The sequence below is a fragment of the Lithobates pipiens genome, unplaced genomic scaffold (assembly GCF_037356315.1).
Source record: "Lithobates pipiens isolate NorthernLeopardFrog02 unplaced genomic scaffold, aLitPip1_a1.2 Scaffold_18, whole genome shotgun sequence".
In the NCBI taxonomy this organism is placed as follows: domain Eukaryota; kingdom Metazoa; phylum Chordata; class Amphibia; order Anura; family Ranidae; genus Lithobates; species Lithobates pipiens.
In genome coordinates this window covers 480,214,343-480,286,431 of record NW_027507758.1, presented here as the reverse complement: position 1 = coordinate 480,286,431, position 72,089 = coordinate 480,214,343, and the positions used below count along the sequence as shown (strand labels likewise).

The following is a 72,089-nucleotide window of genomic DNA, read 5'->3' as shown; positions in this document are numbered from 1 at the left end:
TGACAATCTGCAACATGTGGCAGGTGACGTGGCAAGTGACAGTCCGCAACATGTGGCAGGTGACGTGGAAATCTGTATCTGGTGGCAGATGGTGTGGCAAGTGACAATCTGCAACGTGTGGCAGGTGACGTGCCAAGTGACAATCTGCAACGTGTGACAGGTAACGTGGCAAGTGACAGTCCGCAATGTGTGGCAGGTGACATGGAAATCCGTATCTGGTGGCAAGTGACAATCTGCAACGTGTGGCAGGTGACGTGGCAAGTGACAATCCGCATCTGGTGGCAGGTGGCGTGGCAAGTGACAGTCCGCAACGTGTGGCATGGCAAGTGACGATCTGCAACTGGTGGCAGGTGACACACTCTGGGCTCTCACTGATTCTGCATTATGGTGAGTTGAACCATTTCATTTTATATAACATTCTATATAACAATGTAATAATAAAAATAATGCGCTTCCAACATCCTGACACCATATTAACCATGGTGCCGTCATGATTGAAACGCTAGCACCAGCCATGTCCCCGATAAATTGCCCGCAAAAAAAAAACGTATTTTCTGGCAGTGCCCCTCCCGAGACTAGACTCTGGATCCGCCCCTGCCTTGAGCACTATCAAGTGCCAGATCTTGGCCTTATTGGTATTCTTTCAAAAACCGACTGTCCTCATTCCCTGGTATGGGCCTTTGTTCAGGGGTCACAATGCTTGAATCCTCCGGTTAAGCCTCCTGTGTACCCATGGGATTTGAATTAGGTTTTGTCTGTTTTACAGGTACAACCTTTTGAACCATTGCACCATGCTTCTTTAGTTCTTTTGACAAAGAAGTTGTTTTTTCTGGTAGCCATATCCTTGGCTAGAAGGGTGTCGAAGTTAGCAGCTATTTCTTGTAAAGAGCCATATTTCATTATTCACAAAGACAGGGTGGTGTTGCGTCCTCACCTGACTTTTTCTTCCTAAAGTGGTCACAGGATTCCACTGAAACAAGATGCGGCCCTACTGTCCTTTTTTCCAGATTCGCTGTTGTAAGAGCAGTCAGAATCTATGTGCAGACAATGTCTCAGATACAAAAGACGGATTGTCTATTTATTCTGCCAGAAGGCCCCAAAAAAACTAGAGCAGTTAGTGATTCATGTGCAGTGCATCATCAGGCCTCCATGGCTCAGATCTGCAAGGCTGCAACATGTCAGTCCATACATTCACTAGATTCTATCAGGTGGATTTAAGAGGGCATGAGGATGCCACTTTTGGGAACAGTGTGCTGCAGGCAGCAGTTTAGATCTTCTTGTCCGTTGGCGGTCTTATTATACATTGGCATACTTATTGCTTTGATACAAAACTGAGGTACTCTCCATATGGGAAGGGTTATATTAGATGTTGCCAGTGTCCAATCACCTGATGGTGACTATCTAACCCACTAAGTAATTATCAAAGTCTCTGTGTCCTGTGATGTATTCCCAAGAAAGGGATTTTACAGGTAAGCTGTATTTAAAAAATCCTATTTTTTTCCTGCACCGCGGGAAAAAAAGTGCACCAAACCCGCAGGTAGTGACAGAACTTTATGGCTCAGTGCAGGTAACTCCACTGCGCTGCACCAGTGGATTTGTTTGAAAGCAGCCCAGAGTAACCAATGCAGAACTAGAATAGATATGCTCATTGCTATGTGATTATAATTAAAGAAAACGGAACTTCAAACAAAACCCTTATCTTCAGGAATCTCCCTGCAGGTATCGCCGGCTGTTGCTGTCACAGGCGGAGTGCATTTGGTATCACTGTGCCTGTGAAAGGAGCCAGCGCTATACAGGTAGCATTGGTTCTACTCTCTACTGGAGCTGCGTGCTTCCTCTACCACCAACTCCATTCTCAAAACTGATGCTCTGGGATGATGAGTCGGGAACCTGTGATCTTGGCTTCCCTACCAGCCATCCTAAACCAGTAGGTTGTGGGTCACATTAGAGGGCTCTGCTGGCCACATGAGTTACATCAAAACAGTCAATGAAAAATAAAAAGGTCATAAAGCATACAGTATATGATGGCTAATAAACTCACCTACAGATGAGTGGACAGGGAAGACTAAAAAGCCTATAGTCTAAGGCCCCTTTCACACGGCAAGCCCGCTTGGATCCGCCTGTCTGTTTTTCAGGTGTATCTGAGTGGGCCATCCATTGACTATGGGGAGATGCATGTCAGCAGAGATGTGTCCGCTGACACCCGTCTGCCATCCGATCCGCTGAAAACAGATGTATGGTGATACACTAGACATCCGTCTTGGCGGATCAGATGAGATCTGATGAAAACAGACATGCTGTCAGTTCTCGTCTGATCTCTCCATAGGAATCAGCGGGACTCTGACAGGCCCCTCCCCGTTCAGTGAGCGGAGATGGACCTGTCATCTGCCAGCTCAGCGGAGATCAACAGAGAGATCTCCTGCTGAGCTGGCGGACTCCGCTGAAATGGATCCGCCTCATGTGAATAAGGCCTTAGTCCACTGTTTGATGGAAAAGTTAGGACTGCAGAGGTCCCTCACATGAGAGAGACTTCTGAGTAGGAATGAAATTCCGAAACCTTTGCATTGCTGTCCTGCCTTGAAGCTCATAGTCTTACCTACCACTTGAACCTCAGATGTCAGAGAGTCATCTCCAACTTTCAGTGTCAGGCCAGTATAGCTTAGTGAGAGAGGTACCAAGAAAGCTAGAGCAGCCTTTTTATTTGTTTAATTAATTTTTATTAAGGAAAAATGTACATAATGTATGTTGCAACATATAACATACGGTTTATATTACAGAGTAGATCTGGACAGGAAAAAGAAAAATTACTCCTGCGCTGATGAAGGCTTTGTTATTGTGAAGTTGTAGTACTATTTAAAGCAATAAGACTGGAGAAAATTATTATGTGTCCAGCTGCCTAGACTGACCAGGGGTGGTCTGGAGAAGACTGTGTGGGAGAAATGGATGGACCGCTTGCATCAAAATCATACCGTTTATTCATGTATAGTGGAATACATACATAAGATATGTCTATATATATAAACATTATTTAGAAGCTACGTGACGTAAAAGATAGGTTACAACATCAGCCCTTAAAAGTTAAAAATAGGACATGTCCCCTGCAAAGGCAAGTATTTAAAATAATCCTGACGCGTTTCGAGGAAAACCTCTTCATCAGAGCCTTGAGAATAGGAACAAAGTCCGTGTAAACAGGTAGATCAACATGAGACAACATGGAAAGGAGTAGCTAGTTGGAAGGTATATCATGTGATGAATAATTAATTCTATGGGAACACTGCAGCCTGTGTTCATAATTGGAATTAAGAAAGCTGTGGTATCTATGGGGGTGGGAGGTAAACGTTATCTCCCACCAGAGTCCTATCATGTACCAACAAGCGTCTATGGCTGTCTCAATCCACATGAAACATCACCGCTGATGTCACGTGGATTGAGACAGCCATGTGGACTGGTACAGAGCTAAGGAGAATTAATCATTCATCACATGATATACCTTCCAACTAGCTACTCCTTTCCATGTTGTCTCATGTTGATCTACCGGTTTACACAGACTTTGTTCCTATTCTCAAGGCTCTGATGAAGAGGTTTTCCTCAAAACGCATCAGCCATATTTTAAATTATTGCCCTTGCATGGGCATGTCCTATTTTTAACTTTTAAGTGCTTATGTTGTAAGCTATCTTTAATGTTACGTAGTTTCTAAATAATGTTTATATATATAGACATATTTGTATGTATGTATTCCACTATACATGAATAAACTGTATGATTTTGATGCAAGCGGTTGATTACGTGCCTTCCATCCATTTCTCCCACACAGAATAGATCTGAACAGAAAAATAATATAATCTTGTAATAATAGGGCCTTCCGTAGAAACACATTACAATGTCTGCTATAACACTTATCAAGGTTCAGAGTGCGCCACTTGGAATGGTTTAATAAGAATAACTTTACATTCACCGTACCAAAAGTGCAAACGCCAATATCTTCTCTGTAAATGACCTTTATTGAGGTGTACATTTTTGAACGATAGCATGTAGAAAAAGGAAAAGAAAGGGTGGAGAGTGAGAGAAGAGTGAGGATAAGGATGAGGGAGGTGGGGGGGCGGGGGTGGATCTGCCTCGGTCCAAACTCACCTATGCAATGCTCTTATCTAATAACGTGTTACGCAGGTTGAGACATGATTTCCGCATATGCAGCAGTGTATTTAAAAGCAAGCCAGCAGGACCATATCTTCTTTGCTAGGTCAGATTTGTTTCTAAGGGAAAGAGTCATATCTTCCATGTAGTAAATATTGTCTACTTTCATAAGCCATTGATGTGATGTTGGGATAGTCGTTTTTTTCCAATATTGAGGGATGAGTGCCTTTACAGCATTAAGGAGGTGTGATGTTATAGATTTGTTATAGGTTCCCGCTGGTTTACCTGTACAGTGAAATAATACAAACCACGGGCCATTGGGGATCTCCCAACCCTGGATTTCCCAGATCCAGTGTAGAACAGTTAGCCAAAATGGGCGTATCAGTGGACAGAACCACCAAATGTGAGCATGTGTTGCTTTTTCACCACAATAGAGTAGCCTTTTTCAACCAAGGTGCCCAGGTATCCTCGGGTGCCTTGAGGATTAGGCAGGGGTATTTTGGCTAAATGCCCAAAAATTATACACAAGCGAGTGGGTGGATCAAGCCTGCCTTTCAGTTACACAAAGCCACAGGTTTAATTGTGCATCATTACAAACTTCTTCAACCTTCTATCCGCCAGTGTCCTAATAACCAATGATGTCAATTGATAAGGTGGATGCTGAGCGCCTGCACCACATCCTTGTTTGCCCCTCTTCATCAGCACTGGGGTCACATTTGCTAGGTGAGGGAGAGAAACTGGGAGAAGAGAAACACTGGATACTAGTCAGTACAAGTGTGCAAAGGTGTGTTTGCTTTGGAAGAATACAATACCTCTAATGTTGAGTGTCCTAGAATGTCCTACATTTTTTAATAGGGGTGCCTTCGAGATTGTGCATAATTTTAAAGGGTGTCTTGACTGAAAAAATGTTGAGAAAGACTGAGGTAGGGACTGTGTTTTGAGAGGACAATTGCAGGTTTCCAGTGCTCTCTTCACCAATTCTTCCATTCTTTTCATGCACATGTGCAATAAAACCTTCAAAACCCAAAGCAAAGTGACAGACACCCATTATTCCAACTAACCTTCACCCTGAGAGGAATGTATCTGGGCCATTTATCACCAAGTAAGTTGGTCTGGATCATTTGTAATGTAACAGTTTGGCAGATACAGAGTCTAAAATGTGTCTGTGTGCTTTGCAATAGCTCTACACTCAGGCCCCAGAGAGAAATTAGTGTTTTGTAGCTTGAATGTTCAAAACTCTCAACATCCAAAATCTCATGGTTTCCAGTTGTGCCTGTCTATACCTTCGCTTGAAGCTTGCAGCTCGAAAAACGGCATAAGCTTCTTTTGAGCAACAAGCTTCAAGCATTTTGCCTTTAGTAGACTTTGATGGGAGCATGTAAAAACATGCCAACATGCACAAAACCTTACATATTGCACATCTTTTTCCTCTAGTAACTAGCTTTCCATTTGCTAAGGATACTTTTTTTTATATATGCTCAAGCTTCAGACGTCTGCAAAAACACCTCTACAAATGCAAAAAAAACATGTAATTCAACCATAGACACTGAGCTCAAGTGTGAATGCAGCCTCACATTGCTGAAATGACTGAAGGTAACCATTTCATAATCTTTAATCTATCTACCTTCTTTGATCGTTGAAGCTACTTGATAATATTTTATTGGACCTGAACAAAAAACTTCAAACCCTATCAGCATGAGCTGAGTCTTTAGATAGTTGGTATAAAATGGAAGCGTATCTAATCTTTTAACTTTGCACTTTGCAGCAAAGCACATCCAATAACCTCGGCCATTGTTGACACACACAGGAACTTATTAAAAGGGACTGTTGGAATAAAAATCTATCTTCTTGCTGACACCTATTTAACATTAATGTATTGTTCAGATATGAAATAACCATTAAATATTTTTGGTTCTTTTGAAATATGTTCACCATTAAGGCTACTTTCACACTGACAGTGCCCACTGTTAGCGCTAATCAGCTGCGCTTTTCGTTCGCTAGCGGGGCAGTTTTTAACCCCAGAAAGGGTTAAAAACTGCAATTTTTTTTGTGCTTTCAAATCGCTTTAAGGCTACCTTCACACTGACAGCGCCTGCCATTAGCGCTAAAGCACTATTCATTTTAGCAGCACTTTTAGCCTTTAGCGGGGCAGTTTTGACCCCAAAAATAGGGTTAAAAGCTCCTGTTTTGCGGTGCTTTCAAATTGCTTTTAAGGCGCTATGGAAGCACTGCCCATTCATTGCAATGGGCAGGGGGTTTTGAGAATGCTAAATACAGAGGTCCCAACCTGCCCCAAAGAAGCTGCTCGCAGGACTTTTCGTAACGTCCCACAAGAGCACCGCCCCAGTGTGAAAAGCCACAAAGCAATAGACATGTCCGCTTCGTTTCGTACGAATCTCAAATTCATACGAATTTCTCAAAATTCGTACGTTCGCGAGGATCCAAAATACGAATTGCCGTGCGTCCGAATTCTGTACGGAATACAAACTTTTGTTTACGAATTCCGGATCTCAGTCATTATGCTTATTATGACTTGCAGAAGACTTCTGTGATAGAAGTCAATGTAAATTGCCTGAAGACATCAGTGAAGGACTTTCATCCTCTCTGGGCAGGCTGCCAAGAAAAGAACAAAATGATACAATGTTTCTTCTTCAATGGGCTGAACTCCTTGTGTAGAAGTTTTCAGTTTAACCATTTAAAGACTAAATCTTTTCTGACACTTGTTGCTTACAAGTAAAAATCCAGTATTTTCTGCTAGAAAATCACTCAGAAGCCACAAAAATTATATATATTTTTTTAGCAGAGACCCTAGGGAATAAAATAGCGGTTGTTGCAATATTTTATGTGACGCGGTATTTGCGCAGAGGTCTTTCAAACGCAAGTTAGCCCTTTATCACGGTGCTGGTGTCATTGCTGTATGTCACGCTGCTGATGTCAGTGCTCTCTATCACGGTGCTGGTGTCAGATCACTCTATCACAGTGCAGGTGTCATTGCTGTATGTCACGCTGCTAATGTCACTGCTCCCTAGAGGTCGACCGAAAAAAAAAAAGGGCTAACTTGCGTTTGAAAGACCTACTGGATTTTTACTTGTAAGCAACAAGTGTCAGAAAAGATTTAGTCTTTAAATGGTTAAACTGAGAACTTCTACACAGGAGTTCAGCCCATTGAAGAAGAAACATTGTATCATTTTGTTCTTTTCTTGGCAGCCTGCCTAGAGAGGATGAAAGTCCTTCACTGATGTCTTCAGGCAACTTACATTGACTTCTATCACAGAAGTCTTCCGCAAGTCATAATAAGCATAATGAGCAATGTTTTTGCCTTTAAATTCATCGTAAAGAACGTTCGTACACGTTAACGACAATTCATATTTCGTACGAAACAGAACAGAATTTCGGACACGAAATACGAATTAATTTTATTACGAATCAAAACGGAACAGAACAAAACAAATTTATTGACGGCGCCCATGTCTATACAGCAATGAAAGGGAGGCAGTTTTCAGGCACTTAGAGGCTATTTCTAGCGCTAAAGCGTCTGAAAACTGCACCAGTACTTGTAGCATTGACCCCGAAGGAGCGGCTGGTTTTATTGGGCTTACCGTTACCTCGTATTCGTTTAGGGGTTTCCCGTGGTAGATGCCCAAAAACTATAGAGATTGACGACAGATCCGCTTAAAGGGATTTTTATTTTCAAAGAACGTAGTTAACGAACAGTCTCTCAGTATAGGATCAGAGGGTTTAGGTGAAAAATCCAGGTACCCTTAGCGTCAAAGTCAGTAATAAAGAACTTTTTTACTTTGAATAAAATCCAGAGAATAGCCATTCGCAGCTGGATCCTCACCCCAGTTGGATAGTCCTTCTCTCACCAGGCCTAGCAGCCAACAGGGTGTTTAAATCAGGAACAAGTCTCTGCCACAGACTTTGTTATAGACCATGTAGGAATAAGTCTCTGCCACAGACTTTGTTATAGTACTTGAACAAGGAAACTTGAATACTTGTAGAACACTCGTGTGGTACCAGTGTCTTGCAGCCGGTCTGGCGATACCACACCAGACTGGATTCACTTGGGTCCTTCAGCTTTTCTAGGCTCTTGTTGAGAAGCCAACCCTTGCGTCGCCTTCTCCCGAAGAGTCCTCCACTGGATAACTTCACAGTTGCTAGGCCTCTACACAACCTGAGACGGCACCGGACCACCTTTGTAAAATCAGGTGGATCCGCACCCCAGGCGTCCTGGGGGCTGGTCAGGAGGACCAGGACCATGTAGTCAGAACATAGTTCTTGACCGGAACCCACGAAACACATCACATCCGCATCTTAAGTACCCTCTCCCAGAAAGCACAGCAAGAGTGACACTCCCACTGGGCTGGTTCAGAGAGAAAGTAACCTTAAAGCACCCAACTAGACTGTTTTTCCATACCTGCCAGAAGTGACATCGTCCCCCGTGGCCAGGCAGAACATCCTGTAGTCTAGTCAGACTGATGCTGAGGTCAAAATTTGGAGTAATTAAACCCAAACCAAACTGCAGTTTAGGTGTAACATTAAATTTCAAAAACACATAGCGCGTGCTCTTCAGGAGTCGGCGCTACATACTGGACAATAAATATTGGCCACATACACATATCCAGAAATGAAAAAGCATGGCTTTTAAAGTTTAACCCCATTCAATGCTGGTGACCTTTTAATTAGAGCTTTTTGATGGGGGCAGGACGGACTTCCTGATCATGTGATCACTGTGATTGGCTGCCAGTGTTCACATGATCAGGAGTCCATCCTGACAGCTTCCAATCATAACCAGAGACTAGGAGTGGCCTGTAACAGCTCAGCCACTGTAAACAGCACAGAAACTTCAGCTGCTATGGACATATATATGCTGTGTGGGGCATTAAAGCCCACCCTCCTTGCCGCCTTGCCACAGCACATGAACGATTGGATAAGGTTGGATGGTAACATCACACTCTCAACCCCATCCTATAAGTGAATGCTTTGCATTCATTGACAAAATGCAAAGTATTCTATAAATGGCACTTGTAGCAGGGCAGCCACTCATCATAGGACCCAAAAGCATGTGGAGATCACTGGAGTAGCAGTGTCTACTACAGTGATTTCTGGCTTCTATAACCACTTCTTCTGGACCGCCCACAGTCGTTATACGTCAGTGCTTTAAAGGAGGATGTCGTTGTCATGGCAGCAGCTAGCTGCCATAACCCCGGTATCCTCTTCTTCAGTGAGTGGTCCAGTTTAAGATAAAAGTGGTCTCTGCGAGATCATTTTTATCGGTGGCGAGAGAGGGCCCCCCCCCTCCCACCGTGATCTGGTGCCCTCAACCACTTAGTGGAGCCGTCGGCAACGGTGGAGGCGATTGGATCCTTCCTGTGGCCTGACATGGAGACGAGTGAGGGGAAAATGGCCCCCAACCGTCTCCATATCACTGCAAGGTGGGAGCGACGTCAAATGTTACTTCCGCCCATAGCTCTTAAAGGGCCATTTTTGTTTTCATTTTTTTAAATGACAAAATTTAAACAAAATTTTTTTTTATTGCATTTTAGTGTAAATGTGAGATCTGAGGTCATGCTTTTTTCTATTACAAGGGATGTTTACATTCCTTGTAATAGGAATAAAAGTGACACAATTAAAAAAAAAAAAAAAAAGGTTTAAAAATAAAAAATAAAAGGTAAAATAAATAAGAATAATACAATTTTATTTTTTAAATGCACCCTGTCCCGACAAGCTTGTGTGCAGAAGCGAACGCATACGTGAGTAGTGCCCGCATATGAAAACAGTATTCAAACCACAGATGTGAGGTATCGCCGTGATCGGTAGAGTGAGAGCAATAATTCTAACCCTAGACCTCTGTAACTTAAAACCTGCAACCTGTAGAATTTTTTAAACGTCACCTATGGAGATTTTTAAGGGTAAAAGTTTGTTGCCATTTCACGAGTAGGCACAGTTTTGAAGCATGACATGTTGAGTATCAATTTACTCGTCATAACATTATCTTTCACAATATAAAAAAATTTTTACTTTTAGGCTAACTTTACTGTTGTCTTATTTTTTAATTTAAAAAAGTGTATTTTTTCCCAAAAAAAAGTGCGATTGTAATGCCCCGTACACACGAGAGGGATTAAGTCTGACAGACCTCCAAAGGAGTTCCGCCGGAGTTCCGCCGGAGTTCTGGCGGACTTTTCGACCGAACGGACTTGACCACACACCATCACACCAAACTCCGACGGAGTCGAACGTGATGACGTACGACTGGATTCGACGTAGGAAGTTCCTAGACAGTAGCCAATAGCTGCCCTAGCGTCGGTTTTAGTCCGTCGGAGTAGCACACACACGAGCGGATTTTTCAAAGGGGACCGGGTCCGGCGGAGTTCCGTCGGGAAAATTTAAAGCATGCTTCATTTCTAAAGTCCGTCAGACTTTAGCTTCGCTAAAGTCCGTTGCAGCCCACACACGATCGGATAGTCCGCCGGACTCAGTCCGTCGGAGTTTGGATGTCGAAAAGTCCGCTCGTGTGTACGGGGCATAAGACAACTGCGCAAATACAGTGTGACAGAAAGTTTTGCAACAACCGCCATTTTATTCTCTAGGGTGTTAGAAAAAAAATGTAAAATGTTTGGGGGTTCTAAGTAATTTTCTAGCAAAAAAAAATGTTTTTAACTTGTAAACAACAAATCTCAGAAAGAGGCTCGGTCCTTAAGTGGATAAGGATCTCACAGGTATGGTATATGCATAGTTACAATGATCCAAGCCCAAATGTAAAAATATCTATACCTGGAATTCTTTTTTTTTTTTCTCAAACAAAAAGGTTTTATTGAACATACAAGAAGCAACAGACAGTTCCAGAGTATATTCGATACATGTAAATTACGGATTATAGTACACAGAAAAGACAATTCAAGCAATGCATTTCAGTCTCTCACTCATAACTAGGTACAACAGAGGGTTTTTTTTTTTTTTTTTTTTTTTTTTTTAAATACAAGCGAGTACCATCTATCGGTACCAATATCCATTTATTACATCCAAATAACCTAACCTACATATGCTTTAAGCTTGAATACCTGGAATTCTTTAAGTGCAAGTTTTTGTGCCTAGAGTTCAGCTTTAATGCTAGCTATGGTCCCACTGGAATCATTTCCCCATGGCCCATCTGTCTGACATGTCAAACCAGGTAATAAAAGGAAATATAACCAATGGGGTCAGACTGCAATAAATGCCTAAAAGAAGTTTTAACCATTCTGCATTCTATCTAAAAATGCTGGAGTTGGGATTTATTAATCATATGTCACGTTCACCTGGATTCATACCAGAAAGAACAGGTTGAGAAGAGTTCTGAAGCAGACATGACCCCTGGCGAAACCGATTAGGTTTTTTTTTTTGCTACCTCCACCCACAGCTCACGACTTCACCCAGTAAGGATGACCTCATGCATACTTGATAAGTATTGTTTGCCCTGTTAAGGACTTATCCATATGAGTGTTTGTTCACAAAGAAAGAGCTTGATATTTTGATAAGCATTGAGGAAACCATTCACATATTTTTCAATTTGTATATGTGATACCATACATGTGAATGTGCTACATTGATGGCACTGATTAAGGACAGATATGATCTCTATATTATGGAGAGTGAGTATGACCCAAAGCTATCTTTGAGATTACTGAGCGAATACCCCTGCGAGGGAGGGAGAGCATTCTAGTGTGAGAGACATCTATCCATTCATATACAGTAACCTCCTCTGGACCAGGAATACCACATATGCAAAATTGTGACTACATATACCTGTGTGAGGGAGGCAATGTGAAACAGATTAATATGGGGTTATTCCCCACATCTATAAGTTGGATACCCCCAACTTGCCTTCTCTTGACCCCAATTGATGGGACCACCGGCCTTTATCACCAAGCTAAGCCTCTAGGCACAATATACTGTATATGGAGGACACCTTATGTGCAGTCCTTTTAGGATACCTTGCGCATGTTCCAATACAGTTAATCCAAGGGGAAGTAGCACATGTGATAGTGATAATACATACATAATTGAAGTGGATTTAGTAAAATTCCTTTCTCTAATACAGTGTTATCATCAATGTTGAAACCATTTAATTGATTGACTTTCTCATGGCAATATATTTTATTTGGGTGGCCACCCACAGTAATCAATATAATACAATATATAACCAATTATTCATATATTCCTTTGATATAGTTTTGAAATATGGAAAATATAGTGAGCCATATGAATGGAGCAGGTCTAGCAGGATATGTTTTTAACATAGTATGATGTCTTTAGTTATATATGTAGTCGATTCATATATTTAAATAATTTGATAATAAAGGTAAAGTATTTTATGCAGATGGGAGGTGTCTTACGTTTACATCTATAGCCAATCCTTGTTCCTTCTTTTTTTGTAACACTATAGCTTTTCAGGTATAAAAGGATATTTTAGAGACAAGATTACTTGATCAGGATTGATTCACACCTATGCAGGTTGCAGTTTGCATATTGCAGGAGAATTTTGTATTTGTCAATACACACTTTTGATCCATTGTAGCCTATGGAACCAAAAATTTGAAAAGAGTCCCAGGCCCTTTCCATAAAATGCACAGATGTGAACATAATCCATAGGAAACCATGTTAAATGGCCTGTAGTGTGTTTCTGCAAAACTGAAAATGCACTAAAAATGCATACAGTATCTCACAAAAGTGAGTACACCCCCCACATTTTTGTAAATATTTTATTCCATCTTTTCATGTGACAACACTGAAGAAATGACACTTTGCTACAATGTAAAGTAGTTAGTGTACAGCTTGTATAATGGTGTAAATTTGCTGTCCCCTCAAAATAACTCAACACACAGTCATTAATATCTAAACCGCAGTCAAAAAATTGGAGACCCGATTAGCTATATTCCCTCCCCGGTGTCATGTGGCTCGTTAGTGTTACAAGATTTTAGGTATGAATGGGGAGCAGGTGTGTTAAATTTGGTGTTATCACTCTCACTCTTTCATACTGGTCACTAGAAGTTCAACATGGCACCTCATGGCAAATAACTCTCTGAGGATCTGAAAAAAAGAATCGTTGCTCTACATAAAGATGGCCTAGGCTATAAGAAGACTGTCAAGACCCTGAAACTGAGCTGCACCACGGTGGCCAAGACCATACAGCGGTTCCACTCAGGACAGGTTCCATTCAGAACAGGCCTCGCCATGGTCTACCAAAGAAGTTGACTGCACGTGCTCAGCATCATATACAGAGGTTGTTTTGGGGAAAATAACAGTTTAATAACAGCTTACCTGCAAAATCCTTTTCTTTGAAGTACATCGCGGGACACAGAGCCATAGTAATTACTATGTGGGTTATAGGCCACCTTCAGGTGATGGACACTGGCACACCCTAAACAGGAATTTGCCTCCTATATAACCCCTCCCACTACTGGGAGTACCTCAGTTTTTGTAGCAAAGTAATACATGTGTACTGTATACCAGAAAGAAGGGAGGGACCTCTGTGTCCTGTGATGTACAGTACTTCAAAGAAAAGGATTTTACAGGTAAGCTGTTATAAAAATCCTATTTTCTTAATCGTACATCACGGGACACAGAGCCATAGTAATTACTATGTGGGATGTCCCAGAGCAATGCCAACTGAGGGGAGGGAGACACAACCAAAGTAGGGCAACATGAGATCAGAGGACCTATACTGCTGCCTGCAGCACACTGCGCCCAAAGGCGACATTCTCATGTCTTTTTACATCCACCTGATAGAATCTGGTAAATGTATGGACTGAAGACCAAGTTGTGGCCTTGCAGATTTGAGCCATGGAGGCTTGGGGATGCGCTGCCCACAAAGCATAACAGCACTGGAGGGCTGCGCTTTGATTTGAGAGGGTGGAATCTACCTCTTTAAACTATAAGCGAGAATGCTTATTTGTCAAATCCATTTAGAAATAGTAGATTCCAATGCTGCCTGTCCTCTTTTAGGACCTTCAGGCATCAAAACACAACATCCGTTTTTCGATCTGAGCAGTCGCCTTTAAGTAGACCTTTACTGCTCTCACCACATCAAGAGAATGTAGTGATTTTTCTTCAATAGAACAGGGTTCTGGAAAATGAAGGTAGAACAATATCCTGGTTTAGATAAAAAAAACTGACACTACCTTCGGTAGAAAGTTAGGATGAGGACGCCATACTACCTTATCCTTGTGAATAATAATATGGCTCTTTACAAGAAAGAGCAGCCAACTCTGATACCTTTCTTGCAGAAAATATGGTTACCAGGAAAACTAGTTTCCTTGTCAAAAGGACCAAGAGAATATGTAGTATTGGCTCAAAAAGGCAGTTTTTTGTAATGCAAACAGAACTGAATTCAAGTCCCAAAAAGGTTGGCATATGTTGTTACCACTTCCCAGGTAACTGTAGGAAGGATTTTCCACATTGCAGATTTTTGGTTATTAACCATAAACTGAGGCTCTGGCACACCCTTGGAGTCAGACACATTGGGAAATCTAAACTTGGGCCTTCTTGTTCCAAGCCGATAGGATACTGTTTTACAGCAGCCTCGAATGAAACTGAGCATAAGAAACGGCCTTGAATGAAGCCACTGTCTTTCCCAACAACCTCATGCAAAGATGAATAGAAGGATTCTTCTTTGCTTAGACCACCTGAATCAGTTGCTTTATGGCACTGATCTTTGCCTCGGGCAAGAATTCACTTTTATGGGTGTATCTATGATCAGACCCAAGTATTCTTCATGGAAGATTTCTCAAGGTTAAAAATCCAACCTAGGTATTCCAGGTAGTTGAATGTGGTTACCATACTTTGGTCTAAGCGGGCTACTGACTGGTCTATCAAGAGCAGATCCTAGGTAAACTATAATTGTTATACTTTGGGCCCTTAATCTGGCAAGAGGAGGGGCCAGAAGCTTTGTAAACACTCAGGGTGCAGTAGCTAGACCGAAAAGCAGAGCTAAAAACTGAAAATGAAGATTTTCTACCTTGAAAAGTAGATATTACTGGTGAGTGTGGAAATAGGCACATGGAGGTATGCATCCTTGATGTTGATTGACGCCAGAAGTTCTCCTCCTTGTAGGATGGAGACAACTGATTGGATTGACTCCATGCGAAAAAAAAGAGCAGATATTAAGGAACCGGTTTAGATCTTTGAGATCCAGAATGGGTTTGACATCTCCATTCAGTTTTGGCACCGTGAAAAAAAAAAGGTTTGAACAAAACCCCAACACCTGCTCTTTCATTGGGACCACCATGATTTTGCCAAGATGGTCCAATGCTTGAAAGAAAGACTTCCTTTTCTCTGGATCCTTAGGAACGTTTGATCTGAGAAAACGAAGAGACGGGAACTCTTGGAACTTCAGTTTGTACCTTGGAGCTATTGAGGAAGTCCCTCATCTGTCTCGACACTCTTCCTGCCAGACCCTTGAGAACTGCATAAGTATTCCCCCTACTCGAGCGAGGGGGAGCGCCTCCTCATAAGGAGGCTTTAGTATTACCCAAAACATCCCCAAAGAGTTGTTTCACTGCAAAATGGAAGACTAGCCCAGTGTTTCTTGTATGGCGCTTAGAAAAAGGTGCAAGGCCTGAAGGATAGAATCTTTTATAGTGACTATTGCAAACATAAAGCTGCTAGTAGCTTGCCAGATCCTGGGTCTGCTGAACAGGATGACCTTGAGCACCTGTTTAACTGGTCTCTCAAGGATTAACCAATTACTGTCAGCTCAGGCTGAAACACTCAACCTGGCAGAGAAAAAAGTGTTTTTAATAGGAATTCCAACTTTTTATCCATTGGATCCCTAAAAAATTTGAGCATTGTCTGCCGAAAAAGTCAAACTTTTATTCACAAAGGATATAGCAGCGTCAATTGCTGGTATCCCCACCTTTAGTGAATTTTTTCCCCCATAGGATAAAGTGTGAAAAACTTTTTAGGAGGGAAAAATGCTTATCTGGGTAATCCTACTCAGATACAAAAAGCTTTTTTCAGCAATGAATGGATAGGAAAGGCATGCACAGCTTGAGGAGGCTTTAGTGAACCCACACACTCAGTTAAGGGTATCATAAATGTGGAGCGGACCATTCAGTAAGAAATTGCACCATCAATCTTACAGATTGTGAAGCTGATCCCCCGCATTTGACCCCTCAGAAGAGTAGTCATCCGCCTCCCCATGGTCCCCTGAGGGAATTCATTTTCTCCTGCCCCCAGTTCCTCAGTTTGAGGGTCCTGGATAATGGAAGGGAACCTGTTGCATTTTGTCCCACACTGGGATGTGATTAAAGCTGCTAACCTTTTTTTTCCAATCCCATCATGGCTGAGGAAAAAGACATCTGTAGTAATATAGACAGGGGCTGCAGTGTTGACATTTCAGTTGCAAACATTTCATGGCCCTGATGCTCACTCTGACCAGCCACCCCCTCTCAGGGTAGGATGCCATTGTAGAGATGAGTAGGCTTTCCAGGGCTTGGGGGAGACCCTTTTAGTCCATTTTTGGGGGTGTTTCAACCCCCCTTCCGACCATAGCCCGATACACAAATGCAGAGGTATTACCAGAAGACCTGTGACAAGCCTCCATGCAGGGGAGGTAAAAAAAATGGAGCGGCATCGCCGATTGTTTTGGCTATCCCCTATCCAGGGAGAGCTTTGTCCAGATGGGGGTTTTTAGTGGAAAACATCCCCCCCAATCTTACTGGAGGTCTGAGGGAAGCCTGCTGTTTCTGCTGACACAGTGTGATCTTTGAGGAAAGCATGACAAGGTACTTTTTTTTAAAGGAGACATTTCATAAGAAAATTTAAAAATTCCTTAGAAACCTCCACTTACCTTTTCAGCCACAGGGATTTCTGTGGTAAACAACAGACCCAATCTTCACCCCTCATGGTGGGCTCCGTTACAAAACCTTCAGGAACTGGGGACCCTTGGGGAACCCACACTCCTGGACCCATAAAGCACCCCACCAGTAAAAACTTTATGCCTGAAAACACCAAAGCACTGGGTCCAGCTCTCTAAAAAGAGAAGCGTTATGGGCTAAACCTCGTTTCTTCTGCCACGAGGCCCGGGTACCATTCAATTCAGCCTGAAAAGACACTTTGAATGGATCCGGGTGCATAGCTAGCCCCAGCAAGAATTGCTCCAGTGGAGCTCAGCACAGCACATCTTTACTCGTGACCAATACCTTAGGCACTGGCAAAAAACTTGGCAAAAAACTGAGGTACTCCCAGTAGGGAGATGGGTTATATAGGGAGGCAACTTCCTGTTTAGGGTGTGCCAGTGTCCATCACCTGAAGGTGACCTATAACCCACATAGTAATTACTATGGCTCTGTGTCCGGTGATGTGCGATTAAGAAACAGATGTATGAATGCTGCCAGCATTCTGGCAGAGGTTGAAGGGGTGGGGAGGTCAGTCTGTCAGTGCTCAGAGCACACGCCCCACACTGCATCAAACTGGTCTGCATAGCTGTCATCCCAGAAGGAACCCTCTTCTAAAGATGATGCACAAGAAAGCCCGCAAACAGATTGCTCAAGACAAGCAGACTAAGGACAAGGATTACTGGAACCATGTCCTGTGGTCTGATGAGACCAAGATAAACTTATTGGGTTCAGATGGTGTCAAGTGTGTGCGGTGGCAACCAGGTGAGAAGTACAAAGATAAGTGTGTCTTGCCTACAGTCAAGCATGGTGGTGGGAGTGTCATGGTCTGGGGCTGCATGAGTGCTGCCGACACTGGGGAGCTACAGTTCATTGAGGGAACCATGGCCAAGCATGTCTCCAGACCTAAACCCTATTGAGCATATGTGGGGCATCCTCAAACAGAAGGTGGAGGAATGTAAGTCTCTAAAATCCACCAACTCTTGTCGTCATGGAGGAGTGGAAGAGGACTCCAGTGGCAACCTGTGAAGCTCTGGTGAACTCTATGCCCAAGAGGGCTAATGCTGTGCTGCAAAATAAAAATATTTTGTGACCACACAAAATATTGACACTTTGGGCCCAATTTGGAATTTGGATATTTTCACTTAGGGGTGTACTCACTTTTGTTGCCAACAGTTTAGATATTAATGGCTGTGTGCTGACAGAAAATGTACACTGTTATACAAGCTGTACACTCACTACTTTACATTGTAGCAAAGTTTAATTTCTTCAGTATTGTCACATGAAAAGATAGACTAAAATATTTACAAAAATGTGAGGGGTGTACTTATTTTTTTGAGATACTGTCCGTGTGATCCAGGCCTTAGATGAGGAGGGGTTGAGCCCACATCCATTGTTTTTGTTTTTTGCAGTATGAGAGTTTAAGGAGGGCTCCCTCACCAGAGTTCTCACAAAGGTTTCAAGAAACATAGTTACGGTATTTAAATGGCAGTTGTCCGCTATTATTTTTCTTATTGCAAGATATTTAAAAGTTAAGAACCCAAAGTTTCTTTTACCTGTTTACTAGCAAACATGATATAACCAAAGGAATTTTGAAAATAGGTTTGGTAGTAGTATGTAAGGTTTATGAATATGTTACCCCAACCTTTAAGACCCGCCCGCCCCTTCACAGTCATTAACTGGGAAGAGCTTTGGGCTGCTTTTTTATCCTTCCCCAGCACTCTGAGCTCCTTATGCAAGAAACTAAGAACAGAGGGTATGTGATCATTTCTAAAAAATAGTATTTATAATGTTTTTTTTATATGTATACACAAAAGTTTTGCCTTTTATTTCAATTTTAAACTGAATTGGTTGTTTTATGAGGTGTGAGATCACATATACCGTATTTTTCGCTCCATAAAATACCCTTTTTTCCCTCCAAAATATGGGGAGAAATGTCTGTGTGTCTTATGAAGCGAATATTAACCAGGCCTCCCCCATCGCCATGTTAGAATACTGGGCCGATCGCTTGGCACCTCTGTGGCAGAAGAGAGGAGGAGTCAGCGGGGCAGCAGTAGGCCAGCCTTTCAGTGAACAAGCCAAGCTGTAGGCGCACGTCACACTGTGGGAGGAGTGAGTGATAGTGCCCGTGCTGCTTACGTGAGCTGCCTGGGCTGGACTGACGTCACTGCATCACACGAGGAATCCAAACCCCTGCAGAGCAAACTCATCACTGTAATCTGGGGGGGTACTTTGGAGGTGTGGCCGGGTGCTTTGGAGGCCTAATGTACTGACCACTGGCTAACGTATTTACCACTGGCTAATGTACATTTTATTTGCTAGTATCGCATATGAAGAAAGTGAAGAAAGTGATGTCAATGATTGTGAGCAACTGAGCTTCATAAATTTTGACACTAGCGATGATGAGTTTTTGGGGTTCCCAGAAAACTAGAAGAGTACTTGAACCTTAAAGTCTCTCCTCATTTGTTAATGACAGTGATAATGGTTCTTAAAGGGGTTGTAAACCCTTTACAACCACTTTAAACTACAGGTAAGCCTATAATTAGGCTTGCCTGTAGCTGAACTGGATATCTCCGAAACCTGCACGGTTTAGGAGATATCCCTGTATTTGCATGTGCCGACGTCATGCGGCACAGGCGCACTTAAGCCAACTGAAGCAATGACAGTACATGCCGCTGCTTCAGCTGTATTGTGCCGTTTGCGGCAGCTCCCGCACGCAGCGCGGGAGTGACGTCATTGCGGCTCTGGCCAATCACAGCGCCGGAGCCTTGATACCCAGAAGCAAGTCCCGGGCGACATGTCAGCGGCCTGAGGGGGAGACGAGGATGGCTGCGGGGGCTTTGTGCTCGGGTAAGTAATTCATAATGAGCAAGTATGCTATGCATACTTGCTCATTATACCTTTATCTTCCAGGGTGTGTTTTTCGTTTTTTTGCAGGAGAGTTTACTTCCTCTTTAATGCCATTGTTGACTGCTGTTCACTTTACATGGTTGAAATATTATTCTGTTATATTTTATTACACCATTTGGTTCACAATATTTTTTTCTCGTTTTTCTCCTCTAAAACCGAGGTGTTTCTTATGGTCAGGTGTGTCTTATGGAGTGAAAATGATGGTACTTTATAGACAGATATTGGATTTATATCAAGCCTTTTGTAGAGAAGACAACAGAGGGTGAAACTATGTACACTATGCAGCAGAGTGGTATACAGAACACAGGTGAGGTATAGAATATATAGCACAGTGCAGAAGGTGGAGTATAGAATATATAGCACAGTGCAGAAGGTGGAGACATTTGGGAGCAGAAATTGTACAATATGCTATACATAATACAGCCTTGTGAAACGCAAAATGTATAGTGCATTATATAGAGTGATGCAGTAAAGAAGAGCATGAAAAACTGAGTGGCACTCTTTGGAAGTACAGTGAATTGAAAAATTATTCATACCCCTTGACATTTTCCACATTTTGTCATGTTACCGCCTCCTAGACCGCCTCTTGTGATAGACGGCACACTGATCCAATGCTAAGAATCATTGTGCTGCGTGTCATAGGAGGTGGGAAATTATTACAGCGGCTGCTCGATGATTCAGATCCAGCTCTGACACACAGGGTGACATTGCATTGCCAGGCACTGGCAGGCTGTACCTCATTTGGTTGTACATGATGGGCACTGGCAGACTGTATTTCATGGGCACTGGTAGCATTTCCCACCCTAGGCTTATACTCAAGTCAATACATTTTCCCAGTTTTTTTGTGGTACAATTAGGTGCCTCGGCTTATATTCGGGTTGGCCTATACTTAAGTATATATAGTAAATGTATTTTATGAGATAAACTAACACAAAGGGGCACATAATTGTGAAGTGGAAGGTAAATGATAAAAGGTTTTCAAATTTTTTTTTACAAATAAATATCTGCAAAGTCTGGCGTGCATTTGTATTCAGCCCCCCCACCCCCACCCCCCGATACCAATACTTTGTAGAACCACCTTTCACTGCAATTACAGCTGCAAGTCTTTTGGGGTATCTCTCTACCAGCTTTCTACATCTAGAGCGTGACATTTTTGACTTTGACTGAGCCATTCTAACACATGCATATACTTTGATGTAAACCATTCCATTGTAGCTCTAGCTGTATGCTTATGGTCATTGTCCTGCTGGAAGGTGAACCTCTGCCCCAGTCTCAAGTCTTTTGCAGAGTAACAGGTTTTCTTCTAAGATCACCCTGTATTTGGCTTCATCCATCTTCCCATCAACTCTGACCAGCTTCTCTGTCCCTGCTGAAGAAAAGCATCCCCACAACATAATGCTGCCACCATGTTTCACGGTGGGTATGGTGTGTTCAGGGTGATGTGCAGTGTTAGTTTTCTGCCACACATAGTGTTTTGCTTTTAGGCCAAAAAGTTCAATTTTGGTCTCATCTGACCAGAGCACCTTCTTCTACATTCTTGATGTGGATCTCTGCAGCTCCTCCAGAGATACCATGGGCCTCTTGGCTGCTTCTCTGGTTAATGCTCGGTGGACGGCCATGTCTTGGTAGGTTTGCAGTTGTGCCATACTATTTCCATTTTGCGATGATGGATTGAACAATGCTCCATGAGATGTTCAAAAGTTTGGGATCGTTTTTTATAACCTAACCTTGCTTTAAACTTCTCCATAACTTTATCCCTGACCTGGTGTGTTCCTTGGCCTTCGTGATGCTGTTTGTTCACTAAGGTTCTCTAACAAACCTCTGAGGGTTTCACAGAATAGCTGTATTTATACTGAGATTAAATTACACGCAGGTGGACTCTATTTACTAATTAGGTGACTTCTGAAGGCAATTGGTTCCACTAGATTTTAGTTAGGGGTATCAGAGTAAATGGAGCGGAATACAAATGCACCCCACACTTTTAAGATATTTGTAAAAAAATGTGAAAACCATTTATCGTTTTCCTTCCACTTCACAATTGTCACTTTGTGTTGGTCTAACATAAAATCCCATGAAAATACATTTACGTTTTTGGTTGTAACATGACAAAATGTGGAAAATTTCAAGGGTATGAATACTTTTACAAGGCACTGTATATATTGTATAGCAAGTATTGTATGTTGAACATCAAAGTGTACAGGAGAAACGCAGTATTGCATACATGTCATATAGCACAGTGTAAACAGTGGAGTGGTGTACAATACAGAACATGCAACATTGTGTTCAGGGTAGCAGTGCGGAGTGTATGTCATATAGCTCAGTGTACAGAGTAGAGCAATGTGGTGTATACACTGTACAGCGTGGTGTGCAGAGTACAGAGGTGTGGGTAGCCAAGTACTAATTAAAAACTTATTAACCACTATATTAAAAGGGGGTAATAACTTTGTTTTTTGACTTGAAGGCCCTTAACTATTTAATCATAGAAATGTTTAAGCCCCATACACACTATCAGATTTTCTGCTGAATTTTTCCTTCAGATTTACCCCAATTATATAATATGAGGTCAAACCTTAGGAGTTTCAATTTGTATGCAATCAGGCAGGCCCTTCTACTACATGGTTTTGGTAAATCTGAAGACAAAAATCAGCAGAAAATCTGATAGTGTGTATGGGGCTTTATAGTGTGGACATTCTTCATAGAATCAACAGCAAGTAAGACAAGCACCAGAGTTAGGTTAGTGTTTTTAATAAAGTACCTAAAGTGGCATTATAAAACAAAATCACACAAATGGCACCCTACTATAATAATACAATAATAATAAAATGCATCGTCTTGACTGAGCAGAGGTTAATCTATGTCATTCTGGGATGGGGTCGTTCTTTTTCACAGTCACAGACGGCGTCACTGGAATCTTCTTAAAAACCTGTTTGCAGGCTACACCTGCAGCCCGCATTTCCTTTGGAAAGAAGGTAGAAAGGTAGGTCAGAAGTGCACCCAGTCACCAAATAATCAAGAATCAGATACATTATTTTGTGCTAAACTATTGGCAGTATTTTCTATAATATATCCTTTTATTAGACATGTAACTTTGAAGCTTGGGCTGCACAGGAGTGACTCATCCTACTGTATCTACAGCTGAATACACAATCAAAAGTTTCAAACTGTTTCTACTGGAATCCATGCAGTTTTGTTAGAGAATTCAAAAGGAAAATGAAAAATATCTCTTGGAATAGAAGTGGCATGTACAGTCCAGGGAGGGGTGTAAAGAATGGAGCCTTTTTGCTGAAAGAAAGCTGGCGGAACATTGCCACAGCCAATCAAAAGCTTTCATCAGAAGGGTTTAGCCCCTCTATTGGGAGAGAGAACAGGTTTTCGGTATGCAGCAGATCAGTATGAATATGCTAAGAAAAATTATCATTGTATTTTACCATCCGCATTGGGATGTTTGCAGGCTTTATTTTCTATCTACTTACTAATTTATTTGGTCAGAAGCCATACAGAAAACATCTCACTGGTTGCTACAGGTTTCTTGCATTATTAAATAAAGCGGGGCGATTACAAAGTGGCAACTTTGCATCTTGCAGAGTGGCTGCGGCCAATTTTGCTAATCGTTTTCTATGATATTTATGAAGCATGCATAAAATGTGCACACATATATAGTACAAGGGCTCTTCAAAAAGTTTCTACACTTTTTTATACTTAATAGAGTTTAAAAAAAAAGTGCAAGTGATTCTGCCTGCCATTGTCTTCCTGAAATAGAATTTTGGGTAGACTCTTGGCAGAAGCAACACAGTGATGGGCCCATCTCTGTCACTCTGCTTTTATTCCCATCAGCGTGCTTCTTGTCAGCACATGAATGGATTGGCTTCTTGTTCTGCTTCTTCCTCTCACACTCCAGCTCTGCTGTACAGGAATTGAAAGAGACTGATACGGGTCACATTCAGGTTCCTACACCACTTGCATCTAAAACGTCAATTCAATGATGACTTATTAAAGAGCCATATTAATCTTTGTCTTTTATATTAGCCTAGAGTTCAACTTTAAAGCAGAGTTCCATCCAAAAGTGGAAACGCCACTTATCTGCCTCCACATTTGGCACCTTTTGGGGGGGGGGGGGTACCGATTTTTTTTAAGATTACTCGGAAGTTTGGCCCCTCCTCCTTGCCCTGCTGCTGGGCCATTCAGAAAGTGCAGCGCACTTCGTGCATGCACAATAGGGAACCCGGTTGTGAAGCCTAAAGGTTACACTCCCGGTTTCCCTTACCATGAATGGTGGCAGGAGCACTCGAGAGCCGATAGAAACATCGTCTGAGGTGCCAAAATCGCTCGATTCTAGGACAGGTAAGTGTCCGAATATTAAAAGCCAGCAGCTGCATTATGTGTAGCTGCTGACTTTAAATTTTTTGTTTGGGGGGCAACAACTTCGATTTAAGTTAGCTATTTTTTTATGTTGTTAGTTTTGTGGTTCGTTTATTGCTTTGATATACATCAGTGTTTTAGTAAGGGTCATTTCACATGTCTGTTCCAATCAGATCCACCTATCAGTTTTTGAGTCAGATCTGAATGGCTACTCAATGTTGAGGTGGTCATACTTTGTATAATTGCTGTATACAATTTTCTTTAGATTTACCAAAACCATATAATATGAGGTCAAACCTAAACACTTTCAATTTGTATGCAATCAGGCAGGCCCTTCCACTACATGGTTGAAGGTAAATCTAAAGGAAATTGAGTAAGATCATTGCATAAGTTTACAAGGACTGAATTTCATCACTTTGCTAAAGACCTTTGATCTATATATGCAATGGACTCATATTGCAATGTTTTTAAAAGGTAACTTCTAATAGATGCTTTTTCACATGTGAACTGCAAGATACTTATAAGTAAATGTCTAATAGTCACACGCTCCATTGTATATATGATACTTGATCACTGAAATCTCTTTCTGTTTTTCTTCCACATCCAAGTGGACTTTTCCTGTAGTTTCTGCGCTGTTTAAAGTGGGACTGTACTGGGGAAAAAAATATTAAAAGCCAGCAGCTATAAATACTACAGCTGCTGACTTTTAATAAATGGACACTCACCTGTCCCGGGGGCCAGCGATGCCGGCAGCCGAGGCCGATCGATCGCTCGGCTCTCGGCTGCTGCCGCCACCATTCTAGGTGAGGGAATCAGGAAGTGAAGCGAATCGGCTTCACTTTCCGGTTCCCTACTGCGCATGCGCGAGTCGCGCAGCGCAATAGGAATTGTCCGCGCTGTCTCTGGGACCCGTGTGTGTCCCAGCAGACAGTGCGGCAGGACAGGAAGAGGCATAGACTCCCACGGGAGTCTATGCCCAGAAGTGGGTGTAAATACCTGTCTTTGACAGGTATCTCCACCCCCCTCCCCCCTGAAAGGTGCCAATTGTGACACCGGAGGGGGGGAGGGTTCCGATCAGCGGAAGTTCCACTTTAGGGTGGAACCCCGCTTTAAGTTGTGCCTCGGCTGTACCAACTAAACTTCCGAGCTGAGTTTGGCATGCACCCAGAGCCTGTGCATCCAACTCCATGAACCCTTTCCTGCCTACTAGAGATGGGCTTGGGAATGTTCAGAATCCCACCAAGAAGCCGGCACTGCACACGGCTAATCACAGGCAGTGAGACATTTCCCGATCTGTACAGCTGCGGACCGGGAAATGTCTCACTGCCTGTGATTGGTCATGTGCAGTGTCGGCTTCCTGTTGGGATCGGGCAGGTGGGTTTCCGAACAAGTCCATTCCTACTGCCTACCTGTCAAACTCAGCTGTGCGGGGGAATCTGTACAACGGATGCATATCAATTCACTTAAATAGGCTGCATGCATGAAGCTCAGAACTAGTACAATAAGGTAAACAAATGATTCTTCATGTTGTATGAGGGGTCTACCCCCGAGTTAACTAGCCTTTATTCTTAGGAGAAAAAAAACACAACACAGAAGGAGCAAGGGACTAGAGCTGGCCACAGATGGTTTGAAATTGGATCAGTTCAGCAGGGACCATAAAAATGTAATTCCATCTATGGCTGTTACTGCCTAATGGTACTGTTGCAAATTTTTTTTTGATCAGTGTATTCTGACAACAGAGGAGTCCCCGCTGTCAGAGCACAGTAGCACAGCGTTGAGCATTCCTCTATCCACCTCACTTATGCGGGTGGGGAATCAAACCTTTATTTTTACATCAGCAGCTGGCTGATGGTAAAAATAGGATTTTTGTAATCACCGTAAAATCCTTTTCTCTGAAGTGCATTGACGGATACAGCAGCTCTTCTTGACCTTAGGATTATATTGCCCCTTTAGGAGAGGACTAGGCAGAAAGTGTTAAAAACAGCAACACTTGCACAGTACCGCTCAGGGGGCGGGCATACTGGCTATAACCCCTCACACTGCATCCAGCAGCTCAGTTCGTCAAAAGCAGTAAAAACAGAAATAGGACGGGTGGGTGCTGTGTCCATCAATGAACTTCAAAGAAAAGGATTTTCTCCTATTTTCCTATTTTCTCTATCGTTCATTGACGGATACAGCAGCTCTTCTTGACCTTAGGGACGTCCTCAAGCAGTGTCAAAGAAAGGAGGGGTGGGAACAGCAAACAAAAACTCCACCCATAACAACCAGAGCCCCTCAGCGGGTCAACCTTAAACAGCTGCCTGCAAAACCTTGAGGCCGAAGCAAGCATCCGAAGATACACTCACATCAACCTTGTAAAATTTAGTGAAAGTGTGAACGGACGACCAGGTCACTGCCTTACACACCTGAGAAACAGATGCTTGATGTCGGAAAGCCCAAGAGGCACCAATTGCTCTGGAGAATGCGCCGTGACAGGAAAGGGAGGCGCTCGTCCCCCTATGGCATAAGCCTGAACTACAATCTGTCTGATCCACCGAGAGATGGTGGCCGATGAGACTACCAGTCCCTTTTTCGTACCAGCCACCAATACAAACAGCGAGTCCGACCTCCGAAAAAGGAGCCGTAGCAGACAGATACACCTGCAGAGCCCGGACCACGTCCAAGGAACGCAAAGCCAACTCTTTGGGGTGTAACAGCCGAGGACATAAGGACGGAAGCACAATGTCCTCATTTAACCGAAAGGCCGAAACAACCTTTGGAAGAAACTAAGGCTGCAGACGCAGCACCGCCTTATCCTTGTGGAGGATCAAGTAGGGAGACTTGCAAGACAAGGCCACCAACTCAGAAACCCTCCTGCCAGATGTAATGGCCACTAGAAAGACTACTTTCTGAGAGAGTGTCAATAAGGGAATCTCCCAAATGTTTTCAAACAGCGGTTTCTGAAGCACTGAGAGCACTGGATTCAAATCCCATAGACATAGTGGTGGTCGAACCGGAGGGGCCACATGTCAAACGCCTGAACAAACGTACTCAACAATGAATGAGTCACCAAGGGATGCTGAAAAAAGACAGCCAAAGCTGATAACTCCCCCTTAATGGTGCTTAAAGCAAGTTTCTGATCCACTCCTCGCTGCAAAAACAGTAGGATCCTGGAAACTGAATATGCACGTGGACGCCACCCCATCTCCTCACACATGGAGATGTAGGCCTTCGACGTATGATGATAAATCTTCTGAGAAGATGACTTCCGTGCCCTCAACATAGTGGATATTATCTAAAGCAGGATGAAGTATTGGACCTTGCGACAGAAGGTACTCTCGCATCGGCAGTCGCCAAGGAACATCCGCCACCATTCGTACTATATCCAGGCCAATCTGGAGCAATCAGAAATACCAGAATCCCCTCGGCCTCCACTCTGCAAAGTAGATGTGGTAGAACTTTGAGTGGGGGAAGGCATAAATCAACCGATCATGCCCCATGGAGCCACCAACGCATCTGCCGCCCAGGGATCCTTTGACCTGGCCACAAACTTCTGTACCTTCCAATTGAGTAGAGATGCCAGGAGATCCATCTGGCGTGCCCCACTTTAGGCAAAGGAGCCAAAATACATCCGGATGTATCGACCATTTCCCTTGGTCCAGCATCTGACGATTTAGGTAGTCTGCTTGCCAGTTTTCTACGCCTAGAATGTACACGGCTGCTAGAGCCGGCACGCACCTCCAAATAGCCTCTCTCCCTGGAAGGGCAAGTCCGCCAGTGCTTTCTTAGATGCCTGGTCTGCAACCAGCATTTCAGCCAAATCAGGCGACGTAGCACTACTGCTGATGCTCTAGAGAGCAAGGGGGCCATATCTAAGGCCGCATTATAGACATTTTTAAGGCCCTGCACCAACTGGTCCGCCAGCACCACGCAGACCGGGGAAGCCTGTTGCTTCTCCAATTCACAGTGCAACAATTTAGCCCATTCAGTAAGTGTCTGCGATACCAGGGCCATGGCTAACGCTGGCCGCAATGCTGACCCCACCACGGTAAACATGGATCGGGCAACCGCCTCTACCCTTCTGTCGGCAGGGTCCTTGAAAGCAGGAGTCCCTTCCACCGGAATCGTGATTACCTTATTTAAACTGGATACCGGGGGGTCAACAATCAGAGGAGATGTCCATTTCTTCAGGAGACTCTCCTCAAAGGGGTAACGGTCCTGGTCCGCATGCTCTGATACATCAGAACAGGGGCTGCCTGTCATAGCAGGGCCTGAGTCTGAATCAGAGCTTTCCCCAGAAGACGGTGGGGAAAGCTCTGATGCATGCCAATTTCATCTTGGCAACAAAGGCCTCCAGGATAGCCGACAGAGCATCCATAGGCACCGCAGGTGCAGGGGAACCAGTTGTAATAACAGGCATGTCTGGGGAAAAAGCACCAGCTTCTGACGCCATGCTGACCCAAACTCGCCTGTCACCACTTAGGGACCTAAGGCAAGTCGCACAAAAAGTCCAACCTCCTAGCTGCACAGACTGAGGGGCCAGCCGCAGGACTTACCGCCCTGACCCAGGTACTGCGCTGTGCTGCTGCTGTTCGCTCTCCCCTGTGTCATCCACGAGGTGCACCCAGCACTAGAAGTAAAACTGCCTGAGGCTACTAGAAAATGGCCACCAGCCGCCTCAGCAAAAATGTCTAAGGGGGCCAAGAAAATGACCACTGAACTACTAGAAAATAGCTGAAAGGTAAAAATCTGGCTGTGGCTTCAAAAAAATGGCCACGGTTCCAGAGAAATGGCTTTGGAGCGCGCGGCAGCCTCCTCACATATCTCACACAGCACAGACACCCCACTGTGGCCCAGAAACAGGGAAGAGGACAAGCAGACCCCCAACACCCAGCCCAGCCCCCTGCCAGGACCTAGAGCCCCCCCGAACAGGTACGTGCACCGCACCCCCATGTGTCCAGTCAAACATAGCATGGGGAGGAGGGAAGGGACAGGGAGAGAAATAAAGGAGAGTGAGAGACCCACTAGTTGACCTCCCAGGGAATGCCCAGCTGCTCCATCCTGCCGAGACAGGTGGACCATACTTACCCCTCCTGCAGGGACTGCTGGACACATTCCACAGACAGACCCATCACCCGAGCAGTACGGGGTGGCTGCCGGCCACGGCACACTGTGACACAGAAAGCAGTAGCCTGGTCATATGTGTGCCCCGGAGCATATAGCTCACTGGCCGCCCCTGGATTAGATGGGGTATGTCGTAGCCGACCCAGCGCGTAGCTAGGGACTGCTCATGCTCGATGGCCAGGCTGGGGAAACTACAAGGTTCTATATTATCCAGCCTGTCACCCAGCCCGGCTGTTGATTGTAGATCACAGGAATCAAAAATACAGAAAAAAGAAAAAAATCCCAGGACCAATGGTCCTATTGGGAGCCAGGTCCTTCTTCTACATTAGGCAGAAAAAAACCTGAGCTGCTGGATGCAGTGTGAGGGGTTATAGCCAGTAGGTCCGCCGTCTGGGGGGTACTGTGCAAGTGTTGCTGTTTTTAACACTTTATGCCTAGTCCTCCCCTAAAGGGGTGATATAACCCTGCGTTCAAGAAGAGCGCTTGTGTCCGTCAATGAACGATAGAGAAAAAAGAATAATAACCTATGGGATTCTAACCTATAGGATAGAGGATTTAGGATATAAAAAGAAACCAAAAGCATGTGTGATTAATTACTGTAATAAGGTTACTAAAATCCAAAAGAAAAGGTTTCATACCAAGTGTAATTCGTCTCCTTCCACCCACTGTGTCCATCCTCGGCCTTCCTTCTCTCCTTTCTGTACACACACCAGCTTGTCACCCTCCCAGTTGACTGAGGTCTATAGAGATATGTGAATTTTGAAACATCGGGTCACATATTCATACAAATTGCAAGAAATACAGTGCATATGAATCCACAATCTTAACATTTGTTAAAGGTTATTTCATAAGTCTGCTCACAGTGATTGTTCTTAAACTGCAATGCATGATCTCAATGGGAGGTGGCCAACAAACATTAAGAACACCGATGCAGCACATCCCATCATTTAGTGAAAGACATTTTGAAACTGCAACTTTGTTAAAAATTCTACAAAAAAAAGAAAATAATTGTTGTGCTCCATGAAGCTCTATGGGGGTGTCACATGCTAGCCACACACACTTGCCTCTGTGCCATCTTTTTGTAAGATAGATCTTTGAAAACCTGCCTGTCAACTCTTATGTCCTAGAATAATTCTAGTATGTAACCGTTAAGGGACATTTAGCAATAAATTTGCATTTCCTGAGTCTGTAAAGTAGAATTCAAGGATAAAGAAAACTAATCTTAAAATTGCTCCCCCCGTCCTAACACCCATGCTAATCTGTGCTAGTGGTATATCCTTACCTATTTTCAGCCCACTCACATGATCCTCTACGTCAGCCAGTGCCGGCTGCAGGGGAAAGGAGGGAGAGCACTCTAACAATGGCTGCCAATGTCTGGCAGCCGTGACATCACTCATAGGTTTCTTATGGCCCATCTGTTGTCAGTATAAAGAGAGTGTATCATGTCCTCTAAATCAACACAACCCTCCAGGACTGATGTGTGTTCTTGCACATTTTGCAGATGATATTAGTAACAATAAGTCTTCACGAACCCCTGCACTTGGCCTGTTAAGCTGGCCATAGATGGTTTGAATCAGAACCATATATGGACATGCTGAATGTACCCAAGTTGATAGATTGATGGTTGTGCAAGTTGATCGATCGATAGTTGCACTATGCTAAAAAGGTTGAGAAAGTAGGATTCTTGAATGCAGCTTGTGGATTTTGAGTTGGGCTGTATGTGTAGATTGGCATTTATTGTTGCTTTTGCCATGCATGACTTTATTATTCTATACAAGACAATGGGCACTATTCTCAAATGCAAGTAATTTTTTCCTAAAAGCATGATACATTAAACTTATTTCTGAGTCTACAGCTAGCCATACACTACTTTCAAAGGTTGTTCAAAAGTTCCTCAAATTTTTTCCTCAAATTTTTGTTTGAATTTTGGGATAAATGTAATTTCATAAAACGAAAACCACATTCATAGAAATTTGGAAAAAAAAACTTTCCTTGTGGCACCTTTTGAATGTTCTCATCACTGCAGTGGAAAATGAATCTCAATTTTACCCTACTATTGATTTAAAAATCAAATGAAAGGTCCTGAAACTAGGTTTTCCAACAAAATTTGTCTAGTGCATGGCCAGCTTTACAATCATACATCAACCATAACCCTTGTTCTAAGCAAATACCTCATAATCTAGCCACACCGCCTCCTAAGCATGTTGTGCCTGAGAAAATGTAAATCAGGAAAAATAGAAGTTGCTCCTTCTCTGTATAGGCTTGTGAGATGGGGTCATTTAATCGTAGAAGGACTCTTAACCTCTGTTTAAATTTTCAGCCTGGTGGGCAATAATCTCAATCCTCTCTGCCTGGTCAGTATTCGCTCCATAAGGCGCATAATTTTCTCCCATTTTTTGGGGGCAAAAAAGTGTGTCTTATGGTGCGAAAAATACAGTACTCTTGTTGGGAAATATTCCCCAATGAGGGGTATTACGTCTAGTTATTTCACCTTTCCAACCATCACTTCTCAGACTGCCTCTGCAGAAATTAATCTTCCCACACGGCAATCTGTGTCCTTTCACTAGACCAGGGGTCTCCAAACTTTCTAAAGAAAATCCTTCAGACGTTGCGGCTTTGAAGTGGTTTACCGGGGTTATGGCCAAAGCTATCAGCCATAACGCCGGTATTTTTTTTAAAGCCGGCGGGTTTCTTTTTCATGAAAGCGCTCAGAGTGGCCCATGAGCCCCTGGAACACTTTCAGGAGATGCCCCCTCCTGCCACTCGCTGAAAGTTTCTCGGACTTACCGTTTCTGCCGGCTTGCCTAAGAAACGATCCGATGGTGCGGCTGGCTGGTCCAGAGGCAATCAAAGAGTAGATCATCTTTGATCGCCTCTATGGCCTTGGAGGAATGGAGTGACATGATGAGGTCACTTCCGGTCCAGGTTGGATGTAAACAATTTTTTTTGATCTTTTGCTTTTAAAAAAGTTTTTTTTTTTACCCCAGATCTCCCCATAAAGAGAACCTGTCATACTTAAAATTATATTACAATGGATGTTTACATTCCTTGTAATGGGAATAACAGTGATTAAAAAAAATAAAGGGATAGTAAAAATAAAAAAGTAAAATAAATAAGAAAAAATATTAAAGCACCCCCTCCCTTCGTGCTTGTGCACAGAAGTGAACGCATACCTAAGTCGCGCACCCATATGTCAATGGTATTCGCTACACACGTGAAGTATCGCACATTGGAGCAATTGCAATAAATCTAGCATTAGTCTTCTTCTTTAACTCTAAACGGGTGACCTGTAAACATTTTTAAATCATCGCCTATGGAGATTTTTAAGTACTGTAGTTTGTCGCCATTCCACGAGCGTGCGTAATTTCAAAGCGTGACACATTAGGTATCTCTTTACTCAGCGTAACCTCATCTTTCACATTTTACAAAAAACATTGGGGCATACAGTATATATTGTGTTTTGTTCTTTTCTAATTCATTAAAGTGTATTTTTTCCCAAAAAACTGCCTTTGCAAAACCACTGCACAAATACCATGTGACATAAAAAATTGTAACAATCACCATTTTATTCCCTAGGGTCTCGACTAAAAAAAATGTATCATGTTTAGGGGTTACAAGTAATTGTCTAGCATAGAATACTGATTAAACTTGTAAACAAAAAGTGCCAGAAAAAGCTTGGTCTTCACGTTTTTTAAAAGGGTTACTAGCTATATATTTTTTTATATTCAATGTTCTGACATATTTTTGAATTTGCATATAAGTCTCAAACTTATCCAAATTTTTGACTGGTGCGTATTTCAAGCCTTTATCTAGTACCCCAATTTCTTCCTGTGTCAGCGGTTTGCCACTCAGATTGAAGATACCTTCACCTTTCAGTTTCTTCTTGGCCTAAATTTATGTCGACCAGTACCGGTAATTCATATGAAATAAAAAATGTCATAAGTTGTAATACGGAAGGAGCGGTATATGTTCTCCAATGCAGCTGTGGCCTACAGTATGTAGGACGAACAAAAAGACCACTAAAAGTAAGGATTAAGGAACACGTAAAAAACATCATGAGCGGCTTTGACAAACATAGTGTGTCCAGACATTTTAGCACTCACCATAATAGGGATCCTACCCACCTCACGTTTTGGGGGATCGAACCCTATAAAAAACATTGGAGAGGTAGCCATAAAGTCAGGACACTTAGCCAGCTTGAATCCAAATGGATCTTTATTTTAGATACTTTTTCACCTCAAGGCCTGAATATAGAGTTTAATGTTAATTGTTTTATTAGTGATTTTTAATGATATAACGTTGAGGATAACTAAGGGATTTAGAAGATGAGTACATATAGTATTGATTTGTGGTAATTTTTAATGATTAACCTCTGGGTATCTTAGACGTTATTCTCGGTATCCACGCCTTTTTGCTCTCTTTTACTGTTTTAGGATTTGCACAATCTGGAGTAATTGTGGCAACCTACTAGATTTTTTGTTCTTCTTTATAGCACTGTTTTAATAGTATGCATTGGTTGCAGTGCATACTAATTACTCAGGAAAATGGATGCCATTATAAATTTTATCTAATATTTTATATATTTTAATAGACTTTTTACATATAATTTTTATCATATTTTTTAGCAGTTTTAGCCATTAGGGGCAACATATAGTTATTATTCTATTAAATATTTCAAGTAAAGCCTTCTTAAATAGGGACTGTATAAAGAACTTTTTATTACCTATTAGATTTTATTATATATACAGTAGCTCTACTCAATATTAGATAGGAGAGAGTTAATTTATAGCCCATATGGGTCGACTATTTTGTTGTGGTATAGGTCTTATATATGTTTTTTAGAAATGCCATAGGTAAACACACTTCACAGTGTATTCCTATGAGAGGTCTAAGGGAAAATGGCTGCCGACCTGATATGAGAGGAACGGCAGGGGGCGGCTACCCGGGCCTCGTAGAAATTGCCAGCATTAAGAATTAGATGGCGAATATAGGTGTATTTTGTTACCCAGTATTTCCCGTTGGGAGGCCATCGGAAACTAAAAGGAACCGATGGCGGAACATGGGAGAGGCGGCCATGCGTCGAGCCCGGACTTCGGCAAAATGGCCGATTCGATGGGAAAGACTATAGGAAAATGGCCGCCGGACCTAACAATATAAATACTTCGGGAAAATGGCCGACCTAATGTTATTGAATAGGGGACTTCGGGAAAATGGCCGCCGTAGATAATAATATAAAAGACACTTCCTTATACCCATAATGCATTCCCTGATGAAGTCACATGACGATACGCGTCGGAAGGAAGCGTTTGTGGATACCGGAAGTCACGTCTGAGAAACGAAAAGGAATACTTAACTGCATATCTGGCGTTTTTAAACTGATTGTTTGTGAGTACCTTTCCATTGTTTGAGTTTTTCAATAAAAAGTGTATACATACTTCACTATTTGGAGCCCTCCTGTTTCCCTTTCTGTGAGATCTTGCCAGTTTGATACCCTGATGTGGGGATAAGACCTCCTAGTTGGAATTAAGGGTACACCGCTGTTACCATCTGAGACCCTGGTCTCTATATGCTGTTCACCTTACAGCAGTAAGGTAAGGGGCCACCCTAACTGTTAGGTGCGGGACACTGAAGAGACACCAGAGTGTGCACAGTTTGCGTTGTATTGCACCTGCTACTACGAGAAGCACCTTATGGATTTTTTGCCACCCTTTACTTATTCTGCAGTCTGAGAGACTTATTCATTTTTTTGCACTGAATGATTCACTACCATTAAGTTTGGTTCTATTCTTTTTATACACACTCTGTGAGATATTTTACTTACTCGCATTTATCACTATCACTGTATGGTTGTATGCGATTTTTCTTTTGCTGATGCGATTCTATATGTTTGTATTTACACTTAGTGAGATAATTTATTTATTTGCATTCATCACTATCACTGTGTGATTCTATGCGATTTTGCTTTGGTTTATGCGATTTTATATATTTTTTTTGCACATATATATATATATATATATTCTTTTGGAATGTTTTTTTGCACTAGTCACTTTAATCACTGATCACGATTTGTCACGGGAATCAGAATTTATTCACAGATAGTTTATGTATTTATTGGCTAGCACTTTATGGAATAATCTATCTAGTTTATTGGTTTAAGGGAGCGCAGCACCATTTATTTGATTTTTCGCTACCCTTTACAGCCTGTGTTGCACAAAAACACAATGCAGCAGGTGGGTCAATACATAACAGTTTACAGGGTGTTATGAATGGGCCTATGTACCGGTATCACTTAAAGAGGAAGTAAACGCTGATGGGTTTACTTCCTTTTTGATTCCCTGCAAAGGTAAAGCATAATGGACTACTATGCATCGCATAGTAGTCCATTATGTGTCACTTACCTGACACAGGAGCCAGCGAAGTCACCGCTGTCCCCTTGTGTACGGAGCCTCCATCTTCTTGGTGGGTCTCGCTGCTCCGGTACTGTCATTCGACTGAGCCACGATGACGTCACTCCCGCGCATGCACACGGGAGCCGCCACTCGCGGCATATCGCCGCTAATTGCGGCGCGCTCAGTGCGCCTGCACGCCGCTCTCTACGGCGCATGTGCTGTAGACAGCGATGCCTGTGTTTTGGCAAATATCTCCTAAACCATGTAGGTTTAGGAGATATTTCTTGGACCTACAGGTAAGCCTTAATCTAGGCTTACCTGCAGGTCAAAGTGGTATGTAAGGGTTTACAACCACTTTAATGCTGGTCTCAATATTTCTGCAACTAACTCCTGTATTTGTTGCATATTTTAATTAAAGACCTTGCACAACGTGATATAAATTATCTCAGTTTTGTAATCAACTCTGCCCTTTCCCCTCTGTGTACGTGGAGAGACCTTTGTAACTTTCTTGGTAAAAAAGTGTGCAGAAAATGAAAGCCTGGTTTGTAGAACATATTTAGACCTTCAGGCAATGATCTAACTCTCACAAGTGGTTCTAAAAGAAGTTTTTAGAACTACATTTGGGGTTTTGACTTTATAGGCATTTCCAGGCAGAGATTGGCTGCTCATAGAAAAAATAAATCAGGGAAAACTTTAAGCATTTCACCTCCACCGCATGGACGGCTTACAGCCCCAGTATATGCCAAGAGTTCTCAAATGAACACACCTGTGAAAGCTTGGACGCTGCATTGACTGCTCTTTTACACCTCTGCCACAGTGATTTATTTATTTTTTATCTGCCATTTCATGGTTTGTTTATGACTCTCCTATTCTGTTACATATCAATCCAACAGTCCATTTTAAGATGCATTATCTCTTTAGCCCATTGGTCATCAACCCTGTCCTCGGGACCCACTAACAGGCCAGGTTTGCAAGATAACTGAAATACATCACAGGTGATATCATTTGCTGCTCAGCAATTGCAGTATTCTAGTCTACATCTCCCCAAGGTAATACATAAAACCTGGCCTGTTAGTGGGCCCTGAGGACAGGGTTGATGACCACTAAGCCCTTGTACACACGGTCGGAGGATCCGTCGGAATGTGTCCTATCGGACCATGTTGCCGGATAATCCGACTGTGTGTGGTATGCATCGGACTGATTCCGTTGGAATATCCGTCGGACCCAATTTTCCAACTTGTTGGAAATATTTCCCGACCAACTGGGCCGATCGGACATACTCCGATCATGCGTAGAGAATTTTGATCTGACCAAGTGCCACGCATGCTCAGATCAAATTCCTACATGTACGTGCTTGCCTTCCAGCGGGTGGGGGGTCCGATCGGACCCCCTCCCGCTGGATGCGGCGGTCCGTTTCGCTTCAGGAGCAATCCGGGATGAGGGGATGGCCGTTGGTTTCTGGCCATCCCCTCTCGATCGCTCCTGGGCGAATGAGAAGCTTCCCCCACTGTGTATTGTAAACACCGGCAGGGAGGAAGTGATGTCATTCTCCTCTGGGCGGTCTTTTTGACCGGACTGCGAGGAGAACAGAGAAAGTAAGTGCACCAAACACTACACTGACATGTAGGTACACATAGGCACACAAATCCCCCCCCCCCCTCCCAGTCACAGTGTCACTGATTGCAGTGATCATTTATTTACTGATCACTGCATTTAGTGTCAGTTGTGACAGTAAAAACTGTCAGGCAGTTAGTGTTAGGTCCAGGGTAGCCCCCTACCTCCCCCATAAAGGTTTAACCCCCTGATTGCCCCTAGAGTTAACCCCTTCACCCCCTTTTGCCAGTGTCACTAAGCAATCGTTTTTCTGATCGATGCATTAGTGTCACTAGTGCCGCTAGGTAGCTAGTTATTTTTTTAGGTTCACCGCCAGGTTTTTATAGCGCTAGGTACCCCGATATACTACCCAATAATGGTTTTAACCCCCTGATTGCCCCTAGTTAACCCTTTCACCCCCCTTTGTCAGTATCACTAAGCAATAATTTTTCTGATCGCTGCATTAGTGTCACTGGTGCCGCTAGGTAGCTAGTTATTTTTTTAGGTTCACAGCCAGGTTTTTATAGAGCCAGGTACCCCCATATACTACCCAATAATGGTTTTAACCCCCTGATTGCCCCTAGTTAACCCTTTCACCCCCTTTTGCCAGTGTCACTAAGCAATCGTTTTTCTGATCGCTGCATTAGTGTCACTGGTGCCGCTAGGTAGCTAGTTATTTTTTTAGGTTCACCGCCAGGTTTTTATAGCGCTAGGTACCTCCATATACTACCCAATAATGGTTTTAACCCCCTGATTGCCCCTAGTTAACCCTTTCACCAGCGATCACCGTATAAGTGCCACTGGTGATGCTGGTTAGCCAGTTAGTTATTTAGGTTCCCCGTCAGGTTTTTATATAGCGTCAGGGACCCCCATATACTACCTAATAAAGATTTTAACCTCCTGATTGCCCCTAGTTAACCCTTTCACCAGTGATCACCGTATAAGTGTTAGGGGTGACTCTGGTTAGTTAGTTTGCTTTTTATAGCATCAGGGCGACCACCATTTATTACCCAATAAAGGTTTAACCCCCTGATCACCCGGTGGGTGATATCAATTAGGTTTTAGGGTCAGGGTCTGCGTCTCCCCAGGCAGCGCTAGGTTAGTGCCAGTACCACTAACACCCATGCGCAAAGCATAAACCTCCTGTAGTGGTATAGAATCTGAACAGATCAATATCTGATCTGATCAGATCTATACTAGCGTCCCCAGCAGTTTAGGGTTCCAAAAAAACGCATTGTTAGCGGGATCAGCCCAGATAACTGCTAGCACCTGCGTTTTGCCCCTCCGCCCAGCCCACCCAAGTGCAGGCCTGATCCCAGCGATCGCTAACAGTTTTTTTTGGTAGCGTTTTATATTTAAATCCGGAAGGCAATGCTTGGTTTTCGGGGTCCCGTACGCGGCTAGGCTCCCAAAAAGTCCCCCACATGTGGTATCCCCGTACTCGGGAGAAGCAGCAGAATTTATTTTGGGGTGTAATTTCACTTATGCCTATAGAATATGTGAGCAATATATCATTTAGTGACAACTTTGTGCAAAAAAAAAATAAAAAATGTAATATTCCTGCAACTTGTGGCAAAATATTAAATATTTCATGGACTCAACATGCCTCTCAGTAAATAGCTTGAGGTGTCTAACAGAAATATATCAGCGAGTGACAGGTACTAGGATAAACATAGATATAATGATAGTACTATTCTCTCTCACACCTAAATCATTAACACAGAAAGAGATAGAGTTTTTGCACTGTATGACTACAGCTGCAAAAGTTGTAATAGCGCGAAAAATGGAAAAAGGAAAATGCTCCATTAATAATAGAGTGGAAATGTGAAATGAGTGAAACACACTATATGGAGAAGCAAATAAGAGAAGAAGGATATGTGGAGAATCCGATTTCAAAGCATTGGAAAAAGTGGGAGGAGTTTTGCACCTCAGGGATCCTTAAGGAATATTTGTAAGTGAGGAAGTGAGGAGCGATGGGGTAGGGGGGAGGGATGAGGGCTGATTTATATATATATATACATATATATATATATATATATATATATTTTTTGTTTTGAGAAATATGTAGTAGTTGATGGATGTTAGGTATGTTGATGGATGTTTTGTATGTTTTATAATTATAAAGAAATAATAAAGAAAGATTTGAAACAAATAGCTTGAGGTGTCTACTTTCCAAAATGGTGTCATTTGGTGGGGGGTTTTGTGCTATTTTGGCATTTTATGGCCTTCGAAACTGTGATAGGTAGTGAGGAGTGAAATCAAAAATTTGCACCCTTAGAAATCCTGAAGGCAGTGATTGGTTTTCGGGGTCTCGTACATGGCTAGACTGCCAAAAAGTCCCACATATGTGGTATCCCCGTACTCAGGAGAAGCAGCAGAATATATTTTGGGGTGCAATTCCACATATAACTATGGCATGTGTGAGCAATATATCATTTAGTGACAACTTTTTGTAAACTCTTTTTTTTGTGTCATTATTCAATCACTTGGGACAAAAAAATTTTTTTCAATGGGCTTAACATGCCCCTCAGAAATTTCCTTGGGGTGTCTACTTTCCAAAATGGGGTCATTTGGGGGGGGGGGGTTTGTACTGCCCTGCCATTTTAGCACCTCAAGAAATGAGATACGCAGTCATAAATTAAAAGCTGTGTAAATTCCTGAAAATGTACTCTAGTTTGTAGACGCTATAACTTTTGCGCAAACCAATAAATATACGCTTATTGACATTTTTGTTACTAAAGACATGTGGCTAAATAAATTTTGCCCTAAATGTATGACTAAAATTGAGTTTATTGGATTTTTCTTATAAAAAAAAGTAGAAAATATCTTTTTTTCTTGAAATTTTCGGTCTTTTTCCATTTATATCGCAAAAAAAAAAAATCGCAGAGGCAATCAAATACCTTAAAAAGAAAGCTCTATTTGTGGGAAGAAAAGGACGCAAATTTTGTTTGGGTACAACATTGCATGACCGCGCAATTACCAGTTAAAGCAGTGCAGTGCGAAATTGTAAAAAGACCTCTGGTCCTTAGGCTGACAATTGGTCTGGGGCTGAAGTGGTTAATAAGACACGTGACCACTCATTAAAATTAGAAGAAAAGAGGTTTAACCTTAAACGACGTAGAGGGTTATTTACTGTAAGAGTGGCAAGGATGTGGAATTCCCGTCTACAGGTGGTGGTCTCAGTGGGGATCATCGATAGTTAAAAAAAACTATTAGATAAGCATCTGAACGACTGCAACATACAGGGATATACAAGGTAACTTCCTGAGAATGGCCAATCTGATAGGCCGAAATGCATAGAGGTTGAGTCACTTTATTATGACACACTTCCGCCTACACATTCAATCTAGAAATCAAGCCTTTACTGAGTCAGCAGCTGCATCAACCAACCAGGCGGATTTAATGGATTTACTTATACCTGCTGTTCACTCCGGGTGCCAGGACATTAGGCACTCATACATGTGAGTTCAATACCTTTATATTTTTTGGAATAAAATGCTCTTTATCAACGGTACTGCTCAATGAGGCTTTTTCTATTATATCTATTTATATGAGGAACATTCACCGCTGCAATCATCGGTCCAAAGGATATCCATAGGAGTCGCCCCACATGTGCATTTGACCTAACTAGCAATAGTTGGTCCACTCCCAGGGGTGAGTGCACATCTATTAGGGAGGCATCCTATTTAAAGCACTTAAGAAGCACGGAATCAGCCATCTATTATTCAAGTCACAGCACTGGATATTGTTTCACTAGCACAAGCACCTTTTTTTCATTGGGGACTGTCTGATTAATTATATTAATTGTTACCAGTGTATCATGTATTAACTGTATGTCATTTTTTTTTAGCATTTAGCGCGGTATACTTTTTATCATATACAATGTAATACTGACATATAATCACACACATTGGTTGAACTTGATGGACTTTTTTGTCTTTTTTCAACCTCACCTACTATGTAACTATGTAAATTCCAGGTGTGGAAGTACTTTTTGAGGGTGAGACACCAGAAGTTACTCAAGGACTATGACTGCACTTATAAGGTCATAGATGTACTACTGTAAAAAAAAAAACACTGCACTTTCTTCATTTTTCCTAATTTTTTGATACAATGAATTTCTATTTGTAAATAAAATTAAATAAATTACTTATTATCTTAAAATTTTAGTTTGATCTAATTCTTTGCTGCTGAAAGTAATCGCCTACCAGGTACCTTCCTAATAGGGTACCCTTTTATTTTTCTCCTCATTGATGCACTGGCTCACTATTTATGAGGCTTCTAATCTTAAAAAAGACCCTTAGACTGGAGCCTGAGTTTGTCGGTATGCTAATAAGACTGGAAGCAGGATGGTCAGCCTCTGGACAGTTAATTGGGACCCAATATATTTCCAGGGTTAGCTCTACATTTGTATTAATAAAAGCTATATTTTTTTAACGTTGGATATATTCATGTGTTCTGGAGGGCTGTAATTTATTGTCCCATCTAACAAAGTGCAAAATGTTGTTGTGAATACAGCACCAGGGACAGAACTTACCTCTAATGAAGTGTGTGTACATGTTCTGCTGGTATCTGCTTACTATGGAAATCCTTCCTCCAATATTGTCAGATACCCCCTGCAGACACAGCTAGCAACTGTCCTTGATTTGGAGGGATGTTCCTTCTAACACCAAATCCCGCTGTCCCTCGTGCAGCCTCACTTGTCCCTCTTTTTGGCCTGATATGTACATCTCTATACAAAATGTACTATTTTACTACCAAAAGTGTTTTATTGCACTAAACTTTTTATCCAGCTTACATATTACTGCATTTGTTATTTTGAAAAGCCAATATAAAAAGGATAGAAAATAGTAACAGAAAAGCACTTGTGTGGTTAAGCCGATCATCTTCTGCATATAATCATTGTGGCCTGTGTTACTGGGGGCTTGGCAAGGACGCATCCTTTGCTTACATACTGTGTGCTAGAAGGTGTCCCTCATCATTTCAGAAAGTTGGGAGGTTTGTTACAAGAGTGATCTTCCAGGAATGAAGACCCAAGTTTAGTCCAAAAAATATATATATCAGCACAAGACATATTATATACCTTTGTGCTAAAGGCTCCTGCTTTTCTTGAAATCATCCATCCTCCGATTCCCCCACCCCACCACCATAATCTTCCAGTGTGGCAGAGGTAATAGAGACAACCTCTTGACTCATCTAGAGTCTCGACTATGTCTTCCCTTTTATCACCTACCATCTAAATTTCATAGAAGCCATACTACAACTTCTATGAATGAGACATGACCTATCAATGGAGGAAGTGGACCTTTCAACTAAAGCAGGAGCCACAAAGGACAAATAATATTGATTGTGATTGTAAGTAATGTTCCTTGTGCCGATTTTTTTTTTTTGACTAAACTTTAAAGGGCTTTAAGATCAGTGGCTTTGAAGCATTGGTGCGATTAGGCATCCCTTATCTTTCTCATCCATTCATAGAATTTGTAGTATTGCTTCCCAGAAGGCAAAGAGTTCTTTGAAAGGAGGATAGGAAAATGGATGAGAGGAGCACTTTGCATTTTGTGAAAGAATACTACAAGTTCTGTGAATCAATGAAAGAGAAGGGCAGAAAGGATACAGTGTAGAGGTTTCATAATCACAGCCACTGATCTTAACCCTCTCAGCATCAGAACATCACCATTGTGGGGAGTATCCAACATCAGTGGAGGGAAGATCTCCACAGTAAGCTGAGGCCAGCAGGACAAGGAACGCACTTCTTGAGAGGTAAGTTATGTCCCTGGCGCTGTATCCGCAACCTTTTTAACTAAGCTTCAGCTTTAATTCTAGGGCCCAATTAGTGTGAACATTTGTACGCCATACATTGCAACGCCCTGAAAAATGGATCCATTCACTGCACCTTGGTTCACAATGCCTACTGGCTAGCCACTGTCCCTCACCACCACTGCAATCTGCCAACCCTAGCACTCACCTCCCTGCACATCATTCTCCCACTGCTGCCTCTTAAGTGCATTGTCCCCCACCACCACATCTGGCTCAACACTCCCCCAAAGCTTCTTTGTCAGGACCCTGTACTTTAAGGGTCCATTCACACCAGATGAGCTGCTGCTATATGATTTGGAGCAGTACACACGAGTACAGGCATACCCCACTTTTAAGTACATTATGGGGTTTATTTACTAAAGCTGGGAAGTGCAAAATCAGGCTCACTTCTGCATAGAAACCAATAAGCTTCTAACCCCAGCTTGTTCTATTAAGCTTTGGTAATAAACCTGGAAGATCATTGGTTTCTATGCACAAGTGAGCCTGATTTTGCACTTTCTAGCTTTAGTAAATAAACCCCAATGTGTACTTAAAAGTGGGGTATGCCTTTAAATTGCTTTGATATGTGCTGGTTTGCAGCAGAAAAAAGTAGAGTAAGCCCTACTGTACAATAGATGGTAAAGCATGTCAGTGCAATAAAACACACCTCAACGCACAGGAAAGGCAGCACAAATTTGGATTCTTTGCTTTGCTGTAGACCCTTTGTACATTCTAGGAAGTGAGGAGAAAAGCGCATGTTAATACGCAACGCAGTTAGGCATTCCAATGGCTTAGTGCACCTGTGCTGAGAAGACACTTTGTGGTGTGAACGGATCCTAAAAGCCCCTCCACACTGATCCTTCACTTACCTGCTGACCAACCTCTCTTTTGCCCCACCACTATCAATCAATTATCACACCCATGCAGGCCTCAAGGTTTTAAAAGATATCTGGAACTTTTTGTTATTATACTGTAAGCTGACAAATGGTTCAAAACAGAAAAGTTGTGTTTTGATTATTTACATAACAATTTTTGATGACATTGTTTAACATTAACAGTGCATTGCACTGACAGCTGCAACATTTACTGTAATTTTGAATATAGAGATATCACTGGAAATATGTTCCCAAGGAAGAGTTAATGAAAGTCAATGAAATACTAAATGTTTACTATAAGCTAGCAGATTTCTTAAGATTTACATATTTGCTCATATAGAGATATGGCTGGTCTAGGTTTCTTGCAAGAGAATGTAATTTATTTTTAAAGTTTTTTTTATTTTTTATTTTTTAGTAAATTTACACCTGAAAATATTTATATTGTTTAAAACAGAGGAGTGCCACCCAGTGGCCAGCAGCCTTTTTCTTTATTTTTTATTTTTTTAAGCATCAAGGCAAAATGTAACAAAAAACAAAAACAAAACAAACATATTTAGTACATTTCTGGAATACATGCACAGCTCTTTTAAACATGCTGCATGTACAGAAAAAGACACGGTTGATGTGTGTGACGTGTTTTTTACCATGCTCTTTGGTGTATTTGGCAAAGTGTGCATTTTCTGTGTCGTTTGCTATGCATTTGAAAGCACACAGATGTGAATAGAGCCGCATTGTTCTTGTGTAACTCTGTGGTGTGCCGTTAACAATTAATGGCATTGAAAGCGCAACTAGTTAGGTGTATAAAAGGTGGCCATATATTATACAATCTGATTATACAATCTCTGTACAATCTCCTTTAGATCTACCAAAATGATACAATAGGAGGATACACCATCTATCCAACCACTCTGTATCCAATCAGGCAGGCCCTTTCACTACATAGTTGATGGTAGAACTAAAGGAGATTGTACAGTGTATGGCAAGCTTTATTGAACCCAGGACCTACTTCTCCTGTTTTCAATATTACGGCATCTACATAGTCTGTTATCTGATCGCTCAGCTCCTGCACACTCTGTCAAATTAACTATCTATGGCTGTGTATTTAGTGAGAAAGGTATTCTCTGCTTGCATTGGAAAAACATGCACCTGAGGCGGTGGGTGGTAGTGAACTGCTGGAAAGGGGGAGGGCAAATGCAGAGTCTGTCCTAATGAGATCAGCTGGTAAACTACTATTTGTGTCACATCTCAAGGTCTGTCCAGGAAGTAATGGAGAAATAATGGAGTTTTTGTTTTACAGCCAGCTGGACATGGAGGTAAACGGGTATGTAAGGTAAAAGATAACTTTTTTTATTTCTACAAAAGAAGTACATTAATGGTATATCGATACATAGGGGAGCTGAAATTTAGAAACTTTTTTTTTTCTGAAAACCTGTCTATGGGTCATAGCATGTTTGTTGCCTCAAGAGAAGTATTTTTATTCTGTTCAGCAAGAATTACACACTTACTAGTGGGCATGAGCTTATAAGCTTCAGGTTAACCACTTCAGCCACGGAAGGTTTTACCCCCTTAACCACTTCAGCTCCGGACCAATAAACACCTTAAGGACCAGAGGTCTTTTTGCAATTTCGCACTGCGCTGCTTTAACTGGTAATTGCGCGGTCATGCAATATTGCACCCAAACGAAATTTGCGTCCTTTTCTTCCCACAAATAGAGCTTTCTTTTGATGGTATTTGATTGCCTCTGCGATTTTTTTTTTTTGCGATATAAATGGAAAAAGAGCGAAAATTTTGAAAAAAAAAGATATTTTCTTCTTTTTGTTATAAGAAAAATCGAATAAACTAAATTTTAGTCATACATTGAGGGCAAAATTTATTCAGCCACATGTCTTTAGTAAAAAAAATGTCAATAAGCGTATATTTTTTGGTTTGCGCAAAAGTTATAGCGTCTACAAACTAGAGTACATTTTCTGGAATTTACACAGCTTTTAATTTATGACTGCCGATCTCATTTCTTGAGGTGCTAAAATGGCAGGGCAGTACAAATCCCCCCCAAATGACCCCATTTTGGAAAGTAGACACCCCAAGGAAATTGCTGATGGGTATGTTGAGCCCATTGAATATTTATTTTTTTTGTCCTAAGGGATTGAATAATGACAAAAAAAAAAAAAAAAAATTTTTACAAAAAGTTGTCACTAAATGATATATTGCTCACACATGCCATGGTTATATGTGAAATGACACCCCAAAATACATTCTGCTGCTTCTCCCGAGTACGGGGATACCACATGTGTGGGACTTTTTGGGAGTCTAGTCGCGCACGGCACCCCGAAAACCAATCACCACCTTCAGGATTTCTAAGGGTGCAAATTTTTGATTTAACTCCTCACTACCTATCACAGTTTCGAAGGCCATAAAATGCCAAAATAGCACAAAACCCCCCCAAATGACCCCATTTTGGAAAGTAGACACCCCAAGCTATTTACTGAGAGGCATGTTGAGTCCATGGAATATTTTATATTTTGCCAAAAGTTGCGGGAATATTACAAACTTTTTTTTTTTTGCACAAAGTTGTCACTAAATGATATATTGCTCACACATGCTATGGGCAGAAGTCAAATTACACCCCAAAATAAATTCTGCTGCTTCTCCCGAGTACGGGGATACCACATGTGGGGGACTTTTTGGGAGCCTAGTTAACTAGCTACCTAGCGACACTAGCGACACTGATGCAGCGTTCAGAAAAATTATTGCTTAGTGACACTGGCAAAAGGGGGTGAAAGGGTTAACTAGCGGAAATCAGGGGGTTAAAACCATTATTGGGTAGTATATCGGGGTACCTAGCACTATAAAAACCTGGCGGTGAACCTAAAAAAATAACTAGCTACCTAGCGACTGTAGCGACACTAATGCAGCGATCAGAAAAACGATCGCTTAGTGACACTGGCAAAAGGGGGTGAAAGGGTTAACTAGCGGCAATCAGGGGGTTAAAAACATTATTGGGTAGTATATCGGGGTACCTAGCGATATAAAAACCTGGCGGTGAACCTAAAAAAATAACTAGCTACCTAGCGACACATGCAGCGATCAGAAAAATGATCGCTTAGTGACACTGGCAAAAGGGGGTGAAAGGGTTAACTAGCGGCAATCAGGGGGTTAAAAACATTATTGGGTAGTATATCGGGGTACCTAGCGCTATAAAAACCTGGCGGTGAACCTAAAAAAATAACTAGCTACCTAGCGACTGTAGCGACACTAATGCAGCGATCAGAAAAACGATCGCTTAGTGACACTGGCAAAAGGGGGTGAAAGGGTTAACTAGCGGCAATCAGGGGGTTAAAAACATTATTGGGTAGTATATCGGGGTACCTAGCGATATAAAAACCTGGCGGTGAACCTAAAAAAATAACTAGCTACCTAGCGACACTAGCGACACATGCAGCGATCAGAAAAATGATCGCTTAGTGACACTGGCAAAAGGGGGTGAAAGGGTTAACTCTAGGGGCAATCAGGGGGTTAAATCTTTATTGGGGGGTGATAGGGGGCTACCCTGGACCTAACACTAACTGTCCTGACAGTTTTTACTGTCACAACTGACACTGAATGCATTGATCAGTAAAGAAATGATCAATGCAATCAGTGACACTGTGACTGGGGGGGGAGGGGGGGCGGGGGGGGGATCGGGGGGCGATCGGGGGGGGATCGGGGGGGTTTGTGTGCCTGTGTGTACCTACATGTCAGTGTAGTGTTCGTGCAGACTTACTTTTACTCTTCTCCTCGTAGTCCGGTCAAAAAGACCGCCCCGAGGAGAATGACATCACTTCCTCCTTCCTGTGTAAACAATACACAGGGGAGGAAGCTTCTCATTGGCCAGGAGCGATCCAGAGGGGGTGGCCGAAAACGAACGGCCATCCCCTCATCACGGAGCGCTCCTGGACCGAATCGGACCGCCGTAACCAGCGGGAGGGGGTCCGATGGGACCCCCCACCCGCTGGAAGGCAATCACGTAGATGTACGTGATTATGCCTGCCTGTGCCATTGTGCTGACGTACAATGGCAATACGGCGGTCCTCAAGTGGTTAATGACCAGGCCGTTTTTTGTGACACGGCACTGCATTATTTTAACTGACAATTGCATGGTTATGCAACGCTATACCCAAACAAAATTGATGCCCTTTTTTTCTCCATAAATAGAGCTTTCTTTTGGTGGTATTTGATCACCTTTGTGGTTTTTATTTTTTGCGCTTTAAACAAAAAAAGACCAACAATTTTGAAAAAAACAACAATATTTTTTACTTTCTGCTATTAAACACATCCAATAAAAATATGTAAAAAAAATCAATTTAAGCCAATATGTATTCTGCTACATTTTTTTGATTAAAAAAATCCCGCTTAGCGTATATTGATTGGTTTGCGCAAAAGTTATTGCATCTACAAACTATAGGATATTTTTATGGCATTTCCGGCAGACTAGTTCTGACAGTCTTTTCAGCGAAGTTCCGAGGAACTTTCCGAATGAACGGACTTGGCCACACACTATCACACCAAAGTCCAACGGATTCGAACATGATGACGTACGACCAGACTAGAATAAGGAAGTTCATAGCTAGTAGCCAATAGCTTTGATGTAGGAATTTGATCTGAGCATGCGTGGCACTTGGTCTGATCAAAATTCTCTACACATGATCGGAGTATGTCCGATCGGCCCAGTTGGTCGGGAAATATTTCCAACAATCCGACGGATTCTCCGACCGTGTGTACAAGGGCTTATATGGAGATTTTCCTTCTAAAACTATGCAAAGTTACATTCTTGTCTTCATTTATCTATCCCGGCTATATGTACCAGTCTGATGCTAATGGATTATTGTTGTATAAGATCTAACTTCTACTTTTTTTTTATTATGCTCTACTTAATTGGAATTTTGTAGTGAATAAAACATTATTCTATAAAAAGAAACACGTTTTTATCAATTACTTCTCTACAAGTAAAACTGTTACTTCAAACATTCTAGTGTTAGTTATTGGAATATGTATGCCCATTCTGTATCTGTACAACATATGTTTCATGTAGCCCACAACATAAATATGAAAACTGGAGGAGCCAGTGCAGAAATCAGGGAAATTTGCAGTTCTTTGCAGATTTTCACAGGTCTCCATTACTATACTATATATGCTATAGGATGAGTTATGCATTACCTGGAAATATCATGGTATATACTTAACTCATCCAGTCCAGCATCCAATAGCAGCTATCCTACCATGGCAGAAGAGGCTTTTGACTCATTCACTATAGAAGTTAAGATAGAATGAGTCTTCTTGTAATGTCTTGCTTTGAACAGGGCCTGGAAGCTTGGGGGCAATATCAGGCAGAGTGTAGCAGATCTGCTCATTATTACTCTAATGCCATGTACACACGACCAAACTTTCCGGCAGAAAAGGTCCGATGGTCTTCCTGACGGACTTCCGGACTTGCACACACATGAACGGACTAAGTCTGTGTGAAAGTCCGTTCGTTTTGAACGTGATGACGTAAGATGGGACTAAAAAAGGAAGTTCAATAGTCAGTAGCCAATAGCTTCCCTTGCATCGTATTTGGTACGTCGGACCAGCATAAAGACAAACGGTTTTCCCGATAGGAATTGAGTCCGTCGGACAGATTTGAAACATGTTCTATTTCTAGGTCCGTCTGATTTTTTTAAATGAAAAACAATCGGATTAGCCCACACACAATCGGACTGTCCAATGGACTGATTCTGTTGGAGCTAGTCTGCCAGAAAGTCCGGTCGTGTGTACGCGGTATTACGCATTTCAGCAGTACATTTGCAGCTCCAGAACTTCCTATTGCTTCATTCAAACTGCAGAGTCTGCCCTGGGGCGCATTACAAAGACATTTGTATGAGTATGTCCACATGGTCACTCAGAATTTGCACCGTAACACACTGGGGTTGATTTACCAATCTGTAAAATCGAGTGCAGCTCTGCATAGAAACCAGCTTCTAGGTATTACAGTCAAAGCTTAATTGAACAAGCTGAAGTTAGAAGCTGATTGGCTACCATGCACAGCTGCACCAGATTTTGCACTCTCCAGTTTTAGTAAATCAAGCCCACTTTGTCTAAATGCCAAAGCCACCCCATGGAAAATCACTTAGCCCCATAGCTACATGGAAGGTCTTATGTACTGTATATCCACACCACTTTGTTGCTGCATTTAAGGCACATAAACTACCAATGTCTCTTTTTTGTGTGGCTCATGTAAATATGGGAACAGTTTGACTCTTTGTAACCAGAACATGTTGTGGACTTTGCAGCAGGTATTAGGTGCAGATCGTTTGACCGTGACTTTAACCAGCTGTTCCGGGAATCCCTTGCAGAGCAAACAGCAGGGAGAAGAGGTGATCTATCAAACGTGTAACCACCATGTTGGGGCGTGGCCTGGATGACCCAAGTATTAATTGTTATGTATGTTCTATGATGTGTTTATGTAAATATTGAGTTGTAAATAATATTATTATTATTATACAGGATTTATATAGCACCGACAGTTTGCGCAGCGCTTTACAACATTAGGGCAGACAGTACAATTACAATACAATTTGATACAGGGGGAATCAGAGAGCCCTGAATGTTAGAGCTTACAATCTAGGAGGGAGAGACTCCATTTTGATTTCTAGAGGAGAATTCAGTCAGCACAAAGCAGACAGGAAACAAGGACACTGCACCACAGAAGGAGTTAATTGAACACTGTATACAGACATCATTGCTGGCAGTCATCTTGCTGACACTTGTAGTGCCACAGGGATAAGGCCATCCATTTATGGGGACACTGTATACAGACATCATTGTCCTCTCACCTTGCTGAGAAAGGTCCTGCCTGCTTTACTTGATAATCCAGGCCAGTTGTTTTGTTTGGCCCTGCTATCCAGGGGTTTAAGTGCACCAACTAAAGTGGCTAGCTGAAGAAACAACGTTTTATCTTTTCTTCAAAAGGACTGAAGCTACTAGTGGCATATGGATCCGCACACACATACTCAGGACTCTGTATGTGCATTGGGTGTGTGGGACAGTTTATGTATAAAGTTAAGCCTTTTCATGTTGATTTGAATAAAGTATTAAAAGTTGGGCCTGTGGTGTCAGGGGACAGGAGAGAGAGACCTGACACAAAGAGGGTCATTCCTCTGCTCTCCTCCTGCTTGGACTCATAGAGCCAACCTGAGTAAAGGTCATCAATCTGATTTAAAGTGTCATATTGTGCTTTATTTGCCAATTAAGTGTCCCTCTGCTCTTGGGGACATTCTAGTATTTAGAAGACCCTGAAAGCAGCTTGAATATAGAATTGAGAGCTATATTGCTCTTAAATCTCAGTTATTGATTACTTGGATATATACTGTTACTGTCTGTTATTCTTCCACAGAAATATTGCAGTAAATATATTTTCTGTGTTTTATCATAATATTTGTGTTTCTCATTGGTCATTGCACTTACACTATTGCCAGGTGTGCCACAGGGGGCTGAGACTGTTATTAGGGTCGAGAGGCAGAGTAACGGACTGAACATACAAAAGCAGCTCCTTTGGGGGTATCGCTACAGTAGTTTCAATGCATTTTGTATATAAACAGGGGCAGGACAAAATGTTGGTTTTCACTGCCTGAAGACCAGTACAGAGCCACAATTTTAACAGATTTGAGACACTAGTCACATGGGCATTTTGCCACATTGCAAAGCTCAGCAGCAGGAATTGACTCATTCCTGCTGCTGGAATTGGTAGCTGTGTGTGGATAGCAGCAGCCACCAAGCCTGCACACTGTAACGACAGGATGTAGGTGGTCGCAGCTGTTCATGCCCGCTTGCAAAACCAGTGATTACAGCTGGAAGCACGCAAAATTTGTCCAGCCGCAATCACATCCTGTGATTGCTGGCTGTGTGAACAGGCATGAATACATGGTCGGCTGTCAACAGCCTGTCATTTCAGTGTACAAATTCGGCGCCCACTGCTATTTACTCACAGCTGTCAATCCCAGCTTCAGGAATCAACAGATTCCTGCCGCTGGGATGCGCTGCATGGCCAAACGCCCATGTAAATGGTGCCTACACCAGTAAGAATTAGTTCCCGAATGTTATTAATTTCCCCAGTGACAAAAGGAAATGTCAGAATTATCAAAACTTCTTCAAAAACAAGAGTCATTTCATGTAACTGAATGAACCTTTACCTTGGAAGCAGTTTGTACAGCAAGATTAGCATTCAGATAACACTTTCATGTACAGCTGTCCAGGAAAACTGGTTGACAGTATGTAGGATGAATAAACAAGAGCTCTACTGAAAGAGTGCTGAATACATAAAATCTAGTAGTAGAGGCCAACACACCAAGAGAATATAGAACCAATCTGCTCACTAAGGAACTCTTTGTTAAAGAAATGGGCTAATCTGGCCTTAATTCTTACCATACATTTGCGATAATCTACTCCAGACAAATCCTCTTCAAACTCCTTTCCCACATCAAACTCCATGATGTAGTTCCTAAAAGTGGTCAGTGTCTTAATCTCCATGTGCTCCCCATTCTGAATGATATCTTTGTCCGGCTTCAATAGAGTTGCGATCTTCCTCAGAGCAATATTGACGTCTGTGTAGGAAGGAGAGAAGAAGAATTTTATTGTCTGTCAAGGGAAACCCTCATACCTGAGCAGCCTCTAATCAGTAGTGACCTGGCCCCTCAATTAAGGACCTTTATCCTGCTTAGAGGACAAAAGCCATATGTGTGTATACATTCAGGATCAACATTCCAATGGAATCACTGCAATTTATACAATGTGTGGGGACTTAGGGGTGAAAATAAAGAGGCTTTGGCTCAGCAAGTTTTATAGAATTATACAGATTTCACTTAATATGTATTATGTCCCTGATATATAATTGGGAGGTTAAAATAAACCGAACATTCAAACTCACACCAATTATTACGGCACACATTACCAAATCACTTCAATGCTTTAGAAGAAAATACTACTTACTATAATAAAAAAAAATGCATAGTATGCAACTACTAGGGGTATGATGGGTGTTTCAATACATGCAGATGAGAGTCTTTACAGACAAGCACTGTCTGTTAGCACTTTGAACCAAAGGATGAACAGATCGTTTTTTTCATATAAACTTACAATCTTGAACAAAAAAAAAATCCAAAAATACATACAACACACACACACATACTTGTGCTAAAAACCTCTATTTAATGTCAGAAAAGCACAAAAAGACTTTTTATCAAATCACCGTGGTGGGTGGCATCTTACAGTACTGGGGTTCTGAGTCAATTTCCAAAATCGTTTCCCCTATAAAAAAATTAGGGCTAAGCAAATCAGGCTGGGTTAGGTATGCATGTTCACAGTGCTATGATGAACAATACATTTACTGTTTGTGGCTAGCCTCAGGTAAGCCAGAATCTCCTGCTGTTATGGTTAAGGATATCTAGTATGTTAGGCTGGTTTCGTGAAGACTTAACCAATATTATTTGAGTATTCAGTAAGCACAAATAAAAGTATTCAGTAAGCACTAATAAAATTGCCCTATTTGAGTTACGAAATGACCAATGACTTTCTGTAGACAGTCCTTAAGAATTTATATCAGCACAAGTAATAATTTAGTATAAAGAATTACTGTTTAGTAGGAAAAAATAGCTGCTGTGCCAACTATTGAAAAAGAACAAATAACTTTAAAATAATACAATTCAATACTGATTGTCCTTGATCTTGAAAATTGGATTTAGCTCATGAAAGCATCCCTGTCAAGTAATGGAAAGTCTCTGCGTCTATACACAGTTATACTTGCCTCTCCAGTGGCCCATATGTCTTACCTCCCCTTCCACTCCAGCCTCTGTCAGATTGATCAGAACTTGACATTTCTGGTAGTGTTGAATGCCTGTGTCCCTCACCCAATGTTAGGGTTTCATCCTGTGACCTCTAAATCAGTGCAGAACTCAGTAGTGATATAGTGGTTGGAGATTGGAACCACCGTGTGCTTGGGAACACAGGCATCCAACACTCTGGAAGTGGAAGTGTCAAATGGCGAACAAGCGCAGAGAGGCAAGTATAAAAGCTCTTACAGTGCAAGAGCACTAGTCTTTATTTTTTTTATCACCATTACTATATTGTAAATATATAAGTAAACACATTTAAAAATAACTGCTTGCCCCCACCTTTACTGTGTGGCCCTGCTCTAATGCACCAGTCTTCCTCCTCCTCATATCCTGGGCCTCCATTTTCAACATCATCTGTGGGCAGATCTTCCTTGTTCTGTGCCAGCCTACCAATGAAGTTACTCCTAATCCTGTGCATGCATGGTACGAGGTCTAATCTAAGATGGCATGTTATGGAGCAAGGTCTGAAAGACTTAATTAACAGAATATATATATATGATCCAGTCTATGGTTATCTAACACATACATACTTGTCTGTGCCTAATATTTTCATCCTTCAGTGATACCCAGCTGTATGCTTGAGGTTGAACAGCCATTGCAGTATCTAATTATGTCTACTAAAGCAGGCTGCACCTTGTTCAAGCAACAGAAGTTACATACTGATAGTGATGGAATTGTGAAGCACAGCTAGGGACATTCATAGGCAGGGATTTTCCACAGCTTTTACCCAGAGGGACCCCGGCTATTACCCCTTAGAAAGGGGGGGGCAGGGTTTAGGAAAGGAGGAGTCGAGGATCAGTCAATATGTGGTAGCTATCGTCCAATATCATTACTAAATACGGATTATAAAATATTCACAAAGATACTCGAATCTCGCCTACAGCCATTTATGATGCAGCTGGTTCATTTGGACCAAATGGGGTTTATCCCCACACGGGAAGCTAGGGATAGTACTATCAAAGTTTTGAATTTAATCCAATATGCAAACCAAAGGAAGATGCCGAGTATCTTTGTGAATACAGATGCAGAAAAGGCCTTTGATAGGGTCAATTGGCCCTTTATGTTAGGAGTTTTAAAACAAATGGGCCTTGGGGATCGAATGTTGGACTGGATAGCAGGGATATATTCAAAGCCACAAGCCTTGGTGAAGGTTAATGGGATAAACTCTGAAAACTTCCTAATATCCAATGGGACGCGTCAGGGATGCCCCTTGTCGCCTCTTTTATTTGCACTGTCACTGGAACCTTTATTAAATAGAATTAGACAGAACCCCGATATTAAAGGTATCCCCTTAGGGGATCAGGAATACAAACTCTCAGCATATGCAGACGATCTATTATTTTCACCCTCTAGCCCACAAATATCATTACCCAATTTATTAAGGGAAGTAGAATGTTACGGAGCTCTATCTAATTTCAAAATAAAGCAATCAGGACGACTGGGGGTTGGGACTTTAAAAGAAGCAGGCAGGTGTAAAACATTTAAATTTATTGGAAAATCAATGGTAAATTGCATGAGGGTAATCATGAGTACACCAAGAAGACCAATATATTCCATTCAATAGATAAACATACAGCAATAACAATTGACCACTAAAAATACAAATCACATATTACAAGTGATCATTAAGTAAGTAAAACATATAGTTGGCATAAAACATGGCATATAGTAGCTCTATGCATTTCGTGGATTCATCCACTCTTCAGGAGCATGCACGTGGAAAACTGAATGCTGTAGTATAATAATAAGACTATATGTAGGGTCTGATCCTGTCACGGAAAGCAGAGATTAAAATAAAGTAATTAGAAGTAATATTGGCTAGGATAAACCCCCCAAAACCACTATCAAAAGTGCTTACATTATCTGTATCTATGCAGTAGCAATGTGCCAATATGAATCAGAATAACCCCATATGGGTATCACTGGTGGGAGCTGAGGTGGTTAAGGCAGACCAGGACTGGAGAAAGATGGTTTCCAAAAAAGGAAATTCCAAACATTAATAATGGTTAGCAGTGACCATATGTGCTAAAAATAAAAGAAAGATTGTAAAGTAGGTTGGAAGATTTCAAAATAAACTATAGCAAGTCGGAGGCAATGGGGATATCACTGGAGTGTTCCACTCAAAAGAATCTGGAGAGTAATTTCAAGTTCAAATGGACAGCTACGGCGTTGAACTACTTAGGGATACAGATCCCACCTAACCTAACAGATGCATATGCATTCAATTTTCCACCTTTATTAAGGGAAATTAGTATATTGTTGGATGAATGGAGTAAATCCTCACACTCCTAGTTTGGGAGAAGTAATATTTTGAAAATGAATATAGTTCCTAAATTTCTCTATTTGTTCCAGGCGCTACCTATCCTGATTCCACTGGCCTTTTTTAGTAAAATCCGAACAGTTTTTACAAAGTTTATTTGGGCAAGTAAGCGTCCAAGGATTAACAGGAAGTTTTTAACATTACCTAAAGAGGCGGGTGGAATAGCGGCACCAGACTTATATAAATACTACCAGGCTACTCAGCTGGGCAGAATTATTGATTGGTGCCGTCATAGAGATAGTAAACGGTGGGTCGCTATGGAACAACATTTAAGTTCCATTCCTTTAGATAGAGCCATGTGGTGCTACGCGGCTATACCTCCTATATTAAAAGCCCATCCTTTAATAGGACCCACTCTCTGTATGGGAGCTAAGGCCGTGCAGATCCCTAGACTTTCAACAGCAAATACTCCCTTATTTCCTATCCTGGGGAACCCATGCTTTCCACCTGGCTTGGAGCCAGGGGTATTTAGGAATTTAAAAGAGAAGGGATGTTTTCAGGCCTCACATTTCCTGAGGTCTAAAAAATGGCCATCAATAGAAATGTTAACGCAATCAGGAGGACAATATGAATTACCCTTTTGGCAGGCGCTACAGGTTAAACATTTTTTGGATACCTTGGGACCGATTGAAGGTTATGGTCGACCACTTACTAAGTTTGAAGGGTATTGTGAGGAGAAGGAGCCTCTCCCTCATATTATTTCTAAGATATGTGTCTTATTAACTTCACCTTCGGAGGACATTAGTATAATGAGCTTAGATAAGTGGGAAAGGGATCTTGAACAAACCTTCACTCCTGCCCAACGGCAGAAAATAATACACTTAACTTTTAAATCATCTAGATGTACCAAGATACAGGAATTAAATTATAAAGTACTACTGCGTTGGTGTTATACTCCATCACGAATGAATATATTTTCTTCAGAGTCATCAGACAGGTGTTGGAGGTACGGAAAGGAGAGAGGCACCATTGCCCATATTTTTTGGTTCTGTCCAGTAATTAGACAGTTCTGGGAAGGAGTTCAGAGAATCTCTCAATTATTCACTGAATATCATGTTATGGAAGAGCCGGCCTTTTTTCTCTTTTACAAAAGTTTTTATTGCAGAGTAACAATATTATGGATCAGTACAATAGGCTTACAGTGGGATGTCAGTACAGAAAGTTGCAGTTTAGTACAATTAAAGCAAATTACCAGGTAACCTTGTACACATTCCCTGGATCAAAACAGATCCTGGGTTTTCACATATATGTAACATAAACACGGCCTGGAGTATGCCTAAAGCCTATAATGATCATATCTGGTGTAGTTGAAGGATGAAAGGAAAAAAAAGGAGGGAAGGAAAGAGGGGGAAAGTCAAGGGGCAAGAGGAGATTGGAGGAGACAGAAGGTGTGGAGAGCCACAGAGGGATAGGGGGGTCAGGAGGGAAGAGAGGGAAGCAGAAAGAGGAGGGGGGGCGATGGGCCCACGGGGTGTGTCCCACCAGGCTCCTACAGTGACAGCAAGGTGGTATCAAATCTGGGAGAGTGGTGGTACGCTATCCAGGGTTGCCAGACTCTAAGAAATTTGGTATGAGTGTCGGAGAGAACAGAAGACAGTTTTTCATTGACCATGACATCATTCAGACGGTTTTTGACTGCCTCAAAGCTGAGAGCCGGGGTTCTCCATGCTCACGCTATAGTCAGCTTAGTTGCGGTAAAAAGATGCTGTGCCAACTGCCGTTCTGAGCGTAGTAGTTCTGGTATCGCTTTCCCGAGAAGAGCCTCGAAAGGATCCCTTCTTAGGTTCACCCGGAGTAAACTGCGGAGTAACGCGTAAACCCTGACCCACAATCTGCACACCCTCGGGCACGTCCACCAAATTTGGGCCATTGTACCCTCCTAGCCACACCCCCTGAAACAGAGAGAGGAGCAGGGGGGAACAAAGCGGGCTAAGCGCGTCGGGGTGTAATACCACCGGTACAGGACCTTATAGGCGTTCTCTAGGATTATAACGTTGCAGGAGCATTTTGACAAGGTTAGGGTCATCGCCTGCCAATCCTCCGGATCTAGCTGTTTCCCCAGGTCCCTCTCCCACTGCTGGTGATAGGATCGCACCGGGGGTTTCCTCCCGGAGATCAAGGCTGAATATATTAAAGAAATTAGACCAGGAGAATGAGGTCTGGATCTGCAGATGCTCTCGAACGATGACAACCGGTGAGGGGCGTCCTGGGACTTGATGAGGCTTTTCAGAAAGTGATGAATCTGGAGATATCTAAAATACTCCCTTAAGGGTATATCGTGAGATGAGCGCAAGGCTGCAAATGGTAGTATTCTAGTAGGAGTAAGTAAGGAATGAACGTCTACGAAACCATTGAGGGTCCACCATTTAAACTGTGCTGAGTTACCAAGACCCGGGGGGAAAAGGGGGCAACGAAGCAGCCGCAGCAGCGGGAGGTGGGGGGAAGCCAGCCCTGCCGAATACTTCACTGAGTCCCAAACTCTCAAAGTGTGGAGCATACAGGGCCCCGTAATCGTGGGGCGGTGTTTTGGTGGGAGCCAGGGTAAGGAGGATATAGGGATGGGGTCCACGTCGAGTAGGTCGATAGTAGCCCACAATGGGAGCTGGTACGTCTCGTGGAGATGAGAGAGGGGTGCTATGGCGGCTGCTATATAGTAGCTTTTTAGGTTCGGGACTGCAAGGCCTCCATTCGCTCTCTTAGCGAACATGATTTGTCTATTGATACGGGGGCGGGATGACCCCCAGATAAATTGTAGGACCCTACGCTGATGAATATTAAGGATGTGTGAAGGAATCGGGATTGGGAGGACCCGAAAGTAATATAGTAGCTTCGGGAGATATGCCATTCTGATGGCCGATATCCTCCCGAACCATGAGAGGGGAAAAGATGACCATGATGTCAGCATATCCGATAAGCGCTTGAACAGTGGTGGGTAGTTGGCCTGATATAGGGCCTGATATGTGGAGGTGATGTAAATTCACAAATAGGGTAAGGAGGAGACCCATTGGTAGGGAAAGGCCGCTTGCAAGTCCCTCAGGAGATCCTGGGTTAGGTTGGTCGACAACGCTTTCGATTTCGACGGGTTGATCTGAAGCCCCGAGAGTGATGCAAAAGTCCGTAGTAGGGCGTGCAGATTAGGCAGGGAGGTTCTAGGGGAAGTGACAAAAAGGAGAATGTCATCAGCAAACAGGGAGATCTTATGGGGAGAACCGGCTATTTCAATGCCTTTGATGTCGGGGTGCGTTCTTATCGCTTCCGCCAAGGGTTCCAGCGCCAGTACAAAAAGAAGGGGTGACAATGGGCATCCCTGGCGGGTCCCTCTATGAATATCAAAGATGGGGGATTCAAACCCGTAATATTTTACTCTTGCTCTAGGGGAGTCGTATAGAGCCGACATCCAGGACATGAACGGGGACCCGAAGCCAAAACGTCTCAGAACCGACATAAGGTAGGGCCACGACAAGGTATCAAAAGCTTTAGTCATATCGAGGGAGAGAAGCATAGATTCGAGAGAGCGAGTGTGAGCTAGGTGTTGGAGTTGCACTATACGGCGGATTGCGTCGTCAGCCTGTCTTTGGGGCACAAAACCGACCTGATCTTTTTTTATCAGACGAGGGAGAAATGAGTTTAGGCGTGTCGCCAAGATTTTTGTCAGAAGCTTCATATAGATATTGATAAGTGAGATGGGCCTGAAATTGGCCCAAGATGAGTGATCACGATCAGGTTTTGGAATCATTACTACATTTGCCGTCAAAAGATCCGGGGTAAGAGAACAGCCTCTCTTCACCGAGTTGTACATAGCCACCAGATGGGGCGTCACTACTGGTGCCAATTTTCTATAATATAGCGCGGTATAGCCGTCCGGCCCAGGTCGCTTACCCACCTTAAGTTCTTTTATGGCTTGTAGAACTTCTGAGGGTTGGATGTCCCTATCCATAAGGGTGACATGAGCCCCCGTCAAGGATGGGAGCGACAGGCCCGCAAGAAAGTCCGCCGTCCTCTGAGTTGAGGCCCCCCCCGATGCCGTATACAGCTTCGCTAGGCGGAACCCAAACTCTTCTAAGACATGTTTTGGGTTCCCGGACAGGACGTTATTGCGATCCCTCAGCGTAATTGGGGTCATTTTGGGGGCAAATGTACGGAGTCTGTTGGCCAGCATGCGCGTCGGTTTATTCGCTCTCTGGTACCATCGTTGGCGGGACCAGCGGAGTGCCCGCTCGGCCTCCTCAGTGAGGCACAAGTCAAGCTCAGATCTGGTTCGTTCCAGTAGCTTGCGGTTGCTCTGGGTAGGGAACTGCTTGAACCTCTCGGATATATCTGCCAATAGGGACTCAATCTCCCTTTGTTTTTTCTCTCTAGTTTTCTTCCGGACCGAGGCTAGGCCGATTATACGTCCGCGCAACACTGCTTTATAGGCCTCCCAGAGGACCACCGGCGAGGTCACTGAACCCAGGTTTTCGCGAAAATAGTCCTCAGAGGCCCGAATAATCTCCTGTGTAGTTTCCAAATGGGAAAGGAGCGAGTCGTTCATGACCCAGGGGGAAAGGTGGGGTCTATCCAGGATAGAACGGCAGACAATCAAGACAGGGTCATGATCCGACCACGGTACGGCCAAGACTGAGGCCCTTTCCACCAGTGGTAGGTGTCGCCTAAGCATAAACATGTGGTCAATCCGTGAATGAACCTGGTGGGGGTGGGAATAATGGGTATAATCTCTGCCCCGTGGATGACAGTCCCTCCATAGATCAACTAAGTCCAGAGATTGCAGGGCGCGGTTGAATGAAGTGGCGCTAGTCGTCGGGCCGTTTTTCCCCGGTGGGTGTTTGTCAACTTTAGGGTCAAGAATCAAGTTAGAGTCTCCCGCCAGTAGAAGGGTGCCCCTGCCGTGGGAAGCCAGCAGCGCGCAGACATGGGTCAAAAAGGGTCCCGGGCTCACATTGGGGGCATAGTACGTCAGTATAGTCACTTCTGTGTCATGAACAGTGCCTTGAAGTAGTAAATATCTGCCGTCAGGGTCAGCTATCCGTTTAGCGCAACTAAATGGAACTGATTTGCGGAACGCCACGAGAACCCCCCGCTGTTTAGTTGCGGCATTCGCCATAAAGACTTGAGGAAAGTGAGCATCAAAGTACTTAGGATGAGAGGTCTCAGAAAAATGCGTCTCCTGCAAGCAAGCAATATCAATGTGTTGTCTGCGAAGGTACTTAAATACTTTAACTCTCTTGTGGGGGGAATTCATTCCCTGAACATTCAGGGACAGCCATTTAATCGTCATTGATAGAGTAACAGAAAAACGCTTACCTGGAGCCGAAGATCACACCCCGTGCGCCCGGAGGAGAGAGGGAGAAAGGAATGAAGTAAAGAGGGGGATAGAGAAGGGATAAAGAGCATCATTATAGCATGGATGGTAGAGACATGCAGTGCTAGGTACCAATATTTATTACACAGCAAGATTGCTATCGGTCGTGGGATATAAAACCCACTTCGCGGTTGGGATTTGTCTCGGGCAGGAGTCCGAGCCAAGAACCAACACATGGGGGAGCGGTGGTCCGTCGGAAGCCACCTGCTGTAGTCCAGAGTGGCGGAAACTAAGCAACGGGTAAGCACTGCGGAAGACAAGATACTCAAACATTCCGCGGCCCTCCGCACTCTCCAGACCAAAATGAAGGCCCTGGAATACAGAGTGGAAGATGCTGAAAACAGGAGCAGGAGGAACAACCTCTGCATCGTGGGTTTTACCAAGGGTGCAGAGGGAAATCATACGACCACCTTTGTGAAAGATATGCTACGCTCCCTCCTCCCTGAAGCGCAATTGTCTTCCCACTATGTGGTGGAGAGGGCACACTGCGTTCCACCTAACCCGGAACCCCCAGGAAACCTGCCGAGGACCTTTATACTCTGAGTACTGAACTTCTGAGATAGGGGCGTCCCGGGCCCTGGTTTCAAAACTGCAAACTTCTGATATTCCCTGACTATTCTGTGAAGACGCAGAAGCTCCGGAAATCATTTGACCCAGGTAAAAAGCCGCACTACGGGCCCGCATTATATAAGCTACAGTGTGTTGTTTCCAGCGCGCCTGAGAGTGCAGGATGGGGAATCAACAACATTTTTCAACACGCCTCGAGAAACTTCTACATGGTTGGAATCCCGGTAACGTCCACGCTGATGTAGGGTACCATGAGTTATAATTGCCTAAGTTTTATGCCACTCTGATGACCTCCACTTGAAACGTCCAGCCCAGGGACATCGAGATCTCCTTCCATGGAGCCATGTGGCCCAGATGCATGCCATTGCCAACCTCGGTGGTGAATATACCCCCATAATTACTGTGGGTCCCAGTGTATGGCCCCTTGAACCCTGAACCGCACTCCCTCTCACTGAGATGTGCCTTTTCCTCCTGACTGCTCAGAGAAACCAAGGAGATTACAGAGGCAATCTCAAGAAGACCTGGGGTGGGTTGCCAGAGAGGCATTGTTGCACTTGTTGTGCTACGTTACAGTTATTACAGCAACACAAGGATGTACCCCTGACATTGTCAGGAGAACTGAACTGTGACTTCCTCGTGATTACTTGATGATGAAGCGACGTCATCCACCATGCAGTCCTACAAGCCGTGGATCATGCAAGTGCAACACTTCCTGTTTACCGGGGGGGCGGGGGGATTGGGTGCTAACAAATGTCTTCTTTTTTTTTTCCTGGATTGAACTGGCTTTCCCACCGGCTTACTTTCTATGCCAGCGGATGCCACAGAGCGATGAACCGATATGCTCGTTTGAACCCCCCAGAAACTCTCCAGCATGCCAACATGGGCATGGGTTATGGGTTGAACCCTCCTCAGTTTTAGGGGGATGCGTGGGGAGTTGTGACCCTACATGGGCTAATCTGTTCCTATGTTTATGGAATGTTTTTAGTTTTGTTAAGTTTCATTTGAATGTTATGATGTTTTAGCATTGCACTTCCTTCATGTATACTCTCTCCGGGGCTGGAGGCTTGATCCAGAGGCTATATTGTGTCATGATCCTATCCCACATATTGACAGCGGCTCCTACTGTATGTCGACCCTTAACATTTTATCGTAGAACACTAGGGGAATGAATTCACCTACCAAGCACTACCTGGTGTTCAAATTTATTAAAACCTATAATCCACACATATGCGTGCTCCGGGAAACACACCTGGTCGGCAGTAGAATTCTAACCCTCAAAAAACCCTGGGTGGGCTACCACTACCACTCCACTCACTCTAGCTTTGCCAGGGGGTTAGTATCCTGGTACTTAAGACACTCTTGTTCAGGCTCCTGGGTCTGACCCTGGACCCGGGTGGCAGATATATTGTAATCAATGCCAGGATCCACTCGTTAACTTGGACTATTGTGGGTCTATATCTGCCACCACCAGCCTCCTTACTTCTGTTGAACCAGATTACAAGTAAAATTGCTGAGTTTGCTTCAGATAACACTGTTATTTTAGGAGACTTTAACCTAATCCCTGACTCGGGCATGGACAGGATGACACCGGGGACTCAATCCTGTTCAGAACTCCTGGGCTGGGCGGGCACATACGGGCTGACTGACGTTTGGAGGTGGAGACACCCTCAGATGTGGGCTTTTACATGTCACTTGGCATCACACAGGACTTTCTTCCATATGAATCTGGTCTTTGCAGGATCCCCTGTCCTGCCGAGAATTAAAATTCTTCCTAGGGGGATTTTGGACCTCGCACTGCTGCTTTTGAGTCTGGACCTCTCGGTTGCTCCGATTCATAAGCTATGGAGAGTATCCAGGTTCTGTATCTCAGACCCAGTGGTGGACCCCAAATTTAGGATGGAGATGATTGGCTACAGGGGAGTCAACCCTGGTTCGGCCGATGCCACGATTGTGTGGGATGCTTTTAAAGGCCAACACTAGTGGTCACTACCAGACTATCATTGCCAGAATCCACAGGGAATGCAGGGCAGATTTGACAAAGGCTGAGAAGAAGGCAGCTAGTGAAGAGGCACTTTGTTAGATCCCGGGACCCCTGCCACTACGCCCAGCTGCAACTCCTGACCAAAGAGGTCCTCCATCTTCACACTTTTCTTACCCAGAAGAGATTACTGGCTCAATCCCAGAGGATCCTTGAGCAGGGAGAGAGAGATCAACAGACTGCTGGCCTGGCTCCCCAGTGAGCAAACAGGGGGTATTAGTGTACCACACATTTTAGGCCCCACAGGAGATCTTATTTACTCCCCGGACGGGATTAACAGATGCTTTGTGAAATTCTACCAATCCCTGTATAGCACTAGGGCAGACTATAGAGAGGAAGACCTGACAGTCTACCTAGAGGAAACTGATATACCAGTTCTCACACCCAATTACCGCAACAACCTTGCCGCTCCCATCACAGTGACAGAAATCCTTAAGGGACTTAACACCCCACTACACACCCTATTTGCTGAATCAGCATTGTTGTCGGAACTCCCCGAAACAATGAGGGAGGCAGTCATAGTGGTGATCCCCCAAGCCAGGGGAGTACCCACCCTTATGCTCCTCATATAGCCCTATATTCCTGTTGAATGTACATGCCATGTTGTTGGCAAAAATATTGTCTGTCAGGCTCAACACAGTAACAACCGCACTGATTGTTACATAGTTAGTAAGGTTGAATAAAGACACCAGTCCATCCTGAGTAAGTGTCTACAATTGTCCCTATCCCTGTACATTGCACACTCACATCGGTCCCTACCCTCAAGGAGCCCACAATCCAAGGTCCCCATTCATATACTAGGGCCAATTTTTGGACAGAAGCCAATTAACCTACCAGCAAGTCTTTGGAGTGTGGGAGGAAACCAGGGTACCCGGAGGAAACCCACGCAGGCACAGAAAGAACATACAAACTCCAGGCAGGTAGTGCTGTGGTTGAGATTTGAACCAGCGACCCTTTTTACTGCTAGGTGAGAGTGCTGTCCACTACACCACTGTGCCACCCCTTTACTAATACACTCAGATACACTCAAACCAGACAGGCTTTTTTCCAGGTAGGGGAATGGACATTAACATCGGATGGCTCCTAACACACATTGATGGGGCCTGCATGGGATCTGCAGGAGTGGTGGCCTCACTCGACGTGGAGAAGGCTTTCGACTCTGTCGAGTGGGACTACCTATGGAAGGTTCTATCTAGTTTCGGTTTTGGCCCGGGATTCCTGAAATGACAACGGATGCTATACACAAGCCCAAGAGCCAAGAATCTGCACTAACGGCTGCATCTCGGAGGCATTCAATTTGGGCTGGGGGGACACAACAGGGGTGCCCCCTTTCCCCCGGGACTGTTTGCCCTCACGCTAGAACCTCTGGCTATATGGCTCGGAGTGGAAGGGAAAGTGGGCTAAAGATAGGCCTGATCAAGGAAAAATTGTCACTATACGTGGACGATGCCCTCCTATATCTGGCAGACACCTCGTCCTCCCTACACACTGCGTTGTCCCTATTCAACCAATTTGGCCACTACTCTGGCATCCACATAAATTGGGACAAATCTGTTCTGTTCCCGTTACACCCCACAGTTCCTTGAATAGCTTATATGCTGCTTAAATGTGTAGAGGAATTAATTTACCTAGGCATTAAAATCAGTAGTAAAACTGAAGACTATGTGGAAAACAATATACACCCTCTTTTGGCACAACTGGCAGTGAAATGCATGGCATGGCGTTCACTCCCCTTTACACCCGTAGTCAGGGTCAACCTGCTGAAAATGATCTACCTACCAAATATCTATCTTTCTTTAGGAATACCCCGTCACACATACCCAAAAAAATTTTTAAGAAACTAGAGGGACTACTGATCTCCTTTTTGTGGCTGGGAGACCCCCCAGAGTCGTGAAGGAGGTATTGTATCTCCCTATGTGGGGATGAGGCCTGGCGCTCCTGAACTTCCAAATGTACTACTGGCCAGCCGTCCTTATCACAGTACCATGGTGGTTCTCACAGCCCAAACAAAACCCATCTACCACACTTGAGGCAGCTATTCTGGGCTCCTAGACAGCCCTGAGCAACCTGGTATTTAGAGGCCTGAAGGCCAGTTCCCCTTATGACATCCCTCATGTGGATCACGGTAAAGGTCTGTCAGGAAGCCAGAATGGTTTATAGGCAGCCTACCCATGGCTCCCCACACATGCCCTTGTGGGGAAATCCTATGCTACCATATTTAAATAGTATTCCAATTAGTAATCGCTCTCTCTGGGCCAAAAAGGGATCACCACTATAAAGCACATAGTACGGCAAACTCATGCCCTTTCAGGAACTTAGAAGACTTTACTCAATACAAGCCACCTTTAAGTTCAGATACTGGCAGCTGAGACACGCCTTCGGAGCCCAATTTACAGTACCCTTGACCCTAGAGTCAGACTCTATAGAGCGCCTCCTGACTTCCAGTGTAATGGGGAAGCCTCTCTGACCATAGCATACGGCATGAAAATACATCCTGGGAAAAATGGAGGGCTGACATTCCTTCCCTGGGGGAGGAAGAATGGGAGGAGTGTCTCTCCACATATATTCCCACCATGATTGCAGCTAAAGATAGATTCGCACAACTTAAGTTCTTACATAGAGCGTATTACACCCCACAGAAGCTAGCTCGCATTTACCCTCCACGAGATCCAAGCTGTCAAAGGTGCAAAACAGAGTTGGGAACATTCTGGCACATGGTATGCTCCTGTCCCAAACTTTGACCCTATTGGATGGCTGTCGCCTCCACTCTTAGTGACATCAGTGGATCAAGAGTGCAGGTAGTATATTTAGCCATATGGAAAGCATAGAAGGGGACAAATACTGCAAAATATGCCTGACTTTCTCACTGTACTACACCAGACGGGAGATACTGCTGTAATGGAAGTCGGAGGAACCCCCTAATCTCACTTCTTCTTGGCAAAGCACGGTGAACTCTGTGCTGCCCCTGTATAGGCTCACATATGAAAGCAGACAATGCTCTGGGAAGTTTGATAAAGTGTGGCACCTGTTGTGCTATGTTACTGCTTGTGGTTAATTCTTGACCTTCCCCACCCCTCCCCCCCCATGAATACTGTTGATTAGAGTATGCTTTGGTGTCGTCGCCCCCCCCCCCCCCCCCCGCGGTGCCCTTTTCCCTCTTCCCTCCCCCCATGTTTCTTCATGCTGCCCGCTTTTGTTCCTCGATTGTTATGTTTGGAGGTATATGAGACCTGCAATAACGGTTTAAAACACTTACCAAAGACAGAGAGGGCATTGACACACCTGAGATTGATACTGTTTGATACTGTTTGCTGGGAGGTGACTCTCTGTAGGGAATAGTGATCTACTGATGTTTATACCTGTATACTATTGTAACACTGCAAACTGATTGCTCTGTAATGCTGAATTGTCCAATAAAATCTACTGTTAAAAAAAAAATCAAGTTTGGTAATAAATAAATCATGCAGCAGCGCCACTGAAAATAAAATTTTGTAAATGTACCTCAATGCACATGCGTTGTTGTGTAGCCCTTTAAAAATGAATGTGTATTATAATGTCCCACACCTTTTTCAATTTAACCATCCAAAAAGGTTTAACAAGAACTCCAAATGGTCATATTTTGTTTAGAATTAATTGACATCTTGATGTATCAATACTAATTTCACTTGAACATGTTTCAGCTCCCTCTTGGTATTCATAATGGACAATGATGCATTTTTAATAATGATCTATTTTAGTTTATATAGAGCTAGATGTATGAACATTTACAGAAGGTGTGGTTTTATTTTGTAATTGTATGAGCACATTTGTATTGTATTGGATTCTGTGGTATAGCTGTACAATTGGATGGTCCTATACAGTTATATTATGTTCCAAGCCACGTGTAACTATATCAAGCATTTTTTGATTAAAAAAACAAAAAAAAAGTTTGCATCTATGATCTTTTTCAGCATGTGATTTTACAGCTATGTAATTTTTTTTTACTACATACAAATGTTTATGGGCTCGGGTTGAAAGGTCATAGATTTTGGGTTGGTACTAACAAAGACAACTCTACTGTGCATGCATGCCACACACCAATGCAGATCACAAGTTTCATAAACCTGTCTGTGCTATATTGATCGCTTAAAATATGTGGCGTTCTGGAATACTGAGACTGTCACTACTCTCGGGGCATAAAGAGACATTATACTGATATATTGAATGGCGCGTACAAGAGGTTGTGAAGCAGTGATGTCATTACACAGTTGCTAAGTGCCTTTGTTTGATAGACCCCTTTCATGCAATATTCCTCCAAATTTCCCAGGGTCAGACATTTATTGGCGAGGATACCAGTTTTATCTTTTAACAACCTGGAATTGAACAAATTAGGAACATTTGAACTCTGAAGAAATAAAATATTGTAAAAGTGGCATCTAACAGACACAAAAAAGATAAGTGTGGGTATTGTTCATTAGGAGAAAATTGGCACATCTCCAGCGGCATGAATGGCATGCTTGGATTGTCCTGTAAAGTAAGGGACAGTTTATTACCATGCAAATATTATTAAAGTTCTTCATCTTTTACACAGAAACCCCCCCATACATCACTACAATTTGTAGGTGACGATGAGAGTTAAGTTTGGAAAAATGTCAGACAGGAATGGGCTGGATTTCCCATAATGTACTATTAAGGGATGTTGAATGAAGAGAAGGACGTCCAGTCCAATTACACTTTTTCAAATAATTCTAATCCATTCTTGTAGGGAAACCATATCACATGTTTTCATCTATGAGTTATTTCAGTCATATCTACAGGTGCCCATAGATATCGAGCATGCATTTATAATATGATATCCAACAGACTGTCTTGTATGATAGACTTATCACCTAATTACATTTATGATTAGATTTTAGTTTATGTCCAGGTGCCCCTAGACCAGTGTTTCTCAACCTTTTTTCAGTCAAGGCACCCTTTAAAATTATAGACAATCTCAAGGCACCCTCCAAAACTATGGACAGTCTTGAGGTGCCCCATTTTAAAATGCAAAAACTATTCTGATAGTTTTACATAAAGCAGCAACATCAATACACCTAGGACACCCAACGTTAAAGGTGATCTATTTTCCAAAGCAAATACACTTTGGTAAACTGGTAATGACTAGTATTTCAATTTTTCTCTTGTTCCTCTGGTTTTCCCTATCACTTAGCTAATGAGACCCCAAAGCTGATGGAGAGAGGCAAGGGAGGCTTAAACAAGATGATATGCAGGCAAGTGGCTTTGTATACAATTTTGGGCCAATTTTTAGACATTTTGCCAAGGCACCCCCGAAGAAATCTCAAGGCACCCTGGTTGAAATAAAATGCCATAGACAACCAATGCAATCAATCATGCATGTACAACTTGACTGTTGAATAATCGTTACATTAATACACACACTCAGATTACTAAAAGTGCAATGTTCTGCCAATGGAAGAAAAGGGGGGCAGCATAAGCCCAAAATTAGCTTATCCTAGAGAAAACAATAACGATCTGCCAGGGAAATCCATTGGTTCTTCCAGCAATGGTTTTTGCCCATAAATAAACATTCTGAGGTCTGACCACAACCAAGTGGATTGGGTGGCATATCTACAGGAGCCTAAATATACCCATAAAATGCCTGCCCTTACCTGTAATCCCAGCATGTTCAGTGGACAGTGTGGGACAGGAAAATGACAACAAAAGCTTTACTGTACACAATGTATCACATTGTCCATTGCACAAAAAGACTGATGAGCTATATTTTAATAACAGAAGAAAACAGGTTTATAAATACTGATGCTGTTCTAGCCAATGCACACATATTAGGTATGTATAACCAATGCATGCCCGAGACACACATATAAACATATACAATGCAAGTATGCATACTTATAAAAACCCATAAGAAATAAATGTATATTTATGATCGTTAGATGCTTAACTTGTATTCTCATATGCAACAGCTGTTACCATCTTTATAAATTCATACAATACAAATATCCCCTAGCATTCCTGACAATTGAGGCTGATACAGCTGTTGATTTTTCTGCGGTAAAGGCAGGCTAAAGAAAAAAAAGGCACACAAAGTGCTGCCAAACCTGTGTGATTATCCTGCAAGAGTGAGGCCGAAAATGAAACTGGGGGGATGAGTAGAAGTTCCAGTTTTTGATTAAGAAAAGAAAACTCAGACTGTGCATATTCTGTACATTAAATATGAGAATATTTAATAGTCTATCTTGTGAAATGCTTAATGAGGCTGTGTGCTGATCCACAGAAAGTCTAGCAAAAACCCCAAAGTGCATTCCAGGGAGTGGAAAATCTGCCAAGACACCTGACGTCAATCCAGACTTACCCAGTGCCTTCAGATACCCCTCAAAATTCTCATTGCTCATCATTTTCCAGTACCCATTGAAGTCAGTTGGCATGATTGCAGGCTTGGCGACCACACGTGAACTCCTTGTTGCTGAGGCTGGAGAAGTAGTGTGTGCTCTGGCTGTGACTGAGAGCTGTGCTATGCAAGGTCTTTACCCAGACCCTGCTGTTAAAGAGAGCCCCTCCTAATTCTATCACAATGCAAAAAGTTACCCCCTCCCACTGGCCATCTCTGACTGTGCACAGCAGTCTGTTCTTTGCTCACATTGTTACACTCAAGCTGGCATGTCATTAAAAACTGAGAGCCAAAACATCTTAATTCCAGGATCACATTACTACTGTTAACGGGCTAACTGAAAAATGCGCGACTTTAGAGATCGTTATCTCATAAAAACCTATACTTGAGCTCCAGGTCTTTTCTGGCACTTTTTGTTTACATGTAACAATCAGTATTTTTTGCTAGAAAATTACTATTAGAACCTCCAAACATTATATATATTTTTAAAGCAGAGCCCCTACAGAATAAATTGGTGGGTTTTTGCAATTTGTTTTATGTCACACGTTATGTGCGCAGTGTTTTTCAAACATTTTTTTGGAAAAAAGATACACTTTAAAATGTTTATGTAAAAATACATAACCCAATTGTTTAAATAAAATATAAAAGATGAAAAATAATGAGTAAATAGATACCAAACATGTGATTCTTTAAAATTGTGCACGTCCTTGCAACTGTGACAATAGACGTCAATTTTATTATCCATAGGCGATGCTTTAAAAGTCTTTACAGGTTACCCCTTTAGATTTACAGGGGAGCGCTGATGCTGGAATTACTGCCCATGGCTTGATGTTTGCAGTGATACCTCACATGTGTAGGTCAATCGCTTTTTGTGTGCGTGCAGGACCGACACGCATGTTCACCTTTGTGCGCAAGCACAGGGCACTGGGGTACTTTATTAATGTTTAATGTAACCTTCAATGTGGTGGCTGTATTAGTTTATTCAAGCCCCTCCCTTTACTTTCACCTGGTGATCCTGACAATAACACTATAATAATAAACACATATCTCAACTTCATCTCTTGAACAGGCACAACTGTTGTGCAGGCTGTATTTGTTTGCCCTTGTCCATTTACATTTTATGGTAGATTGGTGGGATTTGTGGTTTCCACAAGAAAGATAACATAGCTAGTGCTTTCTTTTCAGCTCAAAGGATGTAACAATGACATGGCATTTTCTGTACTTGATGAAAATTTTCTCAGCCTAAAAACTATCTATTTTCTCGGCATATCATCTTTTATATTTTACCAAAAAATTGGGCATTATATTGTGTTTTTGTGCAATAAGATTTAAAAAATTGCATAAAAAAAGGGGGTTTGAAAAACTGTTGTGCAAATACTTTGTGATATAAAAAATTGTAACATCCACCATTTTATTCGCCCAAGACCTCCTCTATTAAAAAAAATAAATATTTTATATGTTTGAAGGTTCGAAGTAATTTTCC

General features: G+C 42.7%; 1 protein-coding gene across 1 annotated transcript; it reads right to left on the bottom strand.

Moving 5' to 3' along the window:
- Positions 1-22,646: 22,646 nt before the first annotated feature.
- Positions 22,647-70,778, bottom strand: LOC143988660 (retinol-binding protein 1-like). The gene is made up of 4 exons (XM_077488387.1): positions 70,571-70,778; positions 52,469-52,647; positions 30,018-30,119; positions 22,647-22,873 (listed from the first exon to the last, which is right to left on the bottom strand). Exons 1-4 carry the CDS (start codon positions 70,641-70,643, stop codon positions 22,775-22,777), a joined length of 453 nt encoding a protein of 150 aa, XP_077344513.1. The 5' UTR covers positions 70,644-70,778; the 3' UTR covers positions 22,647-22,774.
- Between the last annotated feature and the right edge of the window lie 1,311 nt (positions 70,779-72,089).

Excerpts from the sequence above, each read along its gene's own strand:
- LOC143988660 (XM_077488387.1), bottom strand. The coding sequence starts at position 70,643 with ATGCCAACTGACTTCAATGGGTACTGGAAAATGATGAGCAATGAGAAT. Across the intron at positions 52,648-70,570 it reads GGGGTATCTGAAGGCACTGG|ACGTCAATATTGCTCTGAGG; the intron begins GTAAGTCTGGAT and ends CTTCCTACACAG. Across the intron at positions 30,120-52,468 it reads TAGATTATCGCAAATGTATG|ACCTCAGTCAACTGGGAGGG; the intron begins GTAAGAATTAAG and ends ATATCTCTATAG.